Here is a 54,400-nt window from a genome sequence, read left to right on the forward strand (position 1 = left end):
TTACAGGGCTTTAAGCAGAGGTGTGGTGTGATGAGATTTACAACTGAAACATCACTTAGGCTCTGAGAAAGGATTATAGGAGCAAGACTGGACAGGCAGGCAAACCTGGGGAGGAGGCTGTTGCAGTCTGCATCCAGGCAAGGCTGTATGGTGGTCTGTGCAGGGACGGTGGTGAGGGAGACAGAGAAAAGTGCCTGACTGGAGCGAGGTTAGGGTTGCAGATCAGCAGGGTTCGGTTACAGAGTAAATCTTGTTCTCCTTCCACCTGACAGCCCTTCAAGTATCTATGGAGAATCATGTCTGAATGCACTTGAAACAAACTGTCAAGAAAACAGCAGGGTCTCCATTTCTAAGCCTTAAGTAAGCTCTCCTGGCCCTCTGATTTAGCGCTGAAGAAATGTTAACAGTGCCAAACGGTGGCCACTGGAGTTTGAATCACCTGTGGAGTAAAAAGAGCATGATGAAGTCATTGCAGAGGTCATTTCAGAGGGTTTGCTTGTAAAGTTTAAGAGAACAGCTGCCTCCCAGCATGGAGTAAGCATGAGAACAAAGGGATGCCTCCCCAAACCTTAGCCCTGTAGTGAGCTGTCCAGAGTTACTGCCTGGCGTGGTACCCGGACCACAGCAGACACCGTGGCAATAAGGCCCACTGTTCAAGAAAAGGACACGGGGTATTTTCAGAAAGAATGGAAGTCACTAAAGACCCCCTCAGCTCTAATGCTTTAATAACAAATAATGAGAAAAGAGTGCAAAGTGACCTTCCAGTCTCCAACTGTGTTCTAGCTGCTGGATGAGTTTGGAATTTGGACAGGGCATTAGATTCTGTAGGTCTCTGGGCCCAATCACTAGAGAAGACAGAGGCAGAACACCGTGATGGAGTCGAGAGTCTGGATGCCAGTGAATGGGTACCTGGGTCAGGAACCAAGCCTCACTTTCATGGGCTCACCACACCCATGAGAACTGTGGGCTTTGGGGGTATCTCCAAGCCCAGAGTCTTCCTGGAAAGCCAGGTAGGTTATTGTGGCACCAGGAGGACCCAGCTCCAAACCACCATCAAGGGGTCAATTCCTGCACAGTGCTATCCGAAGCAGAAAGTGAGAAAATAAGTCACAATTTGGCCAGAGAAAACTTTTCTTAATCTGACATACAAGACCAATGTGAATGAAACAGTCTTGTATTAACACAAAGCAGTATATAGTCATGTATTGGGTTGGCCAAAAAGTTCATTTGGTTTTTTCCATAAGATGACTCCAGTAGTGCTTAGTTGTCTTTAAGTTCATTCGAAACAATTTTGTTAGACTGTATTGTGACAGCTGTCATATCAGTGTGCATTTAAAAAAAAATTATCAAAATTGGTGAATTTTTGGGTAGCCATTTTCATATTGAAGAGGGAGAAAGAAAGCAACGTTTTCGGCATACTATGCTTTATTATTCCAAGAAAGGTAAAAATGCAACTGAAATGCAAAAAAAGATTTGTGCAGTGTATTGCGAAGGTGCTGTGACTGATCAAACATGTCAAAAATGGTTTGTGACGTTTCGTGCTGGAGATTTCCTGCTGGACGATGCTCCAGAGTTGGGTAGACCAGTGGAAGTTGATAGCAATTAAATTGAGACATAGTTGAGGATAATCAACGTTACATCACACGGGAAACAGACGACATACTCAAAATATCCGAATCAAGCGTTGAAAATCATTTGCACCAGCTTAGTTATGCTAATCGCTTTGGTGTTTGGGTTCCACATAAGTTAAGTGAAAAAAACCTTCTTGACCGTATTTCCACGTGCAATTCTCTACTTAAACGGAAGGAAAATATTCTGTTTTTAAAACAAATTGTGACGGGCAATGAAAAGTGGATACTGTACAATAACGTGGAACAGAAGAGATCGTGGGGCAAGCGAAATGAACCACCACCAACCACACCAAAGGCCGGTCTTCATCCAAAGAAGGTGATGTTGTATATATGGTGGAGTTGGAAGGGAGTCTTTTTTTTTTAAGAATCGATTTTATTTATTTATTTTTGGTTGCGTTGGGTCTTCGTTGCTGTGCGTGGGCTTTCTCTAGTTGCATCAAGTGGGGGCTACTCTTCATTGCAGCAAGCGGGCTTCTCAGCATGATGGCTTCTCTTCTTGCAGAGCACAGGCTCTAGGCACGCGGGCTTCTGTAGTTGTGGCTCGTGGGCTCTAGAGCACAGGCTCAGTAGTTGTGGTGCACGGGCTTAGTTGCTCCGCAGCATGTGGGATCTTCCCGGACCAGGGATCGAACCCACGTCTCCTGCATTGGCAGGCAGATTCTTAACCACTACACCACCAGGGAAGTCCCAGGAGTCTTCTATTATGAGCTTTTTATGGAAAACCAAACGATTAATTCCAACAAGTACTGCTCCCAATTAGACCAACTGAAAGCAGCACTTGACGAGAAGCACCTGGAATTAGTTAACAGAAAACACATAATCTTCCATCAGGATAACGCAAGACTGCATGTTTCTTTGATGACCAGGCAAAAACTGTTGCAGCTTGGCTGGGAAGTTCTGATTCATCCGCCATATTCACCAGACGTTGCACCTCTGGATTTCCATTTACTTCTGTCTTTACAAAATTCTCTTAACGGAAAAAAATTCAATTCCCTGGAAGACTGTAAAAGGTCCCTGGAACAGTTCTTTGCTCAAAAAGATAAAAAGTTTTGGGAAGATGGGATTATGAAGCTGCCTGAAAAATGGCGGAAGGTAGGGGAACAAAACGGTGAATATGTTGTTCAATAAAGTTCTTGGTGAAAATGAAAAATGTGTCTTTTATTTTTACTTTAAAAACCGAAGGAACCTTTTGGCCAACCCAATACTAGACTACATGGAACCAACAATGAGATTGAGAGACAGAAAAGATGAGATTAGTGTAGGTCAGAGTTAATGAGGAAGAGGTGGCTTTGATGAATAGTAAAATGAAAAAAAAAAAAACTTTTGTAAAAGCCAATCAAAGGTCACGCTAATTTTATAAAATTTAGAAAACATAGAGTAAAAGAAAATACCTCCAATCCTATTACCCAGAGAATATGACGTTTTGATGTGCACATCATCTAGTACTTTTTCTATGCATTATTTTTTGTTAATTTTCAAAAATCGGACCACACCGTAAACAGCTTCTTCTACATAACAGTATATGATGCCCATCTTTCCACATTATTAAATTTTCTTCCATCACCTCAATGTAAATGGCCACACAACATTCCATTGTACAAATGTACAGTGGCTTATTCAGTCAGTCCCTTGGTGTGCCTTCATACTAAGTTATTCTCAAGAGCATTGCCATGGGAGGTAGAATATGAATGACAAAAAGGAGAGCAGGGTAGTTACAGAGAGAAGGTTCAGAATGGGGAGACAGTTTGGTGCCACCTCCCAGCAGGAGCTGAAGAGATCCTGACTGGAGACCAGGGTGCAAGTTAAGGGATGGAAGGGGTAAGGCTGGCCAGCGAGAATGTCAGAGGTAGGAGGGTTCTTAGAAGTCATCCCTCCTTGAGCCCCACTTCACTCTACAGCATCCCTGACAGACCCACTCCCGGGTCTGGGAGCACACTGCTGCCCAAAGCCATCTGTGTCATCGCTGCAAAGTTCGCTGGTTAGAAAGTTCATTCTTTAGTCTTCTGCTTCCATTCTAGAATCATGTCACTCCTCTGCCCCTGTGGCCAAATTCCTCACTTACGGCCGCAGGGCTTTACATAATTTGGCCCCTGCCTGTCTTTCCAACCCAAACCTACAACATGAACATGAGGCATTCAAAACAAACACATATTTTCGTGAAAATCTAAAATATTCCTTCTGTTGCCTTCGGTCACTGATATAGGAGGCTTGATAAACAATATTCTGTCTAAACTATCAGAAACCTCACACGATCGCTGTTCAGACTGGATGTGCAATACTTGTTACCTCCTGCTACCTTAGCTTGGTGAGCAGAGAGCAATGCTATGAGCGCCGCACACAATACTCCCTGCATTATCAGGGTTCCGTAACGCAAGCTTTTTTCACCGCCACCACTCCCGCTGCCCACACTCACACACTGAAAAGAAAGAACAATTCTTTCTATTGAGGCACATAGGTCTCCCTGTAATTTCCACCTGTGATCTCCTTCTGCCTGCTGGAGCAGCAAAGAATCACACTAATCCTTCTCTCTGACAGCCCTTCAAACATATTAAGACGGCTATCATGTCACTCGGGGAGGGTCATATTCTGGAGAGCCTGAAAGCGAGGCAGAGGAGTTTAGACCTGGCAGCTAATGAGGAGCTCTCGTGGTTCTTAAGCAGGGAGGGACATGACTAAAGCAATGTCTGAGGATGATGCAAGCAACAGCCCGGATATAGGACAACCTGGAGGGTAGGACACTGGAGACAGGGACTCTAGCTGAGGGGCTACTGTCCCCATTTAGAAAAAGAGGACCCTCGGGACTTCCCTGCAGGTCTAGTGGTTAAGAGTCTGTGCTTCCACTGCAGGGGGCACGGGTTCGATCCCTGGTCAGGGAACTAAGATCCCACATGCTGTGTGGCGTGGCCAAAAAATAGTAATAATAATAATAATAATAATTTTTTAAAAAGAAAAAGAGGACCCTGAGAAATCTCATTACTGGAAGATGAAAGGGACTTGATGATGGTTTAGACATTCACGTGGGAACTTACCTATAGGTTGTTTGCACTCATCTGGCTGTGTTTCATCTCCTTCGTTAGACTGGGGCCCAGAATTGTGCCTTTTTGGTATCACCCCCTGCACCCCAGTACTCATAACAGGTGCTTGATAACTACCTGCTGACAATGGAATGGTTGTGGTCACACACTGAGGTCTGTCTGGGAGAATGATGGTACCAGGGTTAGGAATGAGCCACTTCACTTCACAAACGTGTATTGAGCAGCTGGGGGCACTGGGGTAGATGCTGGGCCAATGTGATGGTCAGCTTTTGGTGTCAACATGGTACAGCTACAGTCCCCAGGTTTTCAATCAAACACTAATCTAGACGTTGCTGTGAAGGTATTTTGTGGATATGACGATATGATTAAAGTCTATAATCAGTTTATTTGAAGTAAGAAAGATTATCCTAGATAATCTGGGGGGGAGGCGCTGCTTTAAGTAGTTGAAAGGCCTTAAGAGCAGAACTGAAGTTTCCTTGAAGAAGAAATTCCACATGTGGGATGTAGCTTCAGCTTGTGCTCAAGAGTGTGTACACACACACACACACACACACACACACACATCTCCTACTGGTTCTGTTTCTCTGGTAGAGCCCTGACTGATGCAGTGTGTAAGTGTGCACACACACAAGAAGAAACCATCACTTACTGCTGGCCAGACCCCTCACTTCCTCTGGCTCACTCAGTCCTCACACAATCCTCCTAACAATACTAAGAGGCGGGCACTATTGTTCCCATTTTTCAGATGGGAATACTGAGACTTGAAGGAGTTTGGTAATTTGCCCGTCCCATGTTCTTCCCACATCCTGTTTCCTCTATTTACAACATTTTTGCCTGGACCTTTGGATGGTGGGGTGCTTCTGAGCGTTTGAGTCTGTGCTCAGATGTCACCTCCTCAAACAGTCTTCCCTGGCCACCCAATCTAAAGCAATGTCCTCAGTCACTCTCGTGTCACCCTGTTTTATTTTTCATACACGTTATCAAATAGTAATAACGTGTATGAAAAATAAAATAAAACAGGGTATTTGACTACATGGTGGTCATTCTAACTGTTCCTTGTTTCAGCACCAGCCTCCTTCCCAAGCAGGATGTCAGTTTCATGAGAGCAGGTGCTTTCTTTACTCTGGTCTTATTCTTCATGACTTCACTGGGGCCTGGAACAGTGCTGCACACTTAGTAGGCTAGCACTGAAAAACTGTTAAATAAATGATGTAATTCCTTAACTGGACTCAACTCCTGCTGCCAAAGAACTCAAAGTCCGCTGGATAATAGAGAGAAATAAATAGCAACATGGAAACTGTGCAGTGGGAAACTGAGATCTGATACAAGTCGTGATGCTCACAGAAGTCGGAATGCTCACTTTGAATCAGGCGTGATGCCCTTGGGGCTGTGTAATATTGTGGTTAAGAGCACACTCTCTGGTGTTGCTCTTACTGGGTTCAACTCCCAGCACACCCTTTACTCATGAGTGTGTAACTCTGGACAGGTCCTGGCCCCTCTTGCCTCCATTTCCTCATCTGTGAACTGGAAGTAACAACAGTAGCTATCTTATAATAGCTGTATTATCTTATAATACTGTTTTTGAAGATTAACGGGGCTAAAATGTAGGTAGTGAGTGTCTAAAACCAGGCCTGACACACAGCAGGCACTGTGTAAGCATGTGCTATTATTACTAGTGTCCCATATAACTAGATGTTAGACTCACTATTCACTCCATGGTATGTTAACGATTGTCTACCAATTAGGTTATAAACTTCTTTTTTTAAAAATTTATTTATTTTTGGCTACGTTGGGTCTTTGTTGCTGCACGCGGGCTTTCTCTAGTTGCTGCGAGCGGGGGCTACTCTTCGTTGCGGTATGCGGGCTTCTCATTGCGGTGGCTTCTCTTGTAGCAGAGCACGGGCTCTAGGCATGCGGGTTTCAGTAGTTGTGGCACGCGGGCTCTAGAGCACAGGCTCAGTAGCCATAGCACACGGGCTTAGGTGCTCCGTGGCATGTGGGATCTTCCTGGACCAGGGATTGAACCTGTGTCCCCTGCACTGGCAGGCAGATTCTTAACCACTGTGCCACCAAGAAAGCCCCAGGTTATAAACTTCTTGAGGACAGAAGCCAAAGTCTTTTTGAGCTCGTTCCCTAATATTAAGGAATCTGGGTTTTATTTTGTCATCTGGCCTAATGGTAAGTCACCAAGAGATTTAATGCAGCGAGGACCATGGTCAGCTTTGGGTTTTTAAAAGGTTATTCTGGCAGCCAGAGAATAGCTTTATGAAGGGGGAGTGTAGTGGGTTGAACGGTGTCCTCCCTAAAATTTGTGTCTACCTAAAACCTCAGAATGTGACCTTATTTGGAAATAGGGTCTTTGCAGATGTAATTAGTTAGGATTCAGATGAGATCACACTGGATTAGGGAGGGCCCTAAATTAAATTGCTCGTGTCCTTTTAAGAAAAGGAAACAGAGACACAGGGAGGAGAAGGCATGTGAAGACGGAGGCAGAGAGTGGAGTTGTGCAGCTACAAGCCAAGGAAGCCATGGACGGCCGCAACCCAGAAGTGGCTGGTAGATTCTTCCCCAGAGCTTTCGGAGGGAGCGTGGCCTTGTAGACACCTTAGCTTTCAGACTTCTGGCCTCCAGAACTGTGAAAGAGTACATTTCTGAAGCCACCCTGTTTGTGGTACTTTGTTACAGCAGCCTCGGGGAGTTAATACAGAGATTGTAGGAAAGGAGGCAAGGAGACCAGTGAGGAGGCTGATGATGGGGCCCAAGTGGAAATTATGGGAGCCTAAGCCTAAGCAAAGGCACTGACGGTGAGGAGAGGAAGAGACAAACTGGAGGGACATACAGGGAGCTGAATGGACTGAACCTGGAGATCAGTGGTGCTTAGGGTCACAGACAGGAGTCGTCTTGAACAGCTTGCACATTTCTGGAAAGTAAGGCAAATTTTCTGGGGAGGAATAATATAGTTATGAACATGTATTTGAGGCCTGAGTAGATTTTGGGGATCTGCAATATGGATTAATGAGTTAACTGCACAGAGGTTACAGCTAAAGCCATAGACTGGGTGGAGAAAGTGAGAGTTAGAGTAAGTACTCTTTCTTCTTTTTTCTTTTCTAATCCCAAACTCCTAGTCCTTCCCTCCCCCAATGCTCCCCCTTGGCAACCACAAGTCTGTTCTCTATGTCTGTAAGTCTGTTTTTGTTTCATAGATGTATTCATTTGTGTCTGTTTTTGTTTATTTATTTATTTTTTTGGCTGCGTCGGGTCTTAGTCGCAGCATGCAGGGTCTTTGTTGTGGCGCGGTCTTCTCTCTAGTTGTGGCGTGCAGGCTCCAGGGCGTGTGGGCTCTGTAGTTTGCAGCATGCGGGCTGTCTCACTGAGGGGTGGGAGCTCAGTAGTTGTGGCACACAGGCTTAGTTGCCCCAAGGCATGTGGGATCTTAATTTCCCGACCAGGGATCGAACCCACATCCCCTGCATTGGAAGGCGGATTCTTTACCACTGGACCAGCAGGGAAGTCCCTGTGTCATATTTTAGATTCCACATATAAGTGATATCATATGGTATTTGTCTTTTTCTGACTTTACTTAGTTCTTTCTTTTTTAAAACCTTTCAAAGTAGCATATGTAAAATGCTTAAATAATACACATAAAGTGCATATCTTGATGAATTTTTACATAGGTATGCACCTGTGTAACTACTACACTGAGAATGTTTCCAAAAATCCAGAAGGTTCCATCGTGTCCTCTCACAGTACCATCTCCCAAAGGTAACCACTATTCTTACTTCTGTTACTATAGATTAGTTTTGCCTGTGCCTGAACTTCAGGAAAACAGATTAATGGTATATATACTCTTTTGTGTCTGGTTTCTTTGGCTTAACATGATGTCTTGAAGATTCATCCGTGTTGTTGCAGTCAGCTGTTGGTTCTTCCATTGCTGTGGAGTTTGGATACACCACAATGGATTTATCCATTCTCTTGTTGACGGATGTTTAGCTTGCTTCTAATTTTTTTCCATTGCTCATTTTTACTACTATAAACATTCTGGTACCTGTCCTTTAGTGGACATAAGCACTCTTTTCTGTAAAACATAAAAGTGGACTTGCTGGGTCCTAGGAATGTATATGTTTAGTTTTCGTTCCAAAGTTGTATCAATTTATGCTCCTACCAGCAATGCATGAGAGTTCCAGTTTAGTGCAAATATTTTTCTACTTTTAATTTGTATATAATTTCACAATTTTAGAAATGTTGGCAAAAAAAAGTATAAAGAACTCCCATATATTCTTTACCCAGATGCTCTAGTTGCTAACATTCTGTCCCATGGGGTTTATCATTTTATCTATTCATCTATCTATATATCATCTATCTAGCTATATCTATGTATCTATTTAATCTACTCACACACATACATTTTTTCCTGAACCGTTTATGTCCCCTTTATTCATAAATACTTCAGTGTATATTTCATAAGAACAAGAAATTTCTCTTATATTAACCACAGCACATTTATCAAGATCAGGTAATGTAACATTGACACAAAATTATTATCCTGATCCACAGTTCATGTTCAATTTCACCAACTGCTCTGACAATGTCCTATTTTAGAGCTATTTCCTTTTCTGATCCAGCATCCAATCCAGGATCACACATTGCATTTACTGTCCATATCTTTTTAGTCTTCATTAATCCAGATTAGGTCCTTAGCCTTCCTTTAACTTTTATGAACCTGATTTTGTGTGTGTGGATATTACAGGCTAGTTATTTTGTAGAACACCCTTCAGTTTGGTTTTCTTGATGGTTCCTCACAATTAGATTCAGGTTGTGCTGTTTTGGCAGGTGTACCATGGAAATGACTCCGAGTCCTCAGAGCAATATAGCAGGAGGCATATGAGGTCAGTTTGTGTCTTTATTGGTATTGTTAACTTTAATTAAATGTTTATGGTTGTGTTCACCAGGCTAAACCATTGTAGAATTACTAATTTTCCCTTTGTAGTTAATAAGTAATTTGCAGGGAGGTGCTTTTAGTTTATGTAGGTATCCTATTCTTCACCAAACTTCCAAGTTTTATGATCCATTGATAATTCTTGTTTGAATCAATTCTTACTACTAATGGTTGCACAATGATAATATTCTAACTTCATCATTGTCTCTGTATTTATTAGTTGCTATTCTGCTATAAGGGAGAGCTATCCCTTCTTCTCTATTTAATTATTTACATTAGTATGAGCTCATAGGTTTTTATTTTATTCTATGAATATTGTACTGTAATAGTACCATTCTTACTTTTAAAAAATGCTTTTTCTTTTGGCCACACCATGCAGCTTGAGGGATCTTAGTTCCCAACCAGGGATCGAACCCGTGCTCCCTGCTGTGGAAGCATGAAGTCCTAGCCACTGGCCCACCAGGGAATTTCCGGTGCCATTCTTATTTATGTCGATGTTCAGATGGTCCAAGATTTGATCAATGAGGGCCCCTTCTGACTCCTCTGTTCTTTTTGACATATCGCCATTACATTTTTAGCACTTCCTTGTCTTCTGGTATTCTAGGCTCATGATATTCTAGGCTCATCTGCACCTTCCCTCTCTCAGCCCTAAAACCAGCCATTTATCCAAGGAGCCCTGGTTCCTTTTAGTGGAGAATGGTATTTAGAAACCAAGATCTGGGTGCCAGGTGTGCTCAATGCTACTGGGTATTCTTCTAAGCCCTTTAGTACACAGAACTAAGAAATATAAATAATAAGTTTATATCTTAATTTATTTCTCTATCTGTACGCACACACACATGCACACAGTCATGAACTCATACAGATACCTCCATTCCAATTCAGCACCACAAGACTCATTTTAATCTTCCCTTTCTCCATGTTTGTAACTCTCTTCTCTAACAGCAAGAAGTGGCTCTCATTAGCCCCAGTATATTATTCATTTGCTCAGTTCTACAACACACAAAAAGTATTTCAGAACTGCTAACCCATACCACTACAGGAAAAATTCCTTCTAACTAGAATTCAATATTTGTTCATTTCTGTTTGTTTATTTACTCTCCTTTCAGTGTGGCAATATGATTTATTTGAAATAGAGTTAGGTTCATCTGTTCCTATTTGTATTCAGTTTTTAGGTTGTTTCTCCTCTCCTCATCCTTGTTGATTTTTTTAAAAAAGCAGAAGTATTCCTCACTAGGATTCCTCACTAGGAATACTAGTAGAAGTATTCCTCGCCTAGGGCCTGTAGGGTTTATGGATGGCATCATGAGGTCTGTAAAGCCACTGGAGTTTTATGCAAATTATGTGTGCACTTTTTTCTGGGGGCAGAATCTATAGCTTTAAAAATATTCTGGGGACTTCCCTGGTGGTCCAGTGGTTAGGACTCCGAGCTTCCACTGCAGGGGGCACAGGTTTGACCCCTGGTCGGGGAACTAAGATCCTGCATGTCGCATGGCATGGCCAAAAAAGAAAATTCTCAAAATGGTCTTTAACCCCAAATACTTAGGGGAGCAAGAGAGAAGAACAGGAACCCAGGGGCCCTCTTAGAGGCCTCCTACCAGTGGGGTAGGAAGCTCCACTAGATCGTGAGACTTTCCAGAGGAGATAGGATCTTATTTATCTTATATCCCCGGTTGCCAAGCACACACACAAATGCTGAGTGAACAGACCCAAAGGAGAGAAGAGAAACTTGGGAGCAAATGTGCACATTGAAGCAAGCTCAGGACTGCTCTTTCTTCCTAAGGGCCTGCCCACCAGTGACAACATAGCATCCTTTCAGATGTCTTAGATTCTGGGACTCTCAGGGCGGCCTAGAAACGAAGTAGAACTGGAGATGTGTGTGCAGGGGATACACAGCCTGCGCATTGGTCTACAGGTACATCAGAAACATAAACTAGGGGAACAATTTTAGTTTGCTGCAGAGACGCTGACCCAAGACTCCGATGTACTCCTTGCATGGGTTTCTTTTGGCTGCAACGTCTCTGCCAAATTGGAGAACCAGAGCTATTACACCTGCGTAGGGAAGCTGTGTGTCACGCAGGGTTTGTCCCGGTCAGGCTCCCCACCCGCGTGTGGCGGGAGGTATAGGAACCTACTTTGGCATCTGACACAGGATGTTTCACTGAAGGACAGCACCGCTCCTCAGGGAGCTTCTGCTGCTAAAGAGGAGCCTAAGGAGGTAGATAATGAAGTGTGGGTCTCCTCTGCACGGCACATCCCACTAAGCGCTGGCCAGGAATCCGAAAGAAATGGAAAACCTGGTCCCTGCCACGTGGTTCAAAGAATGTTTAGAAAGTTATGTTTAGGCAAAGGCAAAGTCACAGAACACAAACTGAGCCCCCCATACGAGCTGAGTGATCTGTGGGGCGGGGAAGTTAGAGGAAGTTTCCTTAAAGGAAGGAGTTGATATGGACGTTGAAGAAGGGTTGAGTCTGAAGAAAAAAGAGAGGAGACAAGGGTGTTCCACCCAGCAGAGATGGCTCCAGGAATAAGCAGAGGTATAGAGAAGAGGTGCTGATCCTGGGCGCAGAGAAGGGAGGTTTCTTCAAACACCACATTGGAAGGTGCTGAGGTCATATCCCATAAAAGACACTTGTGCTTCAAGAGGGACAATGTGATGGAAATGATATTTGAGGAAGAGACTGTGTGTAGGTCTGAATTAGGGACCCACCAAATGCAAGGAGGATGGCAGGGGGATTTCTAAATTCACCTGGATGGGAGACATTTGCCTGGGCTGAGACAGATGGCAGTGTGCCCATCTGTTCACCCTACCTCCTAGCAGATCAATAAAATATGAAGATAATGATTTATATTTTATATGGCTCTGTGGTCTCATCTCATCTCATGTGCAAGATCACATTTGCACATACAGAATTCTTCCAAACAACAATGAGAATTATTTATAATGATTTATCGAGTGCCTACTATGTGCTGCTCATTGCATTAACAGCTCAGGTGAACCTCACAACCACTGTCTGAGGGAAATACATGAGAAGCCGTGTACTTTCTAACTTGGTATCATGTGTTGTGGATTTGCCCAAACGTGAGTCTCGTAAGAACCCTGTGTGTTAGGTGTGGCAGGAATTATGATCCCCATTTTGCAGATAAGAAAACGGATGCTGAGAAAGGTTAAGGCACTTGCTCACAGCCACACAGCCAAGGAGTGTCAGCCAGCTCTTTGGATCCTGACACCTTACTTTTACTCTGATTTCACAGACACAGTGTTAAATTTAAAAGAGACCTCCAGTGTAAAACACCACTTTGGCCTGGATCTGCTGCCCACTCCAGCTAAACACACCAATTCCTGACATTGATTTATTAGTAATTCAGCTTGCTCAGGGTCACTCAGTTGAGTCTGGACTGCCTGGACAAGGTGCCCAAGGAGCAGAAGTAGAGGGGACCAGCCCTCCTGTCACCTCCCCATCTTTTAGAAGACAGTAAACACTCTCTGCTTCCCCCACCCCCCGACTCAGAGAGGGCCTGGGTTGCCAGGAGGTGGACAACACATTCGATCTGCATTACATCAGCTTGCACAGCAAGATAAAGGCGGACAGAGTGAGCGCAGGGTCTCAAGGTCACCATTATTTCTTCATGCCAGGGTCGAGTCTTAGGAAAGCAAATAAAATGCTGTTGCTTGCTTGGAATTAGAGAAGGCAAGGAGGAGATCCCTGGGAGGCACTTTCCTAGGCCTCGGCCACCAGATACTCCTGCCAGCCCCTCAAAATCCACTCCCACTCCCCAGCCACAGGCCCAGCCCACACAAGCAACAAGTTCTGCCACTTAAGGTGTTCTCCCCTTGTCCCCTCAAATTCTCTCTCTGCCAGGACCATGAGCTGCTTGTTTCTAACCTATACAATTACATGGGTAATTGTGAACCAAGATGGTTCTTGCTGGTCTCACCTTTGCAACACGTGAACTTAAGGTACATTTTGCATCTGGCTAAATCCTCAGATCTCTGCTTTATCTTCTACCTGGCTCACCTGATTCTCAGACCACTTTCCACAAATCACAGCAACAACTACAACCAAGCACCAGCAGTGGAGGTGGGGGGAGCACAGGGCCCACACATGGCTCCAGAGAGGGGTGGGGGAGACCCCATGTGCAGGAGCTGGAAGACAGTCAACGCCTAGGACGCGAAGCAAACGGGCCACTTTTTAGCTTCAGGCCAAGGTCAGGTGCTATATCTGTTCTTATCAAGTTAATGGCTTGACATGTTTGCCATCTGAGACCAAGACATTAAAAGAGGCTCGGAAGCAAGGAGTTAGATTCAGGGTTTAGCTCACTTGCCTGTCTCACAGGTGTTCCAAGATGATGGCTGTGTCCCTCCTGGGAGCAATGCACAATTCTTCTTTTTTTCTTTTTTTGCTGCACTGCACGGGCATGCGGGATCTTAGTTCCCTGACCAGGGATCGAACCTGTGCCTCCTGCAGTAGAAGCACAGAGTCTTAACCACTGGACCACCAGGGAAGTCCCCAAGGCACGATTCTTAATGTGAAATTCTTCACGCAGCATTTTCTTACTTTAGAGCTTTCGTTCCACAAAATGTATTGAGCACTTACTATGTGCCGGCATTGACAATGAGCAATTTATAATTTTGCACTTATTATGTAGGACCTGTTCATTCTCACCACAGCCCTGTGGGTTAGCTATAAAAATGCCCCATTTCACAGATGAGGAAACTGAGGCTCAGAAAGGTAAGAAGCACGTCTGAATTCACACAGCAAGTACCTGACAGAATCAGGATTCCAGTGGCTGTGTGGCTCACCACGGCCCCTTGGGGCACCTGAGAAGTGAGAGGCAGTCCTACCTACAGAAGCCACATCCCAGGGGAGAGATGGGCTTGTAAACAGATCGTGAAACGTAAGGTTTTCCTGGCTCTAACAGAAGCAGGAAGAAAGTGTTCTCTTTTTCTCTCTGCCTCTTCCTGCAGTGGTGCTCAAGGGTGGGACCCAGACCTTTGGAAATGTCAAGTTGAACACTGTCTTTCTGTGGCTTCCCACTTCTTTGCTAGTTGTCAGAGGGTCCAGAGGCCTGTGAGGAATGGCCACCCTGGAGGGTCCTTCTGTTCGCATTTGACAGCCAGGACTGTCACCCACTGTCTTGTTCACTCTCTCACTTCTTCCTGGTCTCTGCTCTGGTCTCACCTCCTCAGGGACATCTTCCTCGAATTCCTTACCTAAATAGCCTACCCCACTCCTTTGTGCCTTGCACCTGCTTTATTTCTCTTACCACATTCATCACCATCTGAAGTTTCATTATACACTTATCTGCATATTGTCCGTCCCCCCAAATGAAGACAGACCTTTTCCTGTCTCAGTTGCTGCTCTACCCCCAGTACCTAGAACAGGATCTGGAACACAATCAATAATAAATAATTTATTGAGCAAGTAAATCAATTTAAACCTTACAACAATCCTGCAAGGAAGGTATCATTAACATCACGAACCTCATCATCATTTTAAAAATAAGGGAACAGGCATAGAGAAGTCATACGGCAAGTCAGGTCACGCAGGGCACCCTGTCAGTCTGGATGTGTGCCCGGGCCCCTCTCATTCCCACACCACCCTCTTAGCCCAACATTGTCTTCCTCTCCTCCTTTGACTCAGTCCACAGTTCTGTAGTCCAGGGACCGTTGGCTGATTGTGGAAAGGAAAGAAACCCAGCAACACCTGGGAGAGCCATTTACAGTCCCTGGGCAGGGCAGAGTGGCATCCTCCGAGAAGCACAGCACAGCATCGATGTCACCATCTCCCTTCCGGTTGCCACCGAGCATCCAGCCGCCGTGCAGTGGGCTGGATTACGTGGACTTTACCGCCAGGGCTCTTAGAATTTTTATCATTAACTTCATTAGAGTAGGAATCTCAGTCTATAATGGAACTGTATCATTGCTCTGGCTAAGTAAGAAGTTTTAGAAACTTACTGTTAATAATCCCTCCGTCCTTTAGTTTACTAAATATGCAGTTACCTACAACATGGTACATTGGGAGAACCATTACACTGGGAATCGGGAGATCTGAGCTCTTTCCCTGTGTCTGCCAATAAGAGCAGTGTATGGGAGGTACTGATGGGAGGTACTGATCCATCTCCGCCCGGTAGGCAAAGTCAGGGAGACAATACACCTGCATTAACTCCGGTCCTATTTAACAAGTCCTAACAACCAAGGCAAAGGCCACCTTGAGAGCGTCTGCTGGTTTCTAAGATGCTAATGTACCATTCCCTTTGCCTCCACCACTTCCTCGTGATTCATTCCCATCTAAACCAGAGCTAAACTATGCCCCAAAGTGGTTGACTGTTTCTGCAAGGGACGAGGAATACTGGTACACCTCCCAGTTCCACTGTCCACCTTGAGGGGTCAGAGCCACATCCTCTCTGAGGCCATCGGGTCTTGTTTTCTCCAAGTGAGCTCTTGAAACAACTGCAGCTGGGCTTGTTAAACATGCACGTTCCCAGGGCCCCAGTTAAAGTCTTTGGGGGTGGGGCTCAGGAATCTGCATGTTTAACAGCGTCCACTGCCCCTCTCCCCATGCCCCAAGTGATTCTGATGTCCTCACAAAGTCTGAGAACTCATCCAGTCCAACATCCCATTTTATAGATGGGGAAACTGAGGCTTATGGTTACAAAGCCACGAGTGGCTCAGTCAGGGCCATAGGACCAGAACGCAAATTTATTTCTCAATCTCTCTCTGCTTCTTTCTCCTTCTTTTTTCCCTCCCTCACTCCCTCCCTTCCTTCTTTTCTCTCTTTATTTCAAGAACATAGACTTTTTCTCTCTCACCATATACAGGTCAGCAGAGAGGTTCCAGTTCACTGGGCAGCTCTGCTCCACATGGCTATAGAATTCAGAGTTCTTGTGTGCTTAAATAATGTTCTACGGGTTTTTTCTTTTAAAGTCCTAATTCTTTTAAAAATCAGTAATAATGAAAGATGGTCTGACACATAGCAACGAGTAGCCATAATTTTTCATCTGCCAAGGAGGCTAAGACTTAGAGTGGGAGTGAATGAAAAGTAGTCTTATCCATTTGTTCACACATGCACGCCTTCCTTTATTCATCAAACAGTCACTGACCATCCAATAGGTGACTGGTGCTGGGACTACAACAGCACCTAAGACAGGGCCCCTGCCTTTGTTCTAAGTCAGTTCACGTCACAGTGTCACTCAGACTAGAAAAGGAAACCGGATGACTTATGAGCAAGCGTTGGGGCAAAAGGGGCCAGTGGTAGCCCCAAAGGAAAAAGAACACGGTCCCAGCCCAGCTTTGTTCTCTCCTGTGACCATCCCCTTTAGCTTCCCTCTTCTTGGAGGGGCAGAATCTGTGGCGCAAGAGTCACATACACTTTCAGTTGGAACCACCATCTTCCAGTAATTCGCCAAAATGACCAACACAAAGGGAAAGAGGAGGGGCACCCGCTACATGTTCTCTAGGCCTTTTAGAAAACATGGAGTTGTTCCTTTGGTCACAAACATGCGAATCTACAAGAAAGGTGATATTGTAGATATCAAGGGAATGGGCACTGTTCAAAAAGGAATGCCCCACAAATGTTACCATGGCAACTCGGGGAGAGTCTACAGTGTTACCCAGCATGCTGTTGGCATCATTGTAAACAAACAAGTTAAGGGCAAGATTCTTGCCAAGAGAATTAATGTGCGTATCGAGCATATTAAGCACCCTAAGAGCCGAGATAGCTTCCTGAAACGGGTGAAGGAAAATGATCAGAAAAAGAAGGAAGCCAAAGAGAAAGGTACTTGGGTACCTTTCTCTGGGTACCACCCAGAGAAGCGCACTTCGTGAGAACCAATGGAAAGGAGCCTGAACTGTTGGAGCCCATTCCCTATGAATTCGTGGCATGATGGGTGGAAAGAAAAGAAAAGAACTAGACTGTATAAATGTTTCTCTTAATTGAGGAGAAGTGTGTGTCCCTTCCCCCAAACAAATATTTAAAGCACATTTTGTGTCCGAATTCAGAGGGTGACGTCTTTACTTTTCAAATTTAGTGGGTTTTCTTCCTGAAAGATGTGAGGTAGTTTGTTGTGTAATTACTCCACTGGTTAATAAACTGTCGGATAGTATTTATAAAATATTTGTACTAGTTTGAAAATAGTCTCTAAACTCCTATGAAAAAAGGACTTAAAATAAATAAGTGAAAGGTTATCTGTTGCGTTATAGTTACGCTCAGGAAAAGTTGATTACTCATAATTGCATCATAAATTAAGTAGCTGGGTTTGAGGATCAGGAACTTAACTTTGAAGCCTACTACTTAAAAATACATTGTTAAACTAGTTACATGCTAGTTCTGCGTTGTTTAGACCTTTCATGCAGCAGGGCTCAGAAAAGTGTTAAAAACTAGAATACTTTTTTTTGTTTGTTTTGCGGTACGCGGGCCTCTCACTGCTGTGGCCTCTCCCGTTGTGAAGCACAGGCTCCGGACGCACAGGCTCAGCGGCCATGGCTCACGGGCCCAGCCGCTCCGCGGCATGTGGGATCTTCCCAGACTGGGGCACGAACCCGCGTCCCCCGCATCGGCAGGTGGACCCTCAACCACTGCGCCACCAGGGAAGCCCTAGAATACCTTTTTTATTTAAACTGATGATAAGTATTTCTATAGCATCCAATACGTTATGTGACATTCTAAGCACTTTACATAATGTACTCATAAAAAACTTGGAATAAGTTTTATTTTGCCTATTTTACATGAAAGGAAGCTTAGGCACAAGTAACTTGCCCGAGGGTAAGGTGCTTAGTGTTGGGCAAAGATTCAAACCTTGGCAACCCATAATCAGATCTTAGTCATCAGTGCTTTATTGCTTCATATTAATAGGAATACTTTAAATCTACCTTGTCTAGTTGGAGCACATTTTTTTTTTTTTGTGGTACGCGGGCCTCTCACCGTTGTGGCCTCTCCCGCTGCGGAGCAGAGGCTCCGGACGCCCAGGCTCAGCGGCCATGGCTCACGGGCCCAGACCGCTCCGCGGCATGTGGGATCCTCCCGGACCGGGGTACGAACCCGTGTCCCCTGCATCGGCAGGCGGACTCTCAACCACTGCGCCACCAGGGAAGCCCTGGAGCACATTTTAGGTTTTGTTACTTCCTGGATATTTTTAATTGGATGTGGTAAACATCCAGTAGGGAACTGATCCCATCCCATCGCCCTGCCTTCAGTATTCTATGGTAATACCTGTAGCAAGCTTATTTAAAATGAAAGCCTTGACTACCTACTTAGTATTCTCTCCTTGCTATTAGACTTGAGGACAAGAACCTATTTATAATTTTAGCAGATGCTGTGAATAGGTAAAAACCCAATGTTAGTGGCCTTGAGTTTCATCTAGTGAAGTGTGATGGTAATAGGGCTGCTTTGGAATCCAGCAAACCCTGGCTTTGAATCTTGGATTCCTAACCTAACTCAATAAATGGTGGTTATTAATTGCCCTCCTCCCCCAAAAAAGAGTCACATCCAGTGTTTCTAGTCCCAGACTGGCCGCATCCTGGGTTCAAGAACAGAATCCAGGGCGGGGAAGGAAGGAGGCTCTTTCTCCTCCCACAGCCTCAGTGCCCAGTGTGCTGAGGACACCGAAGTCGGAGCAAGGCCTTCCCTGACAGACCAGGAGGCTTAGCAGTCCGTGCAGAGCCAATAAACATCATCTCCTTGGACTTTAATAAGGTTTTGAATGGGTTCCCACTTAAGTAGTCCTTGAGAAACTTGGAAAATATGGCTCGGTGTGAAAGTTTTATTAAGCAGGATGTTGGGAAAATTAGTGGTGTCATTCAGCATCCCCCAAAATCATTTTTGGCATCAATTTGCTTTGCCCTAGGTGGTCTCCAAGCCATCCTTTTCTTCCTCCCCCTCGGTCTCTCTCCTAATCCCAGCAACCGTTCAAAGGGACTTGTGCAGCTTTGAACAGGGTTGTAAACTGGGACTTGCATAAAACCAGGGGTCAAGGGAGCTATAACAGAATGATTTAAGCAAACAAAGGCCACTTTATGTTCCAACCTAAATGTTGAAAAACATAAAACCATTCTTAAATACATGCTGGCTGAGTATATGGAGAAAAAACTTCCTTTTGAAAATAAACTTTGTCTTCTATAAGCGGTTCATTACACACCATCATAAAAGTGAGGTCCCGGCAGAGGGAAAAGCATTGCAAAGGCAGAGAAAGGAGAAGAGATTGCCCAGTGGGCTCAGAGTGGGGAAGAGCCAGGGTGGCTGCAGCACAAAGGCAGGAGGTGACTGGGGGAACTGCTCAGGGTTCCTGTCTCCCTCCTCAGAGGTCACCCCTTAAACTCTCAGCTGCCTGCCTGCGAGAGGCAGAAAACCACAGAAGGGAGAAAATAACAGCTTCCGAGATTTACAGCCACCGTTGCCCTGTGTCTCCTAAATGCAGAGCATTGTGCTCAGAGATTTCTGTACATTTTCTCACTGATTTCTCCAATAATTTTGCAAGGAAGGCGCTATTCCCTACTTCACACATAACCTAGCCATGGTCATCCAGCTAAAGGGGGATTTAAACTCAGGCCCCCCACACACTCTAAAGCCTATTAAGTTTTTAAAAACCACATCATAGAGAAGATGAATATAAGTATTTGCCTGTGATGACATGAGCACTTCTTATGGTTTCCCCACATTTACTAATATATATTTTTTGAAAAACCACTTATTAAAAAAATACAAGTCATACATATTTAACACAGTCTTATAAAAGCCAAACAATTCAGAATGAATAGAAAAGCAAGACTTCTCCTGACATTCCCTATAATTAAAGGTATAGCTATAACAAAAGCATACTGGGGGAAAAATTTTTTTGAAGAGAAAAGAAACAAAATCTACAGTCCCTCCACTTTAATGAAACAAATGGGAGTGATTAGAATATTACTTTTCAGTCTGATTTTTTTTCTATACTGGGGGTAACCGTTGTGTGATACACACTCATATTTTGCATCCTGCTTTCCTCAAATTAATGTCATGGGCATTTTCTGTGTCATCTACCTGGTCCTCTTATCCTTTGGAGTTCATGCCTGGGTAACATTTAATTGAGAGCCATAGTTGTTTGTTTTGTTTTGTTTTGTTTTGTTTTTCGGTACGCGGGCCTCTCACCGTTGTGGCCTCTCCCGTTGCAGAGCACAGGCTCCGGACGCGCAGGCTCAGCAGCCATGGCTCACGGGCCCAGCCACTCCGTGGCATGTGGGATCTTCCCAGACCGGGGCACGAACCCGTATCCCCTGCATCGTCAGGCGGACTCTCAACCACTGCACCACCAGGGAAGCCCGAGAGCCATAGTTTGCTTAACCATCCCCCTATTGCTGAACATTTAGATTGTTTCTAATGATTTGCTATTATCAAGTGTTCTGTGTTTAAGATCTCCGGGCATTTTTCTCCCCTTTCTCTAGTTTGGATTATTTCCCTAGCATTCCCAGAAGTAGAATTACTGGGTCAAAGCATGTGAACATTCTTAAGGCTCTTGATCCATAGCGCCTAATTGTTTTCCAGAAGGATTGAACCCGTTTTTGCTATTTGGAAGCTGGCTACTTTCTCTGTGTGAGAAGTTCTGGGGAAAGACTTTGTTTAAGACTTCTTATTCTGCTTAACTGAAATCATTACACTTTAATTTTGCTGTTTCATACGGCCTTTCAAAGTCTGTTGACAATGTCTGACCAACTGATTAACGGGTGGAAGATTTATATTGGCCCCCCTGTCTCCAGGCTCTTCCTGCCTTCAATCTGTTTTGCACACTGCAGCCAAATTAATTCCTTTGGAAACATCACTTGCCTTGTGTCACTGTCCTGCTCAGTAACTTGTAGTAACTCTCTGTTTCCTCCAGGATCAAGTCCAAACTCCTCTACTGGGCCTTGAAGACCCTCCATAGGTCCCACCAGCCTTCCCGATTCAATCTGATCTCCTACCACCCTCAGCAGAAACCTTCAGCCACTCCCCTTCTAATCCCTAAATTATGCTCCATCTGCTTTCCCCTTTTGCTTATGTTTTCTCCCACCTGGAATGCTTCCCCGTCCTTTCTACCTAGTCCAAATCCTTCTCCTCTTTCAGGGTGATTCAGTCTCAGTGAGTCAGTTGAGAATTCTGCGAGAAGAGCCATGGAAAGTGGGGAAAACCTAGAATCAGGAATGCAGAAAGAGAGGGAATCAAAGGAGGGAAAACAGTGGTGATGCCATGCATGCCATCAGGGGCCGGGAGGACCCAGGCACCCCTTCATTAAAGACATGATTAGGCTGGCAACAGAGATCAGAACCAAGGCAAAATTCTTTGCACTATTGATAACATTTAGGCTGTTTTTAATGGCCTAAAGAGGGGATCTGTGCGAGAGACTGATTGCGGGCTAGGGCTAATAAAATAATGATGACAATAATAATTATAGTATAGTTCGGTTTAGCTTCACTTTGAAAAATAATGCTTTAAATATGAAAAATTAATTTATATTTTATGAAAAGAAATCCTTAGGAAGTCCAGTGCTGGAATGGCAGCTCCCTGCTCATCAAGGACGCTTTGGCTCTCTGCAATGCCATCCCCAGGGTGTGGCCCTCCTCCTCACGCTCCAATATGGCAGTTGGGGCACCAGCCATCACATCTAGAGTCCAGACCAATAACAGGCATAAGGATGACAAAGAGTGTCTCTGTTTAGGGAGAGTTCCTAGAAATCACAGGCAATGCTTCTGCTCAGAACCCATTGGCCTAGTCACATGGCTGTACCTAGCTGTAAGGGAGTCTATATGCCCAGATAAAAATCAGGGTTATATTATTAAAACAAAGAGAAGAACAGATGTGGGGGCACACAGCTAGCAGCCTGTGCTACCAGCTATTGAGGCACTGTGGTAATCAATTTATATCAATTATCTCTTCTAATTTTTATACCAATTCTATAAGCAATTACATAATGCAAAGGAGAGTAAGACCTGGACTGTCTCTGAGTCCAGAGCCTGGACTCTTTTTTAAAAAAAGTTTTTAGGCTTTGTGGAAACATGTTTCATGATATAAAAATCACAAAATAATTGATAAATTTTTTTTTCTTGACGAAACACACATACACACACACACACTTCACCTTTCAGAGACTGAATCTTACAGTCTCTGAAGCTGCATCTCACCATACAGAACTGACTGGAGCCCCTCCTTCAGTATATGTTTAGTTACATTTTTTTGTATACTGTAGGTCTTATTTGTGAAGAATATATAAGACTTTCTCTACAGGTTGTAAAACACACACGGTTCTCAATAAATAATACTGAGATAATGTTCTAAAGGGAAAAAATAGAAATTAATTTTTGAGAACATTCAAGGTAAACAGGTTTCACAAGTGAGAGGTCTACTGAGATAGTTGTGAATGTGAAAGAGGGTAAGAAAGGTGAAATTCTTCTTCCTTCAATTTGTATTGTGTTTTGAATTATCACTCCAGTTTTCCTATAAAACAAATGAGTGGGAAAATTGCCACATAGGGAGGGTGGCCAGGTTTGCTAATGCTAATTTTGTGACTGCTCGGTATCTAAGATGCTAGGAAGCATGAACTCTTGATGGAGTTGGATAGGTATCACAGCCCCAGGCCAAGAGGCAGGGTGAGGGTGAGGTAGGATGGTAGGGGTCAGAGGGCATATTTGATCATAGAAGGAAAGCTGTTTGGAAAAAGTTTTTCAGACTGATAGGGACTGCAGACAGAGAAGGAAGAGAGAGTATAGGGCAGAGACTAGTTTAAAAAATACTGTGAACATGGAATGGGGTTGGGGAGGCCAACTGGAGTTTAAATACTCACAGATAGGCAGTTTTAGCTTTACGCCACCGGCTACCCTTGGTTCCTCCCGAGCTCCCAAGGCCGAATTATACTCTAGGACTGCAGTCAAGGAATGGTCAGGCCCAGTAGCTGCCAGCTTTTGTCAACGTCCTTGCCTTCTGTGACCCGTAAGCCTGAGTTGCCTGCAGGCCGCAGTAAAGGAGGGGTTGCATTCCAAAGGAATGACCAAGGCTGGGCGTTGCCAAGAGAGGGGAGCCAGAGAAAATCATAGGGAAATGCTAGTTCCTAGAATGTAAGCAGCTAGAAGGCAAGGACCAGGTCAATTTTGTTCCATGCTATATCACTACACCAAGTACACTATCTAGTCCATGGTTCCCTCCACCCTTACCCGATGAAGTTTTGTTAAATGAACGAATGAAAGACTGTGGCCCTGAGGTCACAAGCTAAGAAGGATCTATAAGCACCTTCCTGCTGGCCCTTTAAGGTGACCAGCTGGGAATGTCAGGAAACATTCTATGGGAGGCAGCCCTGGCCTATTTCAGCACATGGGCAACTTCGGGTTGAAGCCAGGGGCTGGTTTCAACCGCACAGTGGGTCTCCGGTGTGGGATCTAGGACCTTAAATGGCAGTGACTGAGAAATCTCTCTGAGACTGGATAAGGGGAGGACTTTGTCCTTTCTGTCTCTTTTTGCCCTCTTCCTACCAAGTCTCAGGTATCATCCTAAATGCTCTTACATGCGTTATCTCATTTAATCTCCAGGGAGGTCGACATTAACAATCCCCATTTTCCAGATGAAGGAACTGGAACTTGAAGAGGTTAAGTAACCTGTTAAGTATTCCTGTTCAAGGAATGAGAGTTCTTAAGTGGGAAAGCAAGATACCAACCCACCTCTCCCTGACCCCAAAGCCCTCATCTTAACTACTCCACTCCCTGCCTCTATTGGCTCCATGTTCTATCTCACTTAACCTGGTTGCAAAATGTTTTGTTTACCTATCTAACTAACATTTTATTTTAAGATATTTTCAGATGAACAAATTTTGCAAAAACAGTACAAATAATCCCCATCTACCCTCCATCCACACGCCCCAGATGTTGGTCTTTTATTGCCAGGAGTAAATATAGCTTACATTTCCTCACTGTACTTTTATGTCCCGTTGGACTTAAATTTTCATCAGTTTTTCAGCGATTGTAGACCCCGGCTGAAGGCGAGGAGAAGAAGCAACGTGGCAGCTGGCTGGTGGGCAGCGGGCTGCACTGACCACATGGGAACCCAGACCTGGAACAGATGTGCCGACTCCCAACATTCCCCCAGAGGACAAGAGGGTCATCCAGCGACTCCTCTAATGGGGAGGCTTCGGAGGAATGTCCCAGACACCAGACTTGAGAGATTCATTAGCAACAAAAGATGTCTAAACAAGGGAAACATTAGCAATGACGGCCCCTCAGAATAATCCCACCTCTTTTTCCCTTGTGCTGTCAGTTCAGGGCAGAAAGACTTACTGTGAACCTACTATGAGTCTGGCACTGAATTAGTGCTGGGGAAAATGATAACCTTGTCAGTGATGCAGCCTCAGAAAAAATGAGATGGTTGACTAGAAAAGATAGGGGAGACTTGGTAGGAATTTCCCCACTAGTATTCAATCAGGGACCCTCAGTTAGGAAAAAACCTCAAATTATTTTGGAAACAAAATTAGGAGGCTGGGGGTGGGGGAGGGAGTCAAGAGAAGATGGGACAAGTTCCCACATGATAACAAGGCAATCCAGCTCTGTTTCCTGCCTAATGCTGGTGGTCCTGGGGGAGGGGGGCAGCTCAGAGGGAAGCAGGCCCTGTGAGAGGTGGCCAGAGAAGCGAGGGGGCCAGAATACTGCAGTTTTAAGGGCAGAGCAATACAGGTAGAGCCCCAGTTTAGCCCCCAAGCAAACCTACAGACCATAAAAAGATGAGGGGATTTGGCTAATGCTTCTGGGACAATATCTGCCTACAGAGCAGAGGGGAGAGCTGTGGGGAGCACCCTCACCCTCAGGGTCCTTCATTGTACCCGTAAAGCCTTCTTGGTCCTTTTTCCTTGCATGTTCTCCGTGCCTCCCTCATGTCGTTTCATCCACTGACCCAGAAAACCCCAGGGGGGACCTGCTGAGGCTCTCAAGTCGGATAGGTCTGGATTCAAGTCCCAACTCTGTCACTAACCAGCTGGATGGCCACTTAACTAACCTCTCTGAACCTCAGTTTCTCATCTGTAAAGTGCAGGTGATGATACCTTTTCATGAATTTGATGTGATGATGGAAGGAGCTTTTGCATGGAAAGTGCCCAACCTGGCTCCAGGAAAGCAGTCTCCTTCCTGACTTCTCAGGCCACTTTGCCCTCCCAACTGCCTGCCCTTCACCTCTGATAACACTGGTGGCCAGCATGTTGCTCTCTCCTTATCTGTTTTTTCCAGGTTATGGTGGAAACAGACCAAGGAGCCTGAAGATCTGGGTCTGAATCCTGGTTCTGCCATATAACAGCTGTGTGACCTTGAACAAGTCACTTAATCTCTCTGAGCTCCAGGTTCCTCACTTGCAAAGTGGGAATTATACCTACCTCAAATGAAATAATGTAGGGAAGTGCTTTGTAAGTGTTAAGGAACTTTATGAGACTCAGCTGATGTCTTGCTGACCTTCTCATCTCCCCCCACAATTCTCCCACTCCCACCCTCCATCCTCTGACATCAAGCCTAACTTGGGTAGAAGGAGCACCAAACAGGGAGTTAGGAGCTGTGAGTTCTGGTCCAAGTTCCATCATCAATTTGGGGTCCTTTGGCAAATCATGATCTTCCCAGGGCCTAGGCTTCTCTCTGAATAGAATATCTCTCATGGCCTCTTCTACAATGAGGTTCCACCCATTTGTGGCTAAAGGGGTCAGGAGTTTATTTTCAGACAGGAATACAGTCAGGCTTGGAGGATGTCACCGCTTCTGTGCACAGCTCTGTTCTCATCACATTCTTCTATTAATATGGCCGAGATCATGCGCTGCTGGGTCACGTGTGAGCCTGAGAGTGTCTCCAATACTTAGTTTAGGGTAATTAGTCTTTTTGACCCTTAGCAGGGGAAATGTCTCCAGTTGAGGGGAAATGAAGTTGTCAAACATAGTCCTTAAGGAGAGGGAGATTTATAGGAGATCACATACAAAAGCACAGGAATTAAACAAACAAACAGGGAAAGAGCACTTAAAAGCTCAGACCAAACAATATATACTGCACGCTATGCTCAGGCAGGTCAACCATGGTCCGAGGTCTCCCCAGGCACCACCCAAGTGTAACAGCCCAGACAATTGTTCATCTTCCAAGAAGCCGTTCCCAGAAACCACAGGGTTGCAGGAAGGTAAAACCAATTATGTCATCGAGGGGAAGAAACGACAGTGGTTAGTACAGTCCTTTACTGACCATTTTGTTTTTTAAAACTTGTCTTTGTGTAGCCCAAGATTTGGGCCCTGCTCTCTGTCCTACCCCTCCTCATGGCACCCTGCGCCCTGACTACCCCAGTGACACTGTACCTCCTCGTGTCCCTCCGACTCTGCTGCCCTCTTGGCTTTCTTTTGGGTAGAGCCTCCGTAAAACACAGGATGCAAGTTAAATTCCAATTTCAGCAAAACCACACATTTGTTTTTTCAGTATAAGCATGTCCCAGGGACTATTTGGGATGTACTCATACTAAAAATTATTCACGGTTTAACTGAAATTTAAATTTAAGTGGGCATTGTGTATTTTTATATGCTAAATCTGGCAACCTACTATCAAGGCATTTTTGGTTTTTATCTCTGTCCAGAACATACTACCGCCACATCCTCCCTTGGCCAGCTCCATGTCATTCAAGTTCCACTCAAGGGTCCCCTCCTTAGAGTGACACTCTCTGACCCTCCCCTTCAATATAAAGTAGCCGCCCTCCCCCCCATAGTGCCTTTCTAGCATATTCCCCTGTTACCTCTCTCTGAAATGAGTTTGCTTATTTGTTTCCTTGCTTAATGTCTGTCTCCTCCGGCTAGAATGACAGACATTGTTATGTTTTTCCCTAATCACTCTCCAACACCTGAATGTACCTGGCACATGCCAGGCATTTAATAAATATTGGTTGAATAAATGAATGAGTAGAACGTATGCTTCAGAGCAGTGCTTCACAAACTTCCATGAAAACCCTAGAGATTTTGTTCAGTTTTGTTAAAATCCAGATTCTGATTCTATAGGTTGGACGTGGGCCTGATATTGTGTATCTCTAACAAGCTCCCAGTAATGCTGAAGCTGCTGGTCCACAGACCATGCTTTAAGCGGCAGTAGAATTCTCTGTGATGATGGAAATGTTCTATATCTGCACTATCCACTATGGCAGCTACTAGCCACATGTGGTTGTTGAATATTTGAACTGTGGCTAGTGTCACTGAGGAATTTCACTTAATTAAAAGTTTTACTTAATTTTACTTAATTCTAATTAATTTAAGTTTAAATGGTACAGCTGTTCGGACAGCACAACCCGAGGGAAGTGGTTCTCAATCTTAGCTGCACATTAGGATTACCAGAAGCACACTGGAAAATACAGATGCCAGAACCTCTTGCCTTGGGTCTTAGAGAATTGGTTTTTACTCTTGTGTTTTAAAGCTCCCCCAGGTTATTCCAAAGTGCAACCAGAGTTGAGGACCTCGCCCTAAGAGTTTTCAGAGCAGCCATACTTTACTTTCCATTCAATTCCTGCCACAGCCTAGACAGCGGAAAAGACAAGTGTAACTAAATATCATCAACCCCATTCTACTGGGAATCACTGAGGTGCAGGAAGATACAGGGATTTGCCCAAGGTTATATAGCTGGCAACTGATGGAGCCAGGACCCACAGAGCCCTTGTGTTTCCACATTCATCCTCTCCCTCAAATTCTTTGTGAAAAGAGGCAAATGTCTTCGGTCAGTCAGTCCTCCCTAGCTGCCATCCTCTTTCCATAGCTGCCACCAACTTCCACCTGCCTTTGATGCCCCCTTCCCCAGGGCTTTGTCTGGCTTCATCACCCCCCAGAGAGGAGAGCCGATTAGAATCCTCACGTTGTTTTCATCACTGATCACAAAAAGAATGGGTCTCTCTCTACCAGACAGGAAGGAAATCCAAGTTTGAGTGGACGAGGGCACCTCGCCATGGAACTCACCACTCCCAGGGTGGGGCCTCCAAGTGGAACAGACCCATTCCTTCCTGCCGCACCTGCCCATGAGGGCACAGATTGAGGGGTCTTAGGGAGGGAAGTCGACAGTGACAACACAGGTGACCTGGGAGGGTCTCCTGAAGAGTTCAAAGACCTTGCCAGGGTTTCCTGGGACAGAGTTGGGAGGGTTGGTTTTAGGTGATCCACAGGAAAATTTTTAAATGTTTAATACTTATGTATTTATTTTAATGTATATTAAGAAAAACGCAGCTCATTAAATCTGCAATTTCACAGATATTTCTTTAAAAAAATTTTTTTTACTTTTCATTTTATATTGGAGTACAGTGGATTAACAATGTTGTGTTAGTTTCAGGTGTACAACAAAGTGATTCAGTTATACATACACATGTATCTATTCTTTTCCCAATTAGGTTGTTACAGAATATTGAGCAGAGTTCCCTGGGCTATACAGTAGGTCCTTGTTGGTTGTCCATTTTAAATATAGCAGTGTGTACATGTCAATCCCAAACTCCTTAACTATCCCTCCTCCCCTCCCTTCCCCTCTGGTAACCATAAGTTTGTTCTCTAAGTCTCACAGATATTTCTGATATAAAGTTCCTGGAAAAATTAATTTACTTAAGAAAAAAGGGAGCACATTTAAAGCAAAATGTTAAGGAAATAACAGTACGAGTGGGACTTGGATATGGCCAAAATGGTGACGGGGGGGGGGGGGGGGGGCGGGGGGGCGGGCCTGGGTATACCCTGAGGATGTAGTGAGAGGGCGTGGACTGTGTCCTTTGTTTGGGAGGTCAGAGGTGGAAGGGAAGGCTTTCATGGAAACATTCTTGTCAGCAGCATGTCTTTCAATAATAAAGAATTTCTGTTGCTGACAAGAAATCTATTGTCTTGGAATAATGGTCAGGAATGAAAACGGCACAGCATCAAGCCCTCCAGGGCCTGCAGTGAGGTCCAGCTGAGGGAAAGGACAATTCCCCGGCCCATTCAAGCTCCAACAAGCCTGTAGGAGACCACACTCAGCTGAACATCTCAGTCCTGCTGCAGACACGCTGGGACAGCTGTGCTCGTCTGAGTCCGGTATCCAAGGACAGGCCCTTGTGGAAGCCAAAGAGCCTGGTTCTAGCTATCCAGGCACAGCGTTTCCTCAGTTTCACCAGTCCCAGCCCCTGCCTGGAGCCCGGAAGGACTAAGCTCTGAGTGGTTACTGCCAAAAATTACACACCCATCTTGATGGGTCCAACCCCATGTATGCTCAATTCACACCTTTATTTTTCACGGGGACTCAGAGCCCCCCTGGGGAATGGATGAACCAGGACCCTGAGATGGCAAAAGGATGTGTGCTCAATTTAATGGGCTGACAGTCACACTCTGAGAATGAAAAAGGATTGGATCCAGTTTTTAGGAATAAGAGTTGCCATCTTTAAGATGTTCCAAGAAGGGGGGAGGTGGGAAAAGGCAGAGCACAGAGGATTTTTAGGGCAGTGAAAATACTCTGTATGATACTATAATGATGGATACATGCCATCATACCTTTGTCCAAGTCCATAGAATGTATACCACCAAGTGTGAACCATAATGTAAACTATGGACTCTGGGTGATTATGATATATCAATGTATATATCACTAGTAACAAAAGTACCCCTCCGGTGGGGGTTATTGATAATGGGGTAGGCTGTGCAAGTGCGGGGGCAGGGAATATATAGGGATTCTCTGTACTTTCCTCTTAGTTTTGCTCTGAACCTAAAACTGCTTTTAAAAAATAAATTTTAAAAAGTTCCAAGAGAATTTGTGAACACCCAAAATCAAAATAACCTGAGGGTGGGGGAGTGACTTCAGAGAGAACCAACTTAATTGTGGGTATAACTGAGGACGCTTAAACTGTTTATATCTTACGGAGCGCGCGCGGGCTAAAGAAAGAATGTGCTCAGAACTGGCATAATCTATATAAGGCCCCCAGGAAGGTTTGCTCAGAGAGTCAGTTTATATCTTCAGTACGATACGGGGGACAGGGTGTCCAGATCCACAACTTGGAGACCAGTTCTGGAGGCAGGTAACAACCACAAGCACAGTCAAATCAATGGTTAACGTTAAGTGGATACTTACTAAGTGCCAGTCACCATTTAAAAGCATTTAATCCTATGACAACCTTAGGAGGTAGGCACTAATAGTATCCCCATTCTAAAGATGAGGAAACTGAGGCACAGAGCTGTTAAGTGACCCACCCAAAGCCACATCTGGCTAGTAGGCATGGAGATAACCTGGCACTCACAGCTGCATGATACTGCCATTAAGACCATCTAGGTAACACGCATGCTCCAAGCTCATGCTCACCAAGCTATCCTCAAAGGTAATGCTGGCTAAGACAGCAGAGTGGGATTCAAATCTTGGCTTTATCACAGTTTAGTTTCTTAACCACTTTATGCCCCAATCCCTCATCTGTAAAATGGGAATAATAATACCTGTCTTGCAGGGTGTATGAAGATGAAATGAGAGGATGTACTCAAAGCCCTTAGCAGTGTTCTTGGCACAGGGGAAGCCCTCTTTGTTACTGACCAGCTTAACCTCCCCTATAGGTAAATCTTCTTGGGAAACTTCATAATAACAATGGCTCCCTTTTACTGAGGGTTTCCCACGTGCCCTCAGCTAAGAGCTTTGAGTACATCCTCTAGTTTCATTTCACCTGCACCCTGAAAGGCAGGTGTTATCATCCTAATTCAGAATATCTGAATTCTGGTTTATCCATTTACCTCTTGTGAATTTAATCATTTCCCCAGAGACAAATAATTTCTGGGTGTAGAAACCCAAATAGCACCTTTGGGCCTGCAAAGCTGAAGCCCAGGCCCCGAGGGCTCCATGGGGGTGCCTAGCAGGCCCCTCCCAGGCACCAGACATCTGATGCTTGGAGCCACCTCTATAGGCTGCCACGGGATATGCCCAGGACACCCTGAAGCTGCTAATCCTAGCATCAACATTATGTTTTTCCTTGAAGGATTTCCTTTCCTTTAACAAAATCGGTATTGACTAATATTAACACATAATCAAACTGTTAACACCAACGCTTGTTTGATGTATGGCCTCCTAGGCATCGTCATATGTATCTACACATCCTTAAAAAAAGAAAAAAAAAAAGAAATTCTCTTTTATGTACAGTTCTTGCTTTTCCATTTAACATATGATAGAAATCTTTCCATGTCAGAATATAAAGCTCTACATTATATTTTAAAAGCTACATAAAATGCAGCATGCTTTTTTTAACTGGTTAAGGAAGAGTGAACATTTATCCTTTTTAACTCCTCAATATTTTTAAACTTTTCAACAATGAAGGTATATTGCTTAAGTGAAAAAGAGATTAGAAATGCTTTTTTAAAACTAATATTGAAAAGATAATGTAGCAACACTTTAAAAATAAAGTTTCTTTTTTTATAAATTTATTTATTTTGGCTGTGTTTGGTCTTTGCTGCTGCGCGTGGGCTTTCTCTAGTTGCGGCGAGCGGGGGCTATTCTTCATTGTGGTGCGCGGGCTTCTCATTGCAGTGGTTTCTCTTGTTGTGGAGCACGGGCTCTAGGGGCACGCAGGCTCAGTAGTTGTGGCTCGCGGGCTCTAGGGCGCAGGCTCAGTAGTTGTGGCTCGCGGGCTCTAGAGCGGAGGCTCAGTAGTTGTGGCGCATGGGCTTAGTTGCTCTGCGGCATGTGGGATCTTCCCGGACCAGGGCTCGACCCCCTGTCCCCTGCATTGGCAGGCGGATTCTTAACCACTGCGCCACCAGGGAAGTCCTAAACAGTTTCATTTTTGTTAATTATTTTCCAGTTCTTGTCCACATACAAGAATTAGAACAAATATTTTTAAATAGTTATGACCATGCTGAAATACTCCTTTATCACATTATCTGAAACATTTCCCCACGTTTCTATGAAGCACCCTTAAAGGCTTGTATAAAGGTGTGGAGAGCATGGGGGTGGTGGAAGGTGGTGGGCTATTCCACAGGGTAGTGTCCAGAGCAGAGCTCCAGGGACAGAGCGCTTAGCAGTCTGGTAAGACCCCTGGACCCCTTCCCAGAATGATACTTTCAAATGTATAAAATAAGGGACTTCCCTGATGGTCCAGTGGTTAAGACTCCACGCTCCCAACGGAGGGGGCCCGGCTTCGATCCCTGGTCAGGGAACTAGATCCCGCATCTGGCAACTAAGACCTTGCACGCTGCGACTAAGAGCCCTGCACGCAGCAACGAAGGTCCAGTGTGCCTCAACTAAGACCCAGCACAGCCAAATAAATAAATAATTTTTTAAAACCAAATGTATAAAATAAGGTATATAAGATTGCAAAAGAAAACAATTACATTGAAGTACAATTATCAAAATAAAAATATGTAAAATTGTAGTAATATATGTACCTCTTTGTGCATTAAGGAACAAAGTCTAGCAGTGAGTCTAATTTCTATCATTAATTCCAAAGTCGTGATGAACACAAATATTTCATGATATCTACAACACAATAAGTGATATGAAAACATCTGTGATTTCTATTGGTGACAAGTCTCAGGTTCACTAATATGGCTGTGGTTGTTGAGTATGTTTGTAATTGAAGGAAATGCTACATTTCATTTTATGTTAGCAAAAATAAAGATGTCATTTTTCCCCAACCCAAATTCATAGACCCCCTGAATTCTATAAGGGAAATGGGTTCTAGGTCAACTGATGCCTGCTCTGCAGAATTTCTATACTTACTAGCCTAGGAAAGATGAAGGGAGAAAATTATTTCCATATCTCTTCCCTATTCATTTTTTTCTACATATTTTATCCAAACCACCAGGCTCTCCAGCTCCCATGACTCTGAGATCATTCAGAATTAATTTTCTAGAGATGGGAGAAACCCATCTCTAACCAACTGCCCAGCCCCCAACCACTTCCACTCCCCGGTCATCCTCTGCACATGCACAGAAGCTCGTCTCACCATCTTCCAACTCGGCATGCTTCATATTTGCACTAGATTTAACATGCACATCCCTCCTTCTTCCTTCCTAATAGTTACGAAGTCATCAAACAAGTCCAGTCAGTTCTGAACGAAGGAAGCTGGATAATCCGCCTACTTATTGAAGGCTGCCTAATCCAAATAGATGTTTTTCATCACTGAAGGTATTTTCCAGGACTCTGCAAATCCAGAGGATCAGTCTCCTTCCTTCACACAAGCATCGGCACTGGATTCATTTCTGACATCACCGGCACCAACCAGGCTCTGGTTCTTGGCCCAAGTTTCAGAAATTATCTGCAATGATTGTACTCTCCTTTTCTTCCACCAATAATTATAACATACTGCTTTGTGTGGCACCTTATGCTTCTCAGAAGTAATGTTCACATACGAAATGCTGTTATCCCAGAGGCAGGATGCAGACATGGAACTCTGGGTTCCTAACGCAATGTTCGCTCCGTGATGCCAAGATTCAATTATTACTATTTCTGTTATAACAGAGAATTCCTAAAACATAGTGAAGTTGTGTCCCCTTTAACTGAACATGAAAATCTCATGATCTCTTTTATTTGAAAACTTTAAATGCTTAAAATATTGTGGCTAAAAACAAATTAAAGACATGGGAATTTTTGAAATACTCTATTTTTAAAAATACTACTCTTATTTTGATTTTTAAAAACAACAGAATTCAACTTTAATCACACAATATCCTAGATGTGTGATCAAATTGTCCCAGTTTGTCTGGGACTTCCTGTTTTAAAACTAAAAATGCTACAGTTTGCAAACCCCTCAGCCTTGGACAAACCCTCCATCCTGATAAACTAGGACAGTTGGTCATACCGGGTGTCACTGTAAGCTTTGACATTGATTATTGGCCACAATTTTTTTAATCCTTCATAAAGTCAAAGATAGACCACAACAGGAATCATTTTCATTGCCATACCTTTGCTGCTCCACAGAGATGTGGATCCTCTCCCATCAATTTATTTCTCTAAGTGATTTTAAAAGTTCAAAGTATATGTAAATACCAAAAAGTTAGGTTTCATTGGTTGTAAGCAACAGAAACCAATTCACTCTAACTTAAGCAAAGAAGGAATTTCTCAAAAAAAAAAAAAAAAAACCAGAATCCAAGGAAAACCTGAAGAACCCAGCTTTGGAATGGACAGGAACTAGAATAGCTCCTGGGATCTAAGTAGCAAGAATTACTGGGCAATCCCTTTTGTGAAGAGATTAGCAAACTTTTTCTTTAAGGGTCCAGATAGTAAATATTTTAGGCTTTGTGGGGCAGTCTCTATCATAACTACTCAATTTTGTCATTGCAGCATGAAAGCAGCCATAGACAATACATAGACAAATGACTATGTCTGTGTCCCAGTAAAACTTCATTTACAAAAATAGCCAGAGACCCTGATTTGGTTGGTGGCCACAGTTTGCCAACCTTTGCTTTAGGGTATATCGTTTGGCAATGGATCTACTCTGTTTTCAGTCTTCTTGAATCTTTCTTGAATCTTTGGCTCAAAATTCAAATTCAAAGAAGGAAGCATCTGATTGGCAGAATTCTTTGGCCAGGGGAGAGTGGCGTGCCTTGACTGGCCAGATTTTATCCATTTTGGAGAGGTAACTCCCCAAAGCAAAATTAGGGACAGTTACCAAAGAAGGAGGAATGAATTCAGGTGAAGCTGAAACAACAGCTATTTACCTCATCAGGGTTAGTTTCTCATTACCACTTTACTCTCTAGGGAAGGAGTCCAAGAAACCCAGGACATACTAGTATTATAACAGAGTGTTTTTTCAGCTGAACCAAACTTGGGTCCACTTGCCCACTGAGTAGAAAAACCCATCTACTGACACCAGGTTGTGGCGAAGGAAAGTGCAGCATTTACTGCAGGGCCGAGCCAGGAGAACGGGTGCTCATGCTCAAAAGACCTGAACTCCCTGATGGTTTTCAGAGAAGGGTTTTTAAAGGCAACATTTTGGCGGGTGAGGGTTGCAGTTTGTAGACTTTCTTCTGATTGGTTGGTGGTGATGTAACAGGGTGATGTGTCAGGAATCTTAATCATCAGCCTTCTGGTTCCAACCAGTCTGGGGTCTACATGCTTGTGGTTAGCAAGGTCTTAGTTTCTTCAGAACAGCTCAGAGATACGCATCAGATTGTTACATACATCCCTTAAGGAGGAACTAAGACTCTGTCTTATCGCTGAACTATCGTTTTAGCTATCATTACTTTCCTTGCTTGGCTGCTTTTCCTTTGTTTCTGCATTCTCTCACTTCCCTGATTCGTAACTGCTTGAGTCTGCTCTTTGGAACTCAGGAAAGGCCTAGGAGACTAAAGCCTTTTTTCGTACAAACAAGAAACAGGGGACACACAGGGGCTTTTGCACCTGGGAAGGTGCTTCAGGGTCCTGCTCACTTTCAGTATCACCAGCCCCAAAGGGGGCATATTCACGTGTTTCTATGAATGACACACACCCCCTGAAGTTGTGTAGGGGGGGCCCTGGGAGAAATGGATGGCTTGGGGTTAGAGTTAGTTTATGAAAGAGATGGAATGAGCACTTTGTATTCTGACCTTCAGGCCTCTCTTCCTTGCACCATTAAATTAAGTCTGATTAAGCTCAAGACTTGATTTTTCCAACACAAATAATCCTCTCTCTTGTCTCCTTCAACCAGCCAGGACCCGGCACGTTTGTCCTTGTGGATTCAGAGCCTCCCACACACCTCCCCAGAGTAGGTGCAGCTCTGGTGGTAGGATTTAAGAAATACATGCTGCACTACCGCCCCACTAGTCTGTTACAGGGCTAAAGTTAGAATGATTAGTGAGTGAGGAAGACAACTGCTCTTCTACATTCTAGCAAATCAGTCCCTGAGAGACTGCTCTGTGTTTCTTTATTCTAGAAGTGAAGTATTCCCAGTCTTCCATGTCCTGGAGTCACTCTGCCTTGTGTTTTCGTCTACCCCTATTTTGACCTCCACCCCCACTGCTATCCCAACACCTACCCCTTCTTGGTGGCAGGAGTCAGGGGTCTCTTTGATCTTGGTTCAGGTGGAAACCAGAGGAAATCCTAGATTAGGCTCTGATGGCCAAAGAATGTCTATCAGCCCCAGGGAGGGGCACTCAATTGGAATGAGATAAGAGCATGGATTTTATGCTTATGAAAAAAATTGCATTTTGTGATATTTCTGTAAAAATTGAGCTAAGCGTTCATTGTAGGTACTGAGTAGTATGGTTTTGATAGAAGGAAAAACCACACATTGCACATGACATAGGGTTAAGGGTGACCAAACGTCCCAGTTTTCTCAGGACCAAGCAATTTCCCAGGACTTGGGACTTTGATAAAACCAGTTCACTCCAGGGGTAAATAATAATAATAATAGTAATTTACTATGTGTCAGGCACTATTCTAAGCACTTTACATTCACTTACTTCTCAACTGACTCAGTGAGAGAGGTACTGTATTTATTTCTGTTTTACAAATAAAGAAATTAAGGATCAGATAAGGCAAGTAACTCACCCAATGTCACACAGCTAGGTAAGTGTGGAGCTGGGACTGAAACCCAGGTCTGTCTGACTCTCAAATTCACCCAATCCATTACATTTCTTAACCATCATCATCTCTCTATGACCATTATTCAAACTAGAAAGAGGTTTAAAAAAAAAAATTCTTATTATCCCCCTCCTCCTCCTCCTTCTTCTTCTTTTTGACACATCATGCTTAACCATTCTTGTAAATGAAACAGAATGTTCAGGAACAGGCACAAATATATATAGGAACTTTATACTATTTGATAAAGATAGGACTTCAAATCAGCAGGGGGAAAGGTGACTTATTCAATAAACGTTGCTGGGACAATTAGGTAGCCATCTGGAAAAAAAATACAGTTGGGTCCCTATTTCACACTTTATACTAAAATAAATTCCAAATGGAAAGAAGGTTTTAGTGAGGGAATGAAATCAAAGAAATATTAGAAGGAAGCATGGGAATGGAGAAGATCTTTCTGAGTATGATACAAAATTCAGAAGCCATAAGAGATAACTAATAAGGACCTACTGTATAGCACAGGGAACTCTACTTAATACTCTGTAATGACCTATATGGGAAAAGAATCTAAAAAAGAGTGGCTATATGTATATGTATAACTGATTCACTTTACTGTACACCTGAAACTAACACAACATTGTAAATCAACTATACTCTGAAAAAAATTTTTTAAAAAGAAGCCATAAGAGAAAATTGATAAATTTCACTATATCTTAAAAATACTTTGCATGGCAAAACAAAGTTAAAGAGGTAAAACCAACTGGAGGAAATATTTTCAAAGTATCACAAACCAAGAACAATCTTCCTGAATGGATAAAGCATTTGTACAAATCATTAGAAAAAGATTGATGAGCAATATAATAATATAACACAATACAATAAAGAAATAATGAGGATAGACAGGTCACAGAAGAGACTGACCCCTAACCATTTGAAAAGATATTGGGCTTCACTGATAAGAGAAATGAAATTTAAGACTATAAGGAAGCACTCACCTATTGCATTGGCAAAGATCCAAAAACCTGGTAACTCTGTATTGGTGAGAATGTAAATTGGTACAATCTCTTTAGCGGGCAACTGGTAAGGTCTATTACCTTTGATTTGACAATTCCACAGTAACACTCACACACATAGGAAAATGATGTGCAAGGGTTTTTGTTACAACACTTTTGGTCATTGGAAGCAACCTATATATTCATCAAAGGGAACTGGTTAAACAACTGCTACATCTATACAGTGGAATATTATGCAGCCATGGAAAAGAACGAGGAGACTGCCTGCAGTGATAAGGAATGATCTCTAAGATATATTGTTAAGAAGACAAAGTGCAAAACAGTGCGTAAAGTATGTTACTATTTGCATATGCGGGTCCTGAAGGAGGGTAGATAATATATTATGTATATGTATGTTTGTAAATGAATGAAAATCTCTGGGAAGATAACACAAGAATCTGGTAACAGTGGTCCATATAGGGAAGGGAGACTTCCCCGCCCAATAAACTTACTTTTATATCTTTTAAAATCTGTGATATGTTAATGTTGTACCTATAAATAAATATAGATAGATAATTTTTTTTTTGTGGTACGCGGGCCACTCACTGTGTGGCCTTTCCCGTTGCGGAGCACAGGCTCCAGACACGCAGGCTCAGCGGCCATGGCTCATGGGCCCAGACCGCTCCACGGCATGTGGGATCTTCCTGGACCGGGGCACGAACCCGTGTCCCCTGCATTGGCAGGCGGAATCTCAACCATTGCACCACCAGGGAAGCCCAAGATAAATTTTTTAAATGTAAAAGAGATCCAGGGCTGGCTTAATGGACGTACAACCTGTATACTTGCAAAGGGCCCTGCACTCGGTTTAATGCTCCGATGCCACCACCTTGAAATTCTTAATAATTTTTGAACAAGGGTCCCTTCATTTTCATCTTGCACTAGGGCTGTGTAAATTATCTAGCCAATCCTGGAGAAACTCTTGTTTTACAAATGTTATCTGAGGTTAAGTCCTGATTTAAAAGGAGATACTTGTGGAAGTCAAAGACATTTTCATTTGCTTGTGGCCAGTAATGACAACCATTAAACAATAAATAGCCAAATAAATCTTTGCAATTGCAGGGCAAACAACCCAAATCATCTGTATTTGCCTGATCGCTAAAAGCCACACATTTGCCAGCAGGAATATCTACCCTCAAATGATGAGGTTCACTTTGCCCAAACTGGAAAAGCCATTTACAGCTCTTCAAAAACTACCTGACATTTCAGTTTTCTGTGAAAGGAAGGTCTGCACAATAAAAATCTCATGTAGTTTCTGCCTGTCACACAGACTAAACAAAGTGATGCTTCTTTTAAAACATATATGCATGGGATATTTTGCTTTTAGGAATTTTGTTATGATAACCTCAGGAGGCAAACAAACACAGCAGAACTAGCTCCTACCTGGCCAGGGTGGCATCGCCTGTCTGAACAGTCCTTTCAATCTGGGCAGTTTCAGCCAAGGATGCTTCTCCTCAAATGAATGGATTATAAATATATTTTATTATAGGACTAGAATGAATGCCAGAAACACTCCAGCAAAGTGAACCAAAGACAACACCCAGAGGATAAGGAGGGAGAAAGATGCAGTTTAGACAACAATTATGTCTACTTACTGTGCATTTAGGTTCTCGGCTGTAAAATGGGTAAAATACTACCTATTTCACAAAGCCTCGCCATGGAGTAAATGAGATAATGGACGTGGATATGCTTCCTCGCCATGGATTAAATGAGATAGTGGACGTGGATATGCTTTGTAAATTGCTAATTACTAAGGTATCATCATCCATATTATTATGTAAGGATATTATTTTGAGTGGGTATCTGTGTTTGTACTGCCAGTGTTGCTTTAAATGGGAGGGGCAGCCACATTTAATACCTCCACCACTAACTAAAGAACTCTTTTTTTCTAAGTGCAAAAGTAATACAGGGCCTCCCAATGTAAAATAAACAAACAACCCAGAAGTAAACAGAATGAAAAGTGAAAGTTCCCCTTCACCTTCTGCCACAAATTCTAGTCCTTTTAACAGAGCATAGTATAAATTCTTCCAGGAGAATTTTTTAAACATATCTGAATAACAAAATAAAACTGCTAGAACTCTGTGAGATGCATCACAACCCCCTCCCCAATGCTAGGGAATGGCATTGCTTCTCATGGCTATTGTGAATAATGCTGCTATGAACACAGACGTACAAATACCTGTTGAAGTTCCTTCTTTCAATGCTTTTGGGTATATACCCAGAAGTAAACTTGCTGGATCATATGGTAATTTTATGTTTAATTTTTTGAGGAACCATCATACAGTTTTCCACAGCAGCTACACCATTTTACATTCCTACCAGCAACATACAGGGTTCCGATTTCTCTGCATTCTCTCCAACACTTCTTTTCTTTTCTTTTTTTTAATAATTGTCCTAATGGGTGTGAAGTGGTGAAATCTGCACTTTTAACATGCTCCTCCATGATTCTTTTTTTTTTTAATTAATTAATTATTTGGCTGTGTTGGGTCTTCGTAGCTGTGCAGTAGTTGTGGCTCGTGAGCTCTAGAGCGCAGGTTCAGTAGTTGTGGCGCATGGGCTTAGTTGCTCCACAGCATGTGGGATCTTCCCAGACCAGGGCTCGAACCTGTGTCCCCTGCATTGACAGGCAGATTCTTAATCACTGCACCACCAAGGAAGTCCATCCACATGATTCTTATTCACACCAAAGTTTGAGAATTGCTGTCTTTAGAAATCTTAGCAGGGCCTTCCCTGGTGGCTCAGTGGTTGAGAATCTGACTGCCAATGCACGGGACACGGGTTTGAGCCCTGGTCCTGGAAGATCCCATATGCTGCGGAGCAAGTAAGCCCGTGTGCCACAACTACTGAGCCTGTGTGCTGCAACTACTGAAGCCCGCATGCCTAGAGCCTGTGCTCTGCAACAAGAGAAGCCACCACAATGCGAAGCCTTCGCACCACAACGAAGAGCAGCCCCCGCTCACTGCAATTAGAGAAGGCCCTTGAGCAGCAACAAAGTCCCAACACAGCCAACAATAAATAAATAAATTTTTTAAAAATAAAGAAATCTTAGCAGCAGAAAGAGAAGGGGCAGTGAGCCTTCTAAGTCTGAGAAGCAAAGCAGGGATTTGGCAACAAGCGTCATTGTCCATAGTAGATTAATGGGGCTAGTTTGACCACCCCGCAAATGAAAAAATTTTTTTAAAGGAATGGTCTTAAACTACCTGCTAAGAAGTTGGTAGGTTGAAGAGAAACAGGGAGACAGCTGCTGACCTTGGTAGCCACCTTGAGCTGAATCAAAGCAAAGAAAAAATTCCTTCAAACCAAATATTGTCCCATAGCAGCCTTGAGCAGGACAAATAATGTTTAGCCTCACAGCCCACAAGGGGAAAATAGTTCCTTTCTGGCAACCTCTGGCTGAGTAAGCAAAACAAGGCCCTACCCGCCAAAGGGGAGGGGAACTGGTGCCAGTTACAACAGAGAGGAGGAAAGGAGGTGGGGAGAGGAGACCCATAAAAGGGTGGAGCCGTGAGCCTGTGACCTTGGGTTTCCCTCCACTGGAAAGCTTCCTTAATACTTAGGTTCATATTCACAGAATTTTTGGATGGTAAAATGCACTGGTAAGAAATTAGGGCAATGGGACTCAGGCTCTCAAGTGATGAAATCGTGCCCCCTAGTGGTTGTTCTTTAGCACATTCAAATCATTAAAGATCAAAGATTGGGAGGTGGAGTGAGGAATGGACTGGTGGTGGAGATCAGTGGCAGCCTCAACTTAACTGATTACAGTTGGCTGGAATGGAGAGAATTTTGAAAATATTCTCCTCAACCCTACTTCCTGTGGTAATCTGGATGCTAGCAATACTTTCTGTAATAAAGAGTGACATCAATTTCATTTGAGTGCTTTCTTATCACACCACACACCTCTGCACAACACCAAAAGGTAGGTTTTATTGCTGTTGGTATTATTACTACTATTCTCATCTAATGGGTGAAGGAACAGAGGCTCAGAGGATTCAGTGACTTTTCCAAGGCCACAGGCTCCACCTTTGAACCACAGCTCCTCACAACATGTAAGCACCTAAGAACATAATGGAAAGGAAACAGATCACTGGAATGAAAAACCATGCCTCCTTACTTAAGTTCTCTGCCATGACTAGGGGAAGCAGACATATACACTGGAAAATAACTTTATGTATTTTTTGTACTGTTAAAAAGAAATAAAAGCCCCAAATGGAGTCATTTGTCCCCATGTCAGCAAACCAAGATTTTGGGGCAGTTTCAACCTCTCCCCAGAAAGCGACTTTCAAATAGACAATCTGATCAGCACTAGTGAGATAATCTGTATAAGACCCCTGCCATTTGCTTCTCCCCAAAAAAGAAGACGACCTGGCCTGAAACAATTCTTTCTTTTCTTTTGCTAATAACTTCCTTGCCCCACCCTCCTTCTGCCTATAAAAACCTTCCATTTTGTACAACTCCTTGGAGCGCCCTTCTATTTACTAGATGAGATGCTGCTCGATTTATGAATCATTGAATAAATCCAATTAGCTCTTCAAATTTATTCAGTTGAATTTTTGTCTTGTAACAGTTAAAACATAAAAATTATAGAATTATTTGTTGGGCTTCCCTGGTGGCACAGTGGTTAAGAATCCGCCTGCCAATGCAGGGGACACAGGTTCCAGCCCTGGTCTGGGAAGATCCCACACGCTGCGGAGCAGCTAAGCCTGTGTGCCACAACTACTGAGCCCACACTCTAGAGCCCGTGAGCCACAACTACTGAGCCCGCATGTCACACTGCTGAAGCACACGCCTAGAGCCCGTGCTCCGCAACAAGAGAAGCCACTGCAATGAGAAGCCCGCGCACCGCAACAAAGGGTAGCCCCCGATTGCCGCAACTAGAGAAAGCCCACACAGCAACAAAGACCCAATGCAGCCAAAAATAAATAAATTTATTTTAAAAAATTATTCATAATCCCACCATGAAGAGTTATACACTATTTGCATTTTGGTGAATATTATCTAAGACTTTTTACTATGTGCATATATAATAGTATATATCATTATTTTATTAAGAAAGAAATAATAGTATTTGTTGTTGTTATTCACTGAGGCATTTTATTTGTATGTATATGTTACATCCCGAGAAAAAGAATCCCAGGATTTTCCCTCCTGTGTGTTTTCATCTTGCTTCCATTTTGTCCGTGATGCCAGCCAAGATCACTAGTACAACAGATGGGATGGGATCAGGTAGTCTGTTATTATTCTAGATCACCAAATTGCACACCAAATCTGGGGCTGATCACTTTACAACTGTTTAAGCTGCTTGTGAGGTTCACAACAATTTACCCAACTCTGTGGTCATTAACGGATGCTGTATCATCAGTTAGAAACCAGATGATGGCTTTGGAGCACTGCCTGGTAAGAACCTGGTGTTTGCCTCTCTTCTCAGCAATGTTGATGATCTTGAGAACCTTGGCCAGGATGTTCATGTGCACCATTACGGTGGCACGGAAAGACGGTGGAAAGAGCACGATAGCCTTTTATGACCTACATTGCCCCTTACTATATCACAACATTCTAAAGGCTGCCTTTAACTTTTTTTAGTGGCTTTATTCATAATAGTCAAACACTAGAAGGAAGCCAAACAGCCAAATATCCATCATACAATTTACCTTTGTAACCGTTTTCAGTGTATAATTCAGTGGCATTAAGTACATTCACACTGTTGTGCAATCATCACCACCAGCCATCTCTAGGACGTTTTCATCATCCCAAACTATAACTCTGTACCCATTTAACAGTAACTCCCTATTCTCCCCTCCCCCTAGGCCTTGGTAATCTCTGTTCTATTTTCTTTCTCTATGAATTTGACTACACTGGGTACCTCATATAAGTGAGATCATACAGAATTTGTTTTTTTGTGATTGGCTTAGTTCACTTAGCACAATGTCACTAAGGTTCATGCATGTTACAACATGTGTCAGAATTTCCTTCCTTTTTAAGGCTGAATAGTACTCCATTGTATGTATATCCCATATTTTATTTATCCGTTCATCCACCAAGGGACATTTGGGTTGCGCCTTTAACTTTTCAAGTTTCTTTTCTTGCCAGTTGTATAATTACAAAGTCGTTAGAATATCAAAGGGGTGATACGTGTCTCACTTGTGAGCTTGGTATATGGTGGTGGAAAGACAACATTAAGTCAATGCTTTGAAGAAGTTACCTCGAGTTCTTAAATCTTTACTGAAGGCTGAAAGAATTCGCCCTGTCTTAGAAAGTGTCTGCTGCACACTGGTGAAAAAAGCTTTAGAAGTAAACCAGATTTGTTTACTCTGTTGATCCGTAGCAGACTGTGGTGCATGTTGCGTGTGGTACTGACCTTGAGATCTCAGCCAAAACATAAATGAGTTGAAACAGTCCTGAGAAGGAGACCACTGTAAAGACCCAAGTTTCAGGAAGACGTGAGTGTTGGGCAGGGGGTAGGAGACATGAGTACTAGGAGGGAAGCCTAAGGATCTTCTTCTGAAATTAGACAGTGACTTAGACAAAGTATACAGTAGGTGATAAAAATGTAGTGGTAGTTACTTTAAGAGGTAGTTGAGGTTAAACTATAACCAGGTACTTATTAATATCTGTGGCCTAAGTAGATTAGTGAGCTTAAATGAATCCAGGTCCATAATAAATCATGACCCCCATGTGTCCTTCATTTTAAAGAGTGCTCACCTCCTTATTAACTCATTTTGTTTGGTCCTGATAATGACAGAGTGACTCAGACAGGGAAGGGATCACTCTCCTGACTGCACAGAGCGGGAAACCAAGGCCCAGGGAGGTGAAGTAATACGTGGCATTATGGAAGGAACAGGGTTGGGCTTGGAGCCCAGAGTTCTCTGGGCTCTGCCACTTGGAGCTCCTCAGGCTTTCCTGTGACATCATGGTGTGGAGAATTAAGGAGCAGATCCCTATTGCTTAGTGTCTGATGTAGCACAGAGTAACATTTCTCTCCACGGGTTGCCCCTAGAAGCCACATCAGAGATGCTAAGTAGATGGACCACCGCCCCAGCCTTGCCTGCTACTTCTGTGTCTGTGACCCTTCTTGCTGCAGTCTCAGCAGTAAGGGTTGGCCTATGCTGTTGTCTAACCTATGGAGCCATCCCTCCTTTTCCTCCTCTATAAAAATACTGGGTTGGCCTCTGAGGGTAACCTTTAAATGTAAGACTGTAATCTCCCCAAGTCTAAAAATGCAGTAATCTCTTTCCCCTCCCCAAGCAATTTAACTTTTTTTTTCATTGCTGATTTTTTTTTTATACAGCAGGTTCTTATTAGTCATCAATTTTACACACATCAGTGTATACATGTCAATCCCAATCTCTCAATTCATCACACCACCCACCACCCACCACCGCTTTCCCCCCTCAGTGTCCATACGTTTGTTCTCTACATCTGTGTCTCTATTTCTGCCCTGCAAACCGGTTCATCTGTACCATTTTTATAGCTTCCACATATATGCATTAATATACGATATTTGTTTTTCTCTTTCTGACTTACTTCACTCTGTATGACAGTCTCTAGATCCACCCATGTCTCAACAAATGACCTAATTTTGTTCCTTTTTATGGCTGAGTAATATTCCATTGTATATATGTACCACATCTTCTTTATCCATTCATCTGTCAATGGGCATTTAGGTTGTTTCCATGGCTATTGTAAATAGTGCTGCAATGAACATTGGGGTGCATGTGTCTTTTTGAATTATGGTTTTCTCTGGGTATATGCCCAATAGTGGGATTGTAGGGTCATATGGTAATTCTATTTTTAGTTCTTTGAGGAACCTCCATACTGTTCTCCATAGTGGCTGTATCAATTTACACCCTCCAGCATTTTCTCCACACCCTCTCCAGCATTTGTTGTTTGTAGATTTTCTGATGATGCCCATTCTAACTGGTGTGAGGTGATACCCTTTGTCATAGATAAGTTGACCATAGGTGCATGGGTTTATCTCTGGGCTTTCTATCTTGTTCCATTGATCTATGTTTCTGTTTTTGTGCCAGTACCATACTGTCTTGATTACTGCAGCTTTGTAGTATAGTCAGAAGTCAGAGAGTCTGATTCCTCCAGCTCCATTTTTTTCCCTCAAGACTGCTTTGGCTATTCAGGGTCTTTTGTGTCTCCACACAAATTTTAAGATTTTTTGTTCTAGTTCTGTAAAAAATGCCATTGGTAATTTGATAGGTATTGCAATGAATCTGTAGATTGTTTTGGGTAGTATAGTCATTTTCACAATATTGATTCTTCCAATCCAAGAACATGGTATATCTCTCCATCTGTTGGTATCATTTTTAATTTCTTTCATCAGTGTCTTATAGTTTTCTGCATACAGGTCTTTTGTCTCCCTAGGTAGGTTTATTCCTAGGTATTTTATTCTTTCTGTTGCAATGGTGAATGGGATTGTTTCCTTAATTTCTCTTTCTGATCTTTTGTTGTTAGCGTATAGGAATGCAAGAGATTTCTGTGCATTAATTTTGTATCCTGCAACTTTACCAAATTCATTGATTAGTTCCAGTAGTTTTCTGGTGGCATCTTTAGGATTCTCTATGTACAGTATCATGTCATCTGCAAACAGTGACAGTTTTACTTCTTCTTTTCCAATTTGTACTCCTTTTATTTCTTTTTCTTCTCTGATTGTTGTAGCTAGGACTTCCAAAATTACGTTGAATAATAGTGGCGAGAGTGGACATCCTTGTCTTGTTCCTGATCGTAGAGGAAATGCTTTCAGTGTTTCACCATTGAGAATGATGTTTGCTGTGGGTTTGTCATATATGGCCTTTATTATGTTGAGGTAGGTTCCCTCTATGCCCACTTTCTGGAGAGTTTTTATCATAAATGGGTGTTGAATTTTGTCAAAAGCTTTTTCTGCATGTATTGAGAAGATCATATACTTTTTCTTCTTCAATTTGTTAATATGGTGTATCACACTGATTCATTTGCGTATATTGAAGAATCCTTGCATCCCTGGGATAAATCCCACTTGGTCATGGTGTATGATTCTTTTAAAGTGTTGTTGGATTCTGTTTGCTAGTATTTTGTTGAGGATTTTTGCATCTATATTCATCAGTGATATTGGTCTGTAATTTTCTTTTCTTGGAGTATCTTTGTCTGGTTTTGGTTTCAGGGTGATGGTGGCCTCGTAAAATGAGTATGGGAGTATTCCTCCTCTGCAATTTTTGGAAGAGTTTGAGAAGGATGGGTGTTAGCTCTTCTCTAAATATTTGATAGAATTCACCTGTGAAGCCATCTGGTCCTGTACTTTTGTTTGTTGGAAGATTTTAAATCACAGTTTCAATTTCATTACTTGTGATTGGTCTGTTCGTATTATGTATTTCTTCCTGGTTCAGTCTTGGGAGGTGATACCTTTCTAAGAATTTGTCCATTTCTTCCAAGTTGTCCATTTTATTGGCATACAGTTGTTTGTAGTAATCTCTTAGGATGCTTTGCATTTCTGTGGTGTCTGTTGTAACTTCTCCTTTTTCATTTCTAATTTTATTGATCTGAGTCCTCTCCCTCTTTTTCTTGATGAGTCTGGCTAATGGCTTATCAATTTTATCTTCTCAAAGAACCAGCTTTTAGTTTTATTGATCTTTGCTATTGTTTTCCTTGTTTCTATTTCATTTATTTCTGCTCTGATCTTTATGGTTTCTTTCCTTCTGCTAACTTTGGGTTTTGTTTGTTCTTCTTTCTCTAGTTCTTTTAGGTGTAGGGCTAGATTGTTTATTAGAGATTTTCCTTGTTTCTTGAGGTAGGCTTGTATAGCTATAAACTTCCCTCTTAGAACTGCTTTTGCTGCATCCCATAGGTTTTGGATCATCATGTTTTCATTGTCATTTGTCTCTAGGTATTTTTTGATTTCCTCTTTGATTTCTTCAGTGATCTCTTGGTTATTTAGTAATGTATTGTTTAGCCTCCATGTGTTTGTTTTTTACGTTTTTTTCCCTGTAATTCATTTCTAATCTCATAGCATTGTGGTCAGAAAAGATACTTGATATGATTTCAATTTTCTTAAATTTACCGAGGCTTATTTGTGACCCAAGATGTGATCTATCCTGGAGAATGTTCCGTGAGCACTTGAGAAGAAAGTGTAATCTGCTGTTTTTGGATGGGATGTCCTATAAATATCAATTAAATCTAACTGGTCTATTGTATCATTTAAAGCTTCTGTTTCCTTATTTATTTTCATTTTGGATGATCTGTCCATTGGTGTAAGTGAGGTGTTAAAGTCCCCCACTATTATTGTGTTACTGTCAATTTCCTCTTTTACAGCTGTTAGCAGTTGCCTTATGTATTGAGGTGCTCCTATGTTGGGTGCATATATATTTATAATTGTTATATCTTCTTCTTGGATTGATCCCCTGATGATTATGCAGTGTCCTTCCTTGTCTCTTGTAACATTCTTTTTTTAAAGTCTCTTCTGTCTGATACGAGAATAGCTACTCCAGCTTTCTTTTGATTTCCATTTCCATGGAATATCTTTTTCCATCCCCTCACTTTCAGTCTGTATGTGTCCCTAGGTGTGAAGTGGATCTCTTGTAGACAACATATATATGGGTCTTGTTTTTGTACACATTCAGCAAGGCTGTGTCTTTTGGCTGGAGCATTTAATCCATTCACCTTTAGGGTAATTATCAATATGGGTGTTCCTATGACCATTTTCTTAACTGTTTTGGGTTTGTTTTTGTAGGTCCTTTTCTTCTCTTGTGTTTCCCACTTAGGGAAGTTCCTTTGGCATTTGTTGTAGAGCTGGTTTGGTGGTGCTGAATTCTCTTAGCTTTTGCTTGTCTGTAAAGCTTTTGATTTCTCCGTTGAATCTGAATGAGATCCTTGCTGGGTAGAGTAATCTTGGTTGTAGGTTCTTCCTTTTCATCACTTTAAGTATATCATGCCACTCCCTTCTGGTTTGTAGAGTTTCTGCTGAGAAATCAGCTGTTAACCTTATGGGAGTTCCCTTGTATGTTATTTGTCATTTTTCCCTTGCTGCTTTCAATAATTTTTCTTTGTGTTAATTTTTGCCAATTTAATTACTATGTGTCTCGGTGTGTTTCTCCTTGGGTTTATCCTGTATGGGACTCTCTGCGCTTCCTGGACTTGGGTGGCTATTTCCTTTCCCATGTTAGGGAAGTTTTTGACTATAATCTCTTCAAATATTTTCTCTGGTCCTTTGTCTCTCTCTTCTCCTTCTGGGACCCCTATAATGCGAATGTTGTTGCGTTTAATGTTGTCCCAGAGGTCTCTTAGGCTGTCTTCATTTTTTTTCATTCTTTTTTCTTTACTTTGTTCCACAGCAGTGAATTCCACCATTCTGTCTTCCAGGTCACTTATCCGTTCTTCTGCCTCAGTTATTCTGCTATTGATTCCTTCTAGTATAGTTTTCATTTCAGTTATTGTATTGTTCGTCTCTGTTTGTGTGTTCTTTAATTCTTCTAGGTCTTTGTTAAACATTTCTTGCATCTTCTTCATCTTTGCCTCCATTCTTTTTCTGAGGTCCTGGATCATCTTCACTATCATTATTCTGAATTGTTTTTCTGGAAGGTTGTCTATCTCCACTTCATTTAGTTGTTTTTCTGGGGTTTTATCTTGTTCCTTCATTTGGTACATAGCCCTCTGCCTTTTCATCTTGTCTCTCTTTCTGTGAATGTGGTTTTTGTTCCACAGGCTGCAGGATTGTAGTTCTTCTTGCTTCTGCTGTCTGCCCTCTGGTGGATGAGGCTATCTAAGAGGCTTGTGCAAGTTTCCTGATGGGAGGGACTGGTGGTGGGTAGAGCTGACTGTTGCTCTGGTGGGCAGAGCTCAGTAAAACTTTAATCCACTTGACTGCTGATGGGTGGGGCTGGGTTCCCTCCCTGTTGGTTGTTTGGCCTGAGGCAACCCAACACTGGAGCCTACCTGGGCTCTTTGGTGGAGCTAATGGCAGACTCTGGGAGGGCTCACGCCAAGGAGTACCTTCCAGAACTCCTGCTGCCAGTGTCCTTGTCCCCACAGTGGGCCACAGCCAACCCCCGCCTCCACAGGAGACCCTCCAACACTAGTAGGTAGGTGTGGTTCAGTCTCCCCTGGGGTCACTGCTCCTTCCCTTGGGTCCCGATGCGCACACCACTTTGTGTGTGCCCTCCTAAAGTGGAGTCTCTGTTTCCCCCAGTTCTGTCGAAGTCCTGCAGTCAAATCCCAGTAGCCTTCAAAGTCTTATTCTCTACGAATTCCTCTTCCTTGTTGCCGGACCCCCTGGTTGGGAAGCCTGTTGTGGGGCTCAGAACCTTCACTCCAGTGGGTGGACTTCTGTGGTATAAGTGTTCTTCAGTCTGTGAGTCACCCACCCAGCAGTTATGGGACTTGATTTTACTGTGATTGCACCCCTCCTACCGTCTCACTCTGCCTTCTCCTTTGTCCCTGGACGTGGGGTATCTTTTTTGGTGAGTTCCAGTGTCTTCCTGTCGATGATTGTCCAGCAGCTAGTTGTGATTCTGGTGTTCTCACAAGAGGGAGTGAGAGCACGTCCTTCTACTCCGCCATCTTGGTTCCAATCTCGAGCCTTACTTTCTTCATAGAGAAGATGGAGATGGGGTTGTCGAAGGATTAAACCTGACACTCCCAATTTAACTTTCTAAAATCAAGAGGTATCTTACAATCAATGTCAAAAGAAACTTTCCCACCACCACTTCCCCTACCCCAGCCCTCTGAATTGTTATCAAATAGACAGCATCTTTGAATTGAAGAAACCATTGAGCCTCCCAGGGCATGGGAGAGAGGAAAAAGAATTGCTAGTGGGACTCTGGCTGGGCTTTCCAGCTGACTTGGATCCCACCACATGTTGTTAGTGAGATAGGTTCCTGTCTGCTCACTCAGGTCCCAAGCTCGGGCTGAAACCTTTGTGTGTGTAAAGAGCTCCACATGAGATGCATTAAAACGGACATACACTTAAGAGCTGCGCAAGGTCAGTCCCACTCCAAGAGAACTGAAAACATGTTCACACAAAAGCTTGTTCACAAATGTTCACAGCATCGTTATTCATAGCAGCCCCAAAGTGGAAACAACCCAAATGTCCCTCAGCTGATGAACAGGTAAACAAAATGTGGTATATCCATACAATGCAATATCATTTGGCCATAAAAAGGAAGGAAATTCTGATACATGGTACAACATGGATGAACCTTGAAAACACTATGCGAAGTGAAAGAAGTCACAAAAGAGCACATATTGTGTGATTCCATTTAGATGAAATGTCCACAGTAGGCAAATCCTAAAAGTCGGAAAGCAGAGTGGTGGTTACCGAGGATGGGGGCAGGGGAGTGGGAGGGACTGCTAATGGGCATGGGGTTTCTTTTGGAGGTGATGAAAATGTTCTGGAAATAGGTAGTAGTAATGGTTGCATAACTTTGGGAATACACTAAAAATCAGTGAATTGTACACTTTAAAATAGTGAATTTTATGATAGATAAATTGTATGTCAATAAATTTAAAAAAAAAGATCTGTGTAAATAATTGTATAAGTTATAACTTAATAAAAATAATAGTAAAAGAAGAGAGGGCTTTAGCAGCTTCCTCTTTGATTCTGGAAAGCTGGTCAGGAAGCACCTCTGCCCAGAGGACAGGAGAGATTCCTATGAAGCCAGAGTCCTTCAGGTTCCAAAGCTTCCAGCAGGGAGACCTGCAGGAACTGGAGAAATCCCACATTATATCTCAAGACATGTGACATCCATTGGTCCTTTAAGGTAGCACATTTAGTGACACATGAATCCATCCTAAGGTACTTGAAGGGCTGTCATGTGACACAGGGATTGGGCTTCTGAGTGACTCCAGTGGGCAGGATTAGGATCAGTGGATGAAGTGACAAGGAGGCACAGTCTGGTCAATAAGAAGACAAGCTCCCGAGGGATTAGAGCCATTCGAATACAGCATCAGTGCCCAGTCTGGGCTGCATTCCAGCAAGGCTGGAGAACCACCTCTGAGATCTTGTATATTTATATATTCTGGCCAGGACTGGATGTTCCAACTCTGAGGTCCTAAGAGTCTATATGAAGAATGAGGGAGGAAAAGAGGAAAAAAGAAACTGTGAGAAGGGAGGGTCAAGAGGTGGCCATTGGGCCATTGCCAGAATCTGTGACAGAGGCATCAGAATCCGTGACACAGTCCGAGTAGGGCAGCTCCCGCTCAATTTGAAGGTGGCCGTTTCTCAGCAGGTGGGCTCAGATGAGGAAGGCATAGCTGTGAGTAAAGCCAGACTATAGCCTGACCCTGTTTGAGGGAAACAGTTTTCAATCTCAAACCCTCAAATGCTATCAGGAAGTAGTGTGCACTGATTAAGCACAAGAGCTCTGCATTCAAAATTTGATCCACTAATTAGTAGCTGTGTGACCTTGGGCAGTGCATTAAGATCTCTGGGCCTCCTTTTCCCTGGTTAAAAACATTGGAATAATAATAGGGCCTACCTCACAGATTTGTTCTAAGGATTAAATGAAATAAGGTAAATAAAGTGCTTGGCCCTAACATACATTAACAGCAGCTGCTGCAAACTGACCTACACGAATTTAATTACGCACAAACTATTAGGTTGTTTTCGGCAGCTGTAGGTAGCTCCCAAACATTACAGGTTGTTGAGGGCTAGCTGCTCCCCCAACCACTTCACTTCACACAAGTTTCAGATCAAATTCTGCCACATTTGGACATTTATTAGACACACTTTTATCAGCAAGTAGACACAAAAGGACCTGTTCTGAAAACTGATCACGGCTCTGTCCTTTGAGGTGCTCTAACCAGGCCTTGCGCGAAAGGTTTGCTCCAGGTGGGTCTCCAAAATCGAGAAGCGGGAGTGGGTTAACCTTAAGGCTTCAGGCAAATCGAATCCTTTGATGTTATGGCTGGACCCAGGGCCATGTTAGAATCTAGCAGCAGGTACCCTCCAGAAAGGTGAATGGTGTGGGGGGCTCAGCAGACTCTTTTTTCTGATCATGCAAGGGTTGGGAGGGACTGTAAACTGTCTTAGCCAATATACATATCTTCCAGACCACTGATTTTAATGATGAGGACTCACTTCTAATGGGGTTTATTAACAAGCCACATCCCCCCACCCCCAGTGAACCTAATACCCTTATTATGCTATCTAATACCCTTATTATTCTAATTATAATACTCTGATGCTAGGGGGAGATAAAGACTGAAACCTTCATAGTAGCTGTGAACATTTAATTAAATGCCGACTGATCACTCCTGTGCTGTATATTCTTGATTAAGGCACCGGGCCTTTCCTAGAGCACAGATTAAATGAACACTAGTATCGCACTGTAAGCCACAGGCATCTGAGCACTGACTGCATTCTCCAGTGCCCTGGTGCTTCTGAAATAGAGACTTGCTTTTGGTAGAAACTAACCACCTCAATTATGGAATGCCTCTATAATTCCTTAAATCCTTTAGCTCATTTAGATTCTCACAACAGCTGTTTGAGGTGTGGGCTACAACTCCCACTTTACTGATGAGGAAACTAAAATTCAGAGAGGTTAAGTTACTTGCCCAAAGCCACAGAGCTGTAGGATATTTGGCAGAAATAAAGTGAAGAAAAAAAGCAATGAGAATCTCCTTGTATAAATGTCATATCTTATCTTAGGTGAGGAGCAAGAAAGAGATTAAGTGTGGCCACCAAACCTGCCATCCCATCCCCTGCAGAGAGCCTTCCCTTAGCGAGAAGAATCACTCATCCTCTCACGTAAGCCAGTGCATCTCATTTCCCTCCATCTGAGCGTTAATTTCATACTTTCAATTGACTGCAGAGAGATGCGCTCTCTTCCCACTTCCCGCCGGACCTCGAGGGTCTGTTCATGCTGCCCTGCCCACGCCCAGTCCCAGACCACCTCCATCTAGAATTACAACAAGCTGAGAGCTAGGGTTACTGCACTTAGTACTGAAAGGCCGCCTCATTCCAGCCTTTTAGAGCCAGGCAGCTTATCACTCATCACCTGCCAGTTGGATGGTGTATTTTGGGCTTGCTTTGTTTCTGCCAGGGCCGAAAACAAGCAAAGAGTGGGGGGTCATCAGGAATGGAACAGGCTGAGCAGGGCTGGAGGGTGAGTGACATGGGAATTCAGAGAACCAACATCCCCAGGGTGTTCAGGCTGTGGACAGATGTGAAGGTTTCTATAACTGACAGTGTGCATGTGACTAAGGGCCCACATGCACCGTCCCCAACTGGGATTACTGAGGGCTTACTATGTGCAGTGTATTTTTTAAATGGGAACTTCAACACACTCCCTGTCTTTAAGGGGAGCCTTCTAGTGGGGAGATAAGTATTC

The 54,400-nt window shown here is 43.2% G+C and overlaps 1 non-coding gene and 2 pseudogenes across 1 annotated transcript; 1 reads left to right on the forward strand and 2 right to left on the reverse strand.

The window, feature by feature from the left end:
- Positions 1–14,035: 14,035 nt before the first annotated feature.
- On the reverse strand, positions 14,036–14,108 carry TRNAR-UCU (transfer RNA arginine (anticodon UCU)). Its single transcript has one exon. It is a non-coding gene; the product is annotated as a tRNA-Arg (tRNA).
- Positions 14,109–17,013: 2,905 nt separating this feature from the next.
- Positions 17,014–17,430, forward strand: LOC115858001 (large ribosomal subunit protein eL21 pseudogene; annotated as a pseudogene).
- Positions 17,431–22,083: 4,653 nt separating this feature from the next.
- Positions 22,084–43,570, reverse strand: LOC132593593 (small ribosomal subunit protein uS8-like; annotated as a pseudogene).
- Positions 43,571–54,400: the final 10,830 nt, after the last annotated feature.

The sequence above is a fragment of the Globicephala melas genome, chromosome 16, assembly GCF_963455315.2.
Source record: "Globicephala melas chromosome 16, mGloMel1.2, whole genome shotgun sequence".
NCBI classification, from domain to species: Eukaryota; Metazoa; Chordata; class Mammalia; order Artiodactyla; family Delphinidae; genus Globicephala; species Globicephala melas.